Raw genomic sequence first — 64,095 nt, forward strand, 5'->3', positions numbered from 1 at the left:
GACACAGGGAGGCTTGAAGAATCGGAAACAATAATGCAATCTTCCAAAGGTAACTTTAACTCACTCTTAACCACTTTTACAGTAATGTTTCTGTCTTTATATTTAACTGGTCTTTAAAAGAGGACTCTAAGGAAAGAGGAGAGAAGGAAGGAGGGAAAATGGGATCTAGAAATGTGTAGCAATTTGGACATTGCCTAGGAGAGAGAAAGGGGTAAGTAGGGAAGGTGCCACAGCGGAGGTCCATAGAAGAGAATATAATAGAGAACAACCTCGGCCGGGCGAGGTGGCTCACGCCTGTAATCCTAGCACTCTGGGAGGCCGAGGCGGGTGGATCGCTCGAGGTCAGGAGTTCGAGACCAGCCTGAGCAAGAGTGAGACCCCCCGTCTCTACTAAAAATAGAAAGAAATTATATGGACAACTAAAATATATATACACAAAAAATTAGCCGGGCATGGTGGTGCATGCCTGTAGTCCCAGCTACTCGGGAGGCTGAGGCAGTAGGATCGCTTAAGCCCAGGAGTTTGAGGTTGCTGTGAGCTAGACTGATGCCACGGCACTCTAGCCCGGGCAACAGAGTGAGACTCTGTCTCAAAAAAAAAAAAAAAAAAAAACAACCTCATGAATGAAATTTACTGATGAGAATTCAGAAATGAAGAAAAAGCAGATAAAACAGCAGGAAGACAGATACATGGAAGATAAAAGAAAATCCTAGAGAAAGACAAGTTTTAAGAAAACTGTACAGAAAAATGAAGCTGTTCAAGCATAATGTGTTTCTCCATTTGAAACAGGCATTTCTTGTGTGGCCATCCCTAGTCTATCAGCTATGGTTTACTCTTTATAATCTGAAAGAGGTTGTGAACCCCTATAAGAATCTCTCTGTAAGAGCCTTCTCTCCAAAAAAAAAAAAACCCACACAAAAGGTGTGCATGTGTGTGTGAGTACACACAGAATTTTGTTTTCAAACTAGGCAGATCAAAAACTCCCTGGAATGTGAACTTTGAACACAGGGAAACAAAACTGAAACTAGTAAGAGCTCACTCACTCATCCTTGTGGTTACCCTAAAGAGGCTGTCCCATGATTACTGTTCCCCAGGTCCTCAGAGTTGTTCCACATTTCTGACCCCTTTGAAGCCCCCCTCTGAAATCCATTTCATCCATATTTCCTTCAACTCTGTGAACCAGCCCTTCATCCTGCCAATAAATATATTTTTTGCTTAAATGAGCCAAATTGATTTATGTTGCTTTCAATTAAAGAATTGCATTAGGTAAAGGTCTCTTTCACATTTTCTATTTCCCACGGAGAAGAGAGAGCATTAAAAATGCCTTAAAGCAAATAATAAGCCATGCTATCACTCAAGAATCTAGTATCTAAATTCATTTCATGAAAATGGCTGTTACCATGGCAACCTTTCAGTGTGTATTCAGTGACTTTATAATATATTAACATTTTAATGTAAACTACTAGACTATATTGGCTTATTTGGCCTTGATTCCTTTTTAAATATAGATTGTTTTGTATCATAAAAGTTATCAGAGCTCCTAGTTCATGATGGCTAACTGAGACAGCAAATTTACTTTTCTCTCTAAAATTCCTAAGAAAATGACACTATAAAGGAAAGCCGTCCATGCTTATCTCCCAGCACCACTCCATTCTACACACACACACACACACACATACACACACACAAATAGACAAAACCCACTAGAGCCCCAGCACCTGTCATCAAAATCTGTTTGGATAATCCAACATGGTTAATAGGGTTAATAACCCTTCCATTAACTGATAAATCAAAAATAATCAAAGTCAAAATCCTAATGAGATTTTTTTTATAGAATCTGACAAATTGAATAGAAAATTCACCTGGAAAAGTAACTGTATTAGAGCCAATAAATTGTTAAAAGATGAACACTAGTCAGATGGACCATGACCATAAAGAAAGACAAGGTAGGTAGCACCTGGGTAGCCCAAAGAGCCCGAGGAGATTTCTTATCACAATGAGCCACACACCAGAACTTTCTCATTATCTGCACCCAGGACAAATTCAGCCAGAATTTGGGGCAGCAAATCGTTTCCAAGACCATATGGGACTACTGAGCACCATGTACCTCATTCATGTGCCACAAGATTCTGAGATTCACCCACTCACTAATTCAGAGAAGAGCTTCACCCTTCCTGAAGAAACCAGTCAGGCAAAGACGACGAATAAAAGAGGAAATAAAGGAAGAGGTGAATCCATAGATACTGGGGTCAATTATGTTTTACATCTTCAGATAACCTAGATAGAATGTTAAAAATCTCTCTTTGTTAAGAGAAATATAAGATTTTACACAATGCAGGGCCCAAAGGGTCAAAAAGAGAAAGTGCAAAAAAAAAAATCTGAACTACAAGCATTAATCCTTGCAATCCCAGCATTCCCACCCAATGCGAGACCTGCGAGGCAGGACACTGGGCAGCAAAGAAATGAAGGGTGATGAGTACCAAGGGGACAAAAGAATCTGTGGCTAAGCAACTAGATTGCAGCATGCCACCGACTGCCTCACCTTCAAGAGGGCATCCTGTCAGCTTGGCTAGGTGAAAGGAAGCAGTCAGGAGAAAGAAGGAGTACGGAGGCAGAGGAAAAGAGAAAGGAAGAATAAAGAATTGCTACAAAATTACAATAATAGCTCAACAGAACTGGGATAGGAGTCTACAACAGACCCATGTATGTACTGGAATTTAACTTACTATAGATGTGGCATTTCAAGTAAATGAGAAATGAAGCCTAGTTTAATAAAAGAGTTGAGGTAATTAGGTAAAAATTGAAAAAATAAAGATGGATTCCTATCTCACACTATACAAAAAAAAACCACAAAAATATAAAAGTACCAGAAGAAAATATGAGAACATATGCATTAAAAAGGCCTACTTAAGCAAAACATAAAATCCAGAAACAATGAAGGAAAAAAAACAGAATGCTTGATTCAGCTGCATAATAATTTTAAAACTTTATATGATGAGAGATATCATAAACAAAGTTATAAGATTGAAAGATCTAGGCCGGGCGCGGTGGCTCACGCCTGTAATCCTAGCTCTCTGGGAGGCCGAGGTGGGCGGATCGTTTGAGCTCAGGAGTTCGAGACCAGCCTGAGCAAGAGCGAGACCCCACCTCTAAAAATAGAAAGAAATTATATGGACAGCTAAAAATATATAGAGAAAAAATTAGCCGGGCATGGTGGTGCATGCCTGTAGTCCCAGCTACTCGGGAGGCTGAGACAGGAGGATCGCTTGAGCTCAGGAGTTTGAGGTTGCTGTGAGCTAGGCTGACGCCACGGCACTCACTCTAGCCTGGGCAACAGAGTGAGACTCTGTCTCAAAAAAAAAAAAAAAAAAAAAAAAAAGATTGAAAGATCTAAATCTGCAACATATCTGCAAGATATAACAAATATGTCAAAAAGAAAAGGAGAGGCAGCCTAACTGTTTTCATGTGCAAAGGAACATTGGCAGAGGCTTTCCAATATCTCCCATTTATTTTGTCTTTCTCCCATAATAATAAAAATTTTAATTGGGCATACAGTTGCCCAAAATAAAGATTATATGTCACAACTTCCCTTAAAGCTTAATCACATGGGCCATTCTGCCCATGGAGATGTAAGGAGAAGGTCACGGGGGAGCTTCCAGGAGCCCTCTTAGGAGACAACACCTACGAGCCCTTGACTCCTTCCTCGTCTGTTCATCCGTCCTGCCACTCAGAGGCAGATGCTTTTATCTTGGACCTTGATAAAAGTGGACAATTTGGTATCATCTGGAAGAAGCACGTAATAATGATATGAGGCTGCAGAAGAGGCAGCAGTAGACCAGGGAGACCAGATATGTCAAACTAAGAAATTTGGACCAGACCCTGGAACCGAAAGTCTCAATCCTATCACACCCAATGCTCTCTTTCCATTGAAAGATTTTGTAGCTTGCCCTTTACTATCTTGAAATAAAAATCATGGATTACATAACCTACCTGCACACCTAATTTTTAAAATAATCAATATAATTAACCATAACATAAAGGAAAACAAAAAGCAAAATAATTCAAATAAAATAATATGCTTAAAATATAACTTCTCAGACGCACCCATACCAGAAGCAAAAAGAATTTTAAAAAGTCCCACTCATTTCCAAACTGTTCTCCTCACCCCCGTACACACGTTTGTAAGCAACAAGGAGCCAAGGAAAGATTTTTAAACAGAGAGTAACTTCATGGTTTTGCCCAGGTTCCCTAGAAAACAGCTTAAAGCTAGAATGAAGGTGCTAAAGTTTTATTGAGAAGTACAACCCCAGAGCAGTAAAGTAAGGGAAAAGGGCAGTGAGGGAAGAATTAGAAGCAAAATTTTAAAAAGTCAGTGCATTATGACAAGCCATAAAGACTTGTCATAAGTCAAGCACTTGAAAGCTAAAAGGTACACTGCTTGGCCACACAGGATGTCCCTGGACAAGCTGTGCAGAAAAACTGTGCCCCCGACAAGTCCATGGAAGGGACTCCTGTCTCCTGCCGGTCAAAGCCGGCCCAGGTGAGTTAACTTCACACCTGTGGGTTGCTTCCCCCAGACTCTGTACCCGGAAGTAGGGGGAGAAGCTGGAAACTCCAAGAGTGGGGCTGGTCTGCTCCGCGTGGAATTGCAGGGACCTGCTCAGAGCAATGAGCCAAGGGTCTGGGAAACAGGTAAAGCTGAGAGAAACGACAGAGGCACAGAGGATGTGCCTGTATGTGTCTGACATACGTGGTTAGATTTGCATTTTCAAAAACAATAATCCCTAGCAGTTGTAGAGCGTGTTGTAGAGTATGTAGATTGAAGGGGGTAGTGGGGGGAGATAAAAAGACCAAACGGGAAGCTGTGGAAACAGTTCTGGAGAGGGACAAGACCATGAACTAGGGTGCTCACAGTCAGAATGAGCACACACACATGCTTGCACACTCGGGAGTTCACTTACTGTATCGTTCAATTCCCTTATGCCCTTACTTATGTTTTGTCTCATGGAGATGTCCAAATTTGATATGTACATACTAAAATGCCTCGCTATAATTATTTTGTTTGACTAGTCAATAAAAGATTAAAGAATCACATAACAATGAATTGAGATGCAAGAGCTAAAGTCATCTCTTTGTTAAGCACCAAATGAATCAGAGAAGCATTAAAGGAATTCTGTCAATAATAGAACTGTCTATAGCCACATACATTGTAGATTAAATTATAAAATATTTTTTCTTCAGAAAAGATTCTTTTCTGTTGATGTCAAATTAAATCCCTCAAGCACAAGAACTACATATCAGATTATTTACTTCTTCCCAACCTGCAAGTCATAATTATTTCCCTTCACTCATTTTTAACGTTGGCTTTTATGTGGTTGAAAATGTGCAGTTAGGGAATTCTGTTTAAAAAAAAAAACAAAAATTAGGCTTTTCTCTCAAGAAACAGAGCCATAATGAATACAGTAATGAGAAACTAAAAAGAATTCAGAAAACAAAAGAATTCAGAATTTTTATTATAATACACAAAGTCCTGTTAGGCTAGCCTACAAATGTGATTGCAAAGGACTTAACTGCATTGTTCTTCTTTAAAGAGCCTTTCTTTTCTCTTTGATAAGTCCTCTTGGGGTTTTTTTTGTTTTGTTTTGTTTTTTGTTTTTTTTTTTTTTGAGACAGAGTCTCACTCTGTTGCCCGGGCTAGTGTGAGTGCCGTGGCGTCAGCCTAGCTCACAGCAACCTCAAACTCCTGGGCTTAAGCGATCCTACTGCCTCAGCCTCCCAAGTAGCTGGGACTACAGGCATGCGCCACGATGCCCGGCTATTTTTTTTTTTGTATATATATATTTTAGTTGTCCATATAATTTCTTTCTATTTTTAGTAGAGACGGGGTCTCGCTCTTGCTCAGGCTGGTCTCGAACTCCTGACCTCGAGCGATCCACCCGCCTCGGCCTCCCAGAGTGCTAGGATTACAGGCGTGAGCCACCTCGCCCGGCCCTCTTGGGGTTTTAAAGAAAGGAGTAGATAATGTGAAAAACACAATTATGTCTGTGGAGTAGCCCCACACAGAAAGAAATGAGCCACAGAAGGAAAAAAGATGTCCTCGTGACCACCTTTGCCATTAGTCACATTGGTTTAGAACCTTAAAGGTTTTGTGGGAATAGAATATGTGGAAAACAGTAGGAAAGTACCCAGAGTGTGAATACCACAATAACAAAAGTTGTTTTAATTATACAAAATGTTTCCTTTCCATACAAGCACAACAAATGAGTGGAAGTTAATCTGTACACCTGGTCAAATGACTGGGCGTTGATCTTGAAGTTAACTGTTGCTTCAAACACTGGTGAAGTGAATTCACCTAAACTCTTCACCTGTCAGATTATTTTTCCACTTTAAAAACATAGTGGCTTATTAATGAATATAGAAACTACCACTGTAAGCTCTTATCTTTGGAAGAGGGGCTAAATTATTTCCTTTCTCAACGATCTTTTTTTATTTTATTTTATTTATTTATTTTTTTTTTGAGACAGAGTCTCACTTTGTTGCCCAGGCTAGAGTGAGTGCCGTGGCGTCAGCCTAGCTCACAGCAACCTCAAACTCCTGGGCTCAAGGGATCCTCCTGTCTCAGCCTCCCGAGTAGTTGGGATTACAGGCATGCGCCACCATGCCCGGCTAATTTTTTCTATATATATTTTTAGCTGTCCATATAATTTCTTTCTATTTTTTAGTAGAGATGGGGTCTCGCTCTTGCTCAGGCTGGTCTCGAACTCCTGAGCTCAAACGATCCGCCCACCTCGGCCTCCCAGAGTGCTAGGATTACAGGCGTGAGCCACCGTGCCCGGCCTCTCAACAATCTTTTGAATTAAAAATGACTTGTTTTGTCAAGGATGTTTTCCTTGGTCCTAAGCCATATTTGGCATCTACCAAAATGAATCTTTTCTTAAGCCTGCTCATTGTTGTGCAGTTCCTTATTATGGAAAAGAAACCAAGAATTTGAATGAACAAACAGATTAAACCAATTTCACAGAAAAGTGTCCTTTGAAAAACAACTCCTTGCCATCATCATATCCATTTAGTGACCATCTTCCAAGTGCTTTACTCTCCATATAGAGCACCCTTAGCACAAGTAACTTCATCTTAGAAAAAGACTTCATCCTAAATTTCAAAAAGGCGTCATGTCAACAGGAACCAGATGTTCACCTGGAGACTGGATGGATGGAGACTACTACACCCAACCGGACAAGAGTGTAACCCTTTACTATCAGCCTTCACAGAGGACTCAGGGGCTTTAAAAAAGAACAGGATTTCACCAGTTTGACACAGCTGTCTCAACACACACCGTGTTATTGTCACTTGTGATCAGCACCTGGCATCTGCCAGCAAAGGCTCTACTCAAATCAAAGACTATTCCTTGCAAAATGTTCACGATTATAATATCCAGATCAGCCCAGGACACTCTCCTTGTCCATATAGTCCTCCTTGGACTGGTTCGTTAACCCTTTTTTCTACCCCTTTTCTTTTTTTTTTTTTTTTTTTTGAGACAGAGTATCACTCTGTTGCCTGGGCTAGAGTGCTGTGGCATCAGCCTAACTCACAGCAACCTCAAACTCCTGGGCTCAAGCAATCCTCCTGCCCCAGCCTCCCAAGGAGCCACACACCACCATGCTCAGCTAATTTTTTCTATTTTTATTTGCCCAGCTAATTTCTTTCTATTTTTAATAGAGATGGGGTCTTGCTCTTGCTCAGGCTGGTCTTGAATTCCTGACCTCAAGCGATCCTCCAGCCTTGGCCTCCCAGAATGCTAGGATTACAGGCATGAGCCACAGTGCCTAGCCAATCCCCTTTTCTCTTGATGTTAAATGTTATTCTTTTTGACATGAAAATTTTAATCTATAACGTTTGTGTCTTGATTAAGCATACTGCTATGTATGATTTGCAATATTGAATGACTTGTGGATGGGCTCGAGCCTGTGTGCCTGCGGCTCTGACTAACAAGTGAACAGGTAGTATGTGTGTGGGGCATACAAATATAGTTTAAATGCAAATTCCTATCTGGAAGAGATAATATTGCGGTATAAAATCATGCTAAACTATAAAAGACTAAAGGCAGATCCTTCGTTGTGGTGTGAGGGGGTAGAGGGCAAGGAGATAAAGAGCCCCCTAACACAATTATGTATAAGAAAATAGGAAGAAAAAATATTTGTGAAATGTACAGGGAACAAAGCCTTGTCCTAGGGTTAAACATGCCATTTCCACTGTAGCATCTTGACATGTGAGTTCTCTGATGGACACAAGGAAACCTGATAGTTCAAGTCTTGAAATTAGAGTAAATACTTTCTTGTTATTGACATCCAAGGCAGTCTCTGTCTCAGGTCCAACCCAGCATTGAATTTATAGTCTTAAATATTTTCATTATGTTTAAAATTTCAATTCTTAATAAAAACTCCTAAAGTATATGAATTCTGTATTTGATTCAAAAATTTAGAAAATAAAATAAAGCAAATGAAAAAAAATAAGGCAAAAATAAAAGAATTATAAATTAATCAAAAACTAACTAATAAATCCAAGAACTCTTTATCTGAAAAATAGCACCTGCCTATCACTTTGCTCACTGTATAAACAAACATTTAGCAAATGTAATCAAAAAGAAGAAGGAACACAAAATGCAAGAAATGAGAAATGGAAATGGGAACAATGGAAATCAAAAATTCTCCAAAAAATGAAGTGTACAATCTTTGTTCACATCTCTTAAAATATATATATATTAAAAGAGATTTGCAGTTCATACTCAGAGAGAGCAACTCTCCTCCAAATCCCCCAGGCCACTCCAAAGCTCCTACTTCCCAAATGCCTCAGAGTCTCCCCAAAATGTTCATCTCACGTATCTTTTTTTTTTTTTTTTGTCTTTCTCCCTCCCTCCCTCTTCATTATGGAGATTGGTTTAGCTTCTCTAACTTCTTTTTGTTCCCTTTCCACTTATCCCATTGCTTGATTTCACTACCATAAAGGATATCCTGGGAATTGAGCCAGCGAGTCAAAATCCTAACTATTCTTCTGATTTTCAAGTTCAATCTTTTCATCCCCATCTCCTGACACCTGACATACAGAATCTGGGGACCAGGCCAAAGCACTCATACATAAACCACTCTATAAATCTTCTCCCTCATCCCCACCCCATCACAAATGTTTCAGATGGTGACAGTCAACACTGAAAGAGAAAGGGTCCATCCCTAGAATTCAAGGATGGTTCAATATTTGGAAACCTAATATAACATGTCACATCAACATAACATACATGGGAAATCATGGGATCTCAATGGGTACTGAAAAGTATTTATAAATACAAATAAGAAGTTGCTATGGACAACCGTTTTGATTAACTAAAATGCAGTTGGTATCTCTATGAATGAAGCAGAGATTGAGGTGAGGGGCAAACAGAAAACATCTACTACTTTTCTTGATCTAGTGATAGGGAAATCAGATCCAGAACATGCATTACCTTCATGTGTGTCATCCTCAGGTTCGATTAAATTTGGCCTTAAAATCTGGCCTTGCAGGATGCTTGTCTGTTCCTAGAGGACTGGAGAACACTCAAATGGAACTGCATGACTTATAAACTATATTAGCCATTTTTTGTTTTACCAACTATTAACATAAGTAAATTAACAGTGATTGAATTTTTGTGACCTCCTTTTTAAATAAAATTTGGATGTTTTCACATTCCCAAATATGTGCTCATTATAGCTAATTTGGACACATGCACAACAATGTAACAAAATTTAAATTACCCACATTCTCACTATCCAGGGAGGACCACTAATTAACATTTTAGTATATTTTCTCCCAGCATGAATTTGGGAACGTAAGCACTCTTGATATTTAATTAAAACATAAGTTTGTTGCTAGTATTATAACAATCACTTCTATGTCCCAAACCCCTCAAAGGGACATCAGAGGCCACTAGATTAAAGAGTTTTGACAGATTCTCCAGGCAGAAGATTAAACATTTGTCTGCCCCAAAGCACCAGGGAGATTTAATGCCCTCCCATTGGTAGCAAAGTGACTTTCTGTGTGTGGTTTGGAAAAAAGCCCTACCAGTTGGTTCAAAATAATCAGAGTCTAGGGGACACACACACACACACACACACACGCACGCACACCAGTTAAGAACCTCTACCCTAGGAAACCCATGGATGATTGATTGGGCAGGGGGGATTCCCTTGAAATTACATACAAAATGTATGGGAAGAGGGTGCATAGCTTTCACCAAATTCTCAGAGTCTGTGACTTTCTCAAAATGTCAGGAGCCCTGGTATATAAAGTCCTTTCCAGTTTTAATATTCTGGTACTGTTTAGAGTTGGGACTTTTATTCTGCCTGCATAAAAGACAGAAGTCTTGGAAGAGATGGAGGACAACTTTAAAGCTAGGTTCTTCTATAAAAAGGTGGTTTAGGGGGAAACTGGCCCATGAAAAATGCAGACACAGCCCTTTACCTTCTCTGTGTGTCTTGCTCTGGCAGTGCTTCCTCTAATATCTGACCATCAGTGACTTAACAATTATGTCTACATAAAAATGATGCCACTTTTCAAGGATATGCCCAGAAGTGTCTGCTCCCAGTGCTACTTGTGATGGGAACAAAAGCCACTAACTTAACTTGGGGTCAAATTAAGAAACAGAAGGAAAAAAGCCAGCATATTTTCAACTCTACCATGCACTTGACATGCCCCAAGACCCTCATCTGATGAGTATCAGAATCAGGCCTCAACCCTGGCTCTGGCCAACTTTAGAGTCTATTTAACCTCCAAACCATACAGCCTCCCCTATCAATAGATTGTGTATGTTTTGTGTTCTTACCTACACACTGGTTTTCCCTCAAAATTCTGTCTTACTTAGGAGACCAGTTAAACACACATCAGCTTTATTTTTAAAAGTTTTATATATTTTATTTTGAGGCACTGATTCTAAAACACAAAAGAGTTATACAAAATGTCTTCAAAAAAAGCTTTGGATTATAAAAGAGATTAAGAATTTATCATTCAATGATCCTAAGTATTTCAGGAATGGAAAAACAAACACCACATGTTCTTATTAAAAAGTGGGAGCTAAACAATGGGTACACGCAGTCATAAAGTGGTATAAAGGACATTGAAAACTAAGAAGGAGGAGGGTGGGAGAGGAGTGAGGGATATAAACTTACTTACCTATGGGGCACAATGTACACTATTTTGGTGACAGCAAACTAAAAGCCCTGACTTCAGCATTATACAATTCATCCATGTAACAAGAACACTTGTAGCCCCTGATATTTTGAAATAACTTTTTTAAAAAAGAATTTATCGTTCAAATGCTGCCATCTGGAGGCCAAAGATGGCAAACCCTGAAAATAGACCATAGAAAAGGATATGGAAAACCCCAATTGCCCTAATCACCTGGTTTGTTAGCAAAGACTGATAATCTGGAACATTATGTGGAAAATTAACATGCTTATGTTCCACTAATTCTGACCTGTAAGAGATACTCTGCCTGTAAACAATGGCAGCAAGATGTTTATCAGAATGTTTCCAAAGGCAAAGATGCAGACTCACCAGGCAACACATTTGACAATTAAGCTCAGGTGAAACAGGAAAAGTTCTATTTTCTAAATCCTTTCAAAGTGCATGACACATGTTTCATCCACTCAGAAAAATTTTACTGGGATCCTGTTTTGTTCCAGACACTCTGAATTTCACTGGTTACATGATGAGGAACCAAAAACAAAAACTATTTTTCCTAGAGAACCTCGTGAGCAACAAGGTTCCGCACCAGGCCGCTCCCCCCCCCCCCCCCCCCCCCGCCCCCGACTCTGTAAGGTTGTGCAGTTGCACCCTTTAACCTCGGCTTCAGGTGAGTGTGAGCTAAAAAGCTTCTGCCTGTGGGGGGCACCTTCTTCTCATTCACATAAAGGGAACATATAAGCTTTCGGTTTCTGGGGCAGGGGGAGTTCAGATAGCTAGCGGGGCCTGTCTCCTAAATCTTGGGCCTCTTCCCTAGCATCTGACCCGCTGGAGGGATCACATTTTAGTATATGACCCATTGCATGCCTTGCTTTGCTGTGAAGATTTTTTCCTTTATGTGTCCTCAAAAGCAAAAGTAACAGTTTCCAGTCGAGTCATTAGTCACTGAGCAAATGTATTTGTAACCTAGGGAATGCTTGTGTTGTGGAAATACTGTCAGTGGTAGATAAGATTTCAGTAGAAGAGCTGTTAACTGGCTCTTCAGACATCCCCAGAAACCCCCTCCTCTGCCCTGGTGCTGGCCTCCCACCTCTAGAATGCAGCCAAGGAAAGAGCAGCAAAGGCTGGTGGTCTACTGGTGACCCAGGACATGGAGACGCCTCGTGACTCTGGCAACTCGAACCAACATTGTAAGAGTACTTCCTACAGTTTCTAGAGAAGTTTCTGCAAAAGTCCTTGGCCAGTAACTAATTATTCAATTTGAATAAAATGATTCAGTTTTTCCTCCAGTCAATGTCAAACAATACAGGTTGGGGGTAGGAGCAATAGGTTGTGTCAACTTTCAACTTGTAGCTGCCAAAAGTACAGCACTGTTTGCCTCCTTTTCAGTCTTAGATCCCCATGATACCAGCATACCCCAATGGAGCTATCAGCGTGTTGGGATGATGTATTGATGTGTACAGTCCATGTGAGTGGTAAATACCTATGGTTCTGCAAACCACTCCTCCCTGCTCTATCTAATTCTAGTGGAGCCGTCCACCCCCACCTCAATGTGATCCATTACTCAAGATGGCCAGAGTACGCCATCCTCCTAAGGGACACAGGGATTAGTCCAGAGATGAGTTCGTGACCTATGCAGAAGGATCAGGGTCCTTTCTGTGCTTCAGCAGGAAAGGCGAGGAGAAATGGTTGCCCTCTCTCTCTCTGAGGCCTGTGGATACTTCACCACAGAAAAGTAGAACTAAAAGTTGGAAAGGAAGAGTTCTAACGATGCCATTTAAACCCCTAGATTCAGCTACAACCTTTGCTCCCCACCACGGGTCCAGAGTCAGCATCAACTGGGGCATATGATGATGTCTTTAAAAACTTACAGGTTGAGGCATGGATGCAAAGAACCTCTCATGCTTTAGAAAGCTCATCTGCCAATTTTGGTCTTAGAAATAAAGGAGACTTTTAGGACAGAACAGTAACAGGTAACCAGCTGAAGCCTGAAGACTCAAATCTTATAACTACAAGGGACCTTACCTATAATCTAGTCCAAGGCCCTAGTTTTAAATATGAGAAACAAAGGCTGGAATAAAAGAAGGAGTTGCCTGAGAGAGTGTTCACTGTGGCTGCACAGATAAATGGAGTTAGATTTTAGCAGAAGAGACTCATGTTCATGCTCCTTTAATCCTTAGGGCCAGCCTGGCAGGTACATATTTTAGCTCCATTTCACAGATGAGGAAATTCAGGCCAAAGAAGTTAAATGACTTCCCAGTGTCACACATAATAGAGCTGAGCCTCAAATATAAAGTTCTTTTTTGCTTTTCTACTCTACCTTTAGATGAAGAAAAGATTATTAGGCAGGACATAGAAGTGAACAGACTTAGCAGTGAGCAATCCTTATTCTTAAATAAGACATTAGTCCCTGGGAGTCTAGTGGTTAGGAAAACAATAAAGTAAGAGAAAAGAAAAGAAAAAACAAGACATCAGTACCTTGAGAGCATCTAGGAAGAATCAAAAGGACTTGGTCTGGTTTCAAGGTCAAGGTCTGGTTTAAATTGCAGAATGAGCCCCTTAAACTTTCAAGTCCCAGCTGCCTTCTAAAAATTGAGGAAGTTAAAATAAATGGTGCCAGAATAAATCTGCAAAAGGGAACAGACCAAGGAATTGAGAAGTGGCCTCGAAGCCTGGAGGTCTAAACTCCTTTCCCATGCCCCAACACCGAGGCTATTCCTCTCATCATGCATCTGGGTATGTCACTAACTTAATGAGTCGTTTACAATTGCCTACATGATGCTCACCTACCTGCTCCTTCCTGAGTCAAATGCATCAGAATCCTTATCATTGGAAGAATCTAAAGCCCAAAACCCATTCCCTGATGGTAGTTTGCTAAAAAAATGGGTTTTTTTAATTGACAGATTAAGATATAGGTATGAGATAACTCTAGAGAGTGTAATGGACTTTGAAAGCCCTTTTTTCCAGCTGACTTGGGTATCTTATAAACCTTCTGTTCAAGATTATTCCTCATGCTCTCAGAAACTTTCACAGTTTCAGGTTCCCAGTTCAGCTCTGACTGTCACATCTACATCCTCTCATAGCAACAGAGGAGCTGGATTATACATTTGCCTTCTTGGCTAGATTGAAGTATCCATCCACATTCAACTGCTTTATTTTACTGCTGCTTTGCCTGGCTGTGATGGGGCCAACATAAAGGTTAGTCCCTAATGGAGGAAATATTGTGATTTGGCATGGCAAATGTGATTTATGTGCTTTTGGTCTACTTTTTCATACCGGAAATCCCCACACCTTCAGAAAACTCTACCCAATTGTACGTAATACAATGATAAATCTGGGTTAACTAGGTCCAGAAAGGTAATTGTTTTCATAACATCAATAACTCACATGGAGAAGGGGGGTCATGGGACCTATATGCCTCAATATATCACGTCCTTTTTCTGGCCCCTCCAAAGTCATTATTCACATTTTTCTTTCTTCTAAAAGATCTATAATATTTTTCAAGGTCACTGAGTAGCCTGACTGAACAAAGCTTTAGGGGTGGTCACCTCACTCTTTCAAATTTTCCTTCATTACATCTCACATATTACACTGACACAGTCTCTCCTGGGCTGCAGCTTCTAATCAAATATTCTCATTTTGATTTTAATATTGATATGCTAAACTATATAACGTTAATTTGGTGAAAATTATATTGAATGCTTTTGCAATATCTATTTTCTTAAAAATTTGGTATGCTATTAACACCAAGAAAAGATAAAAGTTCACCAAGGGAACTTTATCTGAAGTTTAGTTAAATGTTCTGTAATTTGCAAGAGCATTGGCTGGGACCTCAGTAAAATCTCTGCCTTAGTTTAACAGTACATGCTACAACAAGCTGTGTCCTCAGTACAATTTGTACCGTTGACTTACTATACCTAAGAAATACTGCCACTCCCCCTGTCCTGGGATAGTCACAATGCAGCTGATCTGTTCGTGCAGATGATTGGCACTGTTTTCCCTTAGACATCCATCCTAGCAAAGTAAAGATTGCCTTTTAGACAGCTATGAGGAGTCTGTCAGCCAGGGTTCCTGAGGACCCACTGAGGATTTCCCCATGTCCCAAGACTCTTGACTGAGTGTGGTGGCTACACTGGAGCCAGCAGAACCTGGACTTGAACTCTGTCTCCAACCAGAGGCCTCCAGAATGTCCACACACCGGAGGGTTGAGGGACGAGCATTGAGATCAAGGAGCAACTCAGAATTATCCTGAAGGTGAGGTCTGCCCCTTAGGCCCCACAGTGACCCCAAATCCCTCCTGAACATCCCAGATGCATGGTGATGACTCTTTTCTCTACAGTAGAGATTCTTAAATTGGGATCCAAAGACTCCTAGGGTCTATGGAAGCACTGCAGTGGCTCCATAAACTCCCTGATAACATCATACAAAGTGTGTACATATAATATATAGTATTCAGCAGAGCAGGCTTCATGGCTTTCATCGCTTTTTTTTTTTTTTTTTAATTTAGTCTATGTAGAATCTTCAGAGTTCTGTGAAAGTCTCCAAATTGGAGTTGTTAAGAGCAGAGGGAAGCAGTTAGGGCTAGGCCAACTCTGACAGATGAGTCCTGAACTTCTGATATCCAGCCATATCCAGTCTAACTGAATGCCAGATACCAGGCTCTAGGAAATGTCCCTGAAACTGCAGAGATCCTTAATGACTATCTCAAGTATGATCTTGTTCCTACGGAAACCTTTAGTACCTGGATATCTCAGAGAAAGACCCAGAAGAGGAAAAACGCTTATGCTCTGAGCCTAACTAAAGGTGGCAGCATTCATTACAGGTCCCAGACCAAGCCACTGGATTGACTCTGGACATGAAGATGAAACGGGAGCCATAGTGGGGAACAGTCATCAACTCCAGGCCTGGCCCCTAAGAGCCTGTGGCCAGAGAGGCTCTGGCGCTTCAAACCCCTGCAGAAAGGAAGTGCTGATTCCTACAGCCAGGCACTTTTCCTCACCTAATGCCCAAGGTCTCCCTGATTCTGAAATAACTTTAACCCTGCAGATGGAAGGCCTGCAACTGGCCCAGGCACCCAGCCAGAAAATGGTATGTGTTCTGGCAGGACACAGCCGAATCTGGAAGCTTCATAAATGCAAGATGCTTTGAAGTCAAAGTTCCATTATATTATGGTTCTCAATCCTAAATTTAAAAAAGATCACGCTGAATGTTTTAAAATGCAGATGCCTAGGCCCTCAGATTGTGATTTAGTAGTTCTGGGGTAGATCCCAGGTGCTTACATTTTTTAAAGGGAAACCAATAATTCTGATGTAAGGAGTCCATGGTGTGCATCTTCAGAAAGTTCCTAGGGCCCTAAGGCTTCAGATGCAGAGAGAGGTATAGATCAGGAAAACCCTCCTCCCCAACCCCCACCAAGATAAAAGCAGAGGCTTCCAGTTACCATTTATTGAGTCCTTTTCTGTACCAGATACAGTGCTAAATCCTTTACATAGATTATTTTATTTAATCCTTATTAAACCAACTCTGTTATGCCCATTTACATATGTGAATACTGAAGTTTGGAGAAAATAAGTAACTTACCCAAGATCCCTCAGCGCTGAGTAGCAAAGCCAGGACTGGGACCCAGGCCTGAATCCAGGCCCATGATTTTCAAGAGTTTCAGGGGCTGGTACCTGATGACAGCAAAGGGGAGGCTTTGAAGCCCCATCCCCTCTGCAGCTGGGTCGGGGAAGAACCCCCACAAGCCACAGGATATGTAATCAACCACTGCAGGAGACGGAGGGGATTCAGTCAAGGGGCTGCACTTGGGGATCTGGAGGGTCACATGTGGCCTTGAGGCCACAGGTTCCCCACCCCTGGAAGGAACTATGGGTGGATGGGCTAATGAGGTAAAGATTACATTCCTGGAGTACAAAAGGGACAGAGGACAGAGATGAAAAGTGTTAGGTAGAGACAGATGGACAAAAGGGGCTTTAAAGGAACTGGCTGACTTCAGGGAAATCAATGAAATGCCATGGAAAGCATTTGATTAGCACAGGTCCAAGGTCCCTGGGTTCTACGGCCCCTGATGGTCAGTCCTGCATTTATACTGTTCAACCGATAGGAAAAATAATGAGTTTGATGCATCAGAACAAAGACCAACTTTGGAGTCCAGAACCCTTTATAGAGTATTAGATCCTCACCCATTAAAGGGGATAACAATAGTACCTACTTCATAGAGTTACATACAGGGGGAATTAAATGAGAATTCGAATAAAATGCTTAGCATAATGCAGGACACATAGGAGTTGGACAAATGTTAGCTGCTATAATCATTAATTACAACTAATTATTACTATACCCACGCTCAGCAAGCAACCACTGTGGCATCTTGTTTGTTTGTGAAAAACACTGAGGTCAAATATGGTCTCTATGAATTGAGGTTTTCTCTCTACAGAGAGTAGCTCTTATTAAGGGTGTTTTTTTTTTTTCTTACAACTCAAGAGTAAGAAGTCACATCCCCACAATTTGATCAAAAACAACTTTTTAGTTTTCCTTTTACCTTTGGTTCTGGAATAACCAAAAACCAACTTGATACAACTTTTCCATCCAAATTTGTTCTCAGGGAAAAATAAAGTTGATTCTATGTAATTTTTTTCATTCACCAATTACCTTTTCATGTATTAGAACGTACTCTGTGATTGTCAGCTGAACTTCCAATAGTCTTCAACTACTTAGGAGAGATGCCTCAAACAAATGAACTTTCTTTTCAGACAACAGGTCCAAGCAGACCAGCAAGAAGACTTAACAGCTAAACCACAATGAACATATGGCCAAGTGTTTCCTTACCAGCCAGGAACCCCTGAGATTAGAAGAAAACTCTACCCTCAACCCCCTCATCTAGCCTCTTTGCCCACAGCAAAAAACAAATGAGACAGACTTCCTGAGAAGGGAGCATGTGCGTGATCTTGAATAGAAAGGAGTAGAAGGACGGGAGAAACCAAGCCTTCCCTGTGAAGGAGGGAAGATGAACATTACAGAACAGACTAAGATCATAAAACAAGACCCATTAGTGCCTTCAGGATAAATAAGAGACCACTCTAGCTACTCTGATGAAAGGGTGCCCCAGGCCTCCAGGAAGGGAGGATAAATATAAGGAACAGAAACATATAACCAGCCCTCTGCTTCTATATTCTGCACTAGATGAGAGTGACCATGGCTTTGCTCCCATTTGTCAGACCTGACATGGGTCCTGGAGATGGGGGAGATCTGGCATGTCCCTACCACCCTCACCAGAAAACGCATCCATGACAAACCCAAATTCCTAATTCCTGAACATTTCAACTCATCGTACATTGTGGCCACTCAAGAAGAGAATAAGCTTTGTAAAAAAGCTGCATGTTTTACTTCAGAAGTGAGTAAAAGTTGACAAGCAACCCACAACAGGTGCCAGCAGTTGGCTCCAAACAATCGGCCACACTCGAGGCAGAAGTTCAGGCTCTGCAGAATCACTTTGTCCAGTGCGTCCTGAGATGCTCTTTCAGCTGAGGAATAGAAGGCAGCAACTGTTGGCACTCGTGACAACGAAGGGGCAGCTTCAAGAGGTCAGGCATCCCATCTCGGACAGTCACTCTACCAGCCTTTTGTACCATCTCTATCACAGCTGTAGGCAAAGAAGAAAAGTTCAAATCTCAGCTACTCTGGAAAAACAATACAAGATACAAAAAAGAGAAAACATGACTTCAATCAATATGCCAGGTATTCTAAAGCTAGTAAGCTTGAGGTGAGACTTCCTGATAAGAAAAATGAGCTTGATCAGATTCTAAATCTGAGCAATGTATAACACCTTTGGGATGATACATTCCTTTGGGACACATTCTAGGCAATCCATGTTACTACGTCAAGAGCTTATCACAGTGCTTTACCCCTTAGTAAATGGCAACTGTCATCATTGACATCCCAGCAATACTGAAGTTCCAGAAGTATTCAGACCAGGAAATGCTTCCATCTACATTTGCACAGCCTTCCCTGTTAATTAACCACTCCTGACACAAGGCAGCCCCTAAGCTCCTGCCCAAGTGATGGCAGAAGAGACAAAGAACTATTCAGAGCTTTTGTATCTATTAACTCTGGTAATTCTCACGACAACCATTAAGTCCCCTGTCGTCACAATAAAACACTTCTTAACTCCAACATAACAGCTTTCTGGGTCCCCCAAGAAGGCTGCTCACAGCAAAGTGGTAATTGTACTACAATCCAAATTATCCAGTTTCTTTTTATAGGGCTCTCTTTATAGGGAACACAACATTGTCCATGGGTTTTTGAGGCCAGGTTGCTGTTTCAGGAAACAACTGAATCAGGTATAAGAACACCTGAGAAAATGAAAAAAATGTAAAAACTGAAGAACACTGTTTACCTTGTGATTCTAGGAAGTATTCTGTATTGAAAGAATTCCAATGTTTTTTGTTTTTAAGGCAAGGAGAATCAAAATCCTGGCTGATCACATGAAGGTGTACATGGCTAATTGAAAGAAAAAAAAATCACTATTTAACTCATTAAAAACTATGGCTTATTCAAAATGACAAACTAAAAGTATGAGTACGTAAGTATTGATAGCGTATCCATTCAATTCATTCATCACTTGAGAATATTTAATGTTCAATACATATCTACTAGGGCCAAGCACTATTCTAGGCACTGGGAATTTAGCAGTGAACAAAATAGGGAAAGCCTTTTCTTCCCTTATAGCAATTATATGCTAATGAGGGAAGACAAATAATAAATAAGTAAACAAATAAATAAGGAAAATTCCAATAGGTAACACTGCTAAGAAAAAATAAAAGAGGGAAATGGGATAGAGAGGGTCTTTGGATAGAAGCTGCCTCTGTAGTTAGAATGTTCAGGGAAAGCCTCTCCCAGGCAGTGACTTGAGCTGAAAAGCAGCCAGGAAAGCAAGGTCTGCAGGAGGACTGTCTCAGGGAGTCGAGGGGCCAAGAGCAAGGGCCCTGAGATGAGAAACACCTGGGTACAACCAAGAAACAGAAAGAAGGTCATATAGCCTAGATTGTTGGAGCCAAGGAGCAGAGATTAGGCAGGAAAGAGATCATAAAGAGTTTTAAAGACTGGCAAGGGGATTGCATTTTATTCTGATTACATGGGGGAACCACTAAAGGATTTTAAGCAGGAGAGTGCTATTATCTGATTTATACTTTCTTATAACAAAAACCTTTATCAAACGACAATTTTTTAAATGGATCACTTAATTTTAAAATGGAACTATTTTATTATTCTTAAATACATTCTTTCAAAAACACACTTTATTCTTGAAATGATAAAACAAAAGGTTAAAGTATGAACTGACAAAATAGAGGTGGGTTGGTACCAGTGTCCATGTTAAGCCTTAACAGGCCAGGCGCCATGGCTCATGCCTGTAATCCTAGCACTTTGGGAGGCCGAGGCGGGAGGATAGTTTGAGCTCAGGAGTTCGAGACCAGCCTGAGCAAGAATGAGACTTCGTCTCTACAAAAAAAAAAAAAAGAAAGAAAGAAATTAACCAGACAACTAAAAATATATAGAAAAAATTAGCCGGGCATGGTAGTGCATGCCTGTAGTCCCAGCTACTCGGGAGGCTGAGGCAGGAGGATTGCTTGAGCCCAGGAGTTTGAGGTTGCTGTGAGCTAGGCTGATGCCACGGCACTCTAGCCCAGGCAACAGAGTGACACTCTGTCTCAAAAAAAACAACAAAAAACAAAAAAAAAGCCTTAACATGGACAATTAAATGCTGTTTTCTGTATTACATCAAAATGATTTGCAGTAAGAAATTGGGTGCTGCTGTGTAGAAGCTTGGAAAAAAAAAAATTGGGGCCTACTATGGTGGCTCATGCCTGTAATCCCAGCACTTTGGGAGACTGAGGCAGGAGGACTGCTTGAGCCCAGGAGTACAAGACCAGTCTAGGCAAAAAACCGCAACCCTGTCTATATTAAAAATAATAATAGTAATAATAATTTTTTAAATATATATAAAAAAAGAAATTGGAAAGGGAAAGCAAAGGAGAGTACAAAGAATGTCCTAAGGTCTTTCTATAGATATCTGATAAAATGCAAATTCAACATGACAAAATGTAGACTTTGTAATGGTAGTCTTTAAAATGTGCTAGAACAAGTGCACCCTAAGGAACCTACATGAAAACCATTTTTTTCTTATTCTCAACAGAGAAAATGGTACACACCTAAACAAAAACTAAAACTTAATTGTAAGATCTGGACTGTAAAACTAGTTGATATAGCCCATATATTTAGTTTGTTCAATAACCTCATTCATCATGTAACAGAAAAAAATATCAGACCCAAGACAAAAATATTTTCTGTCATCCTCCATAAGTAAAGACCACAGCTTTAATGATATATATAATCCACAAGCTTACCCCTTGGTCAGTATAGATCTCCAAAATCAAGTCATGAACTGTTACAATAACTATACTATACTAAAACATGAACATTTTCTTCCCACCATGTCTTCCTATGAGGGAAAAAAATCATCAGAAGCTTTCATTCTTTGCCTGTAAGGGGATTTACGAAAAGCCTACTAAATTAAAAGTGTTCTGCAAAACTAAAATACACTTCAAAGTCAAACAGGTAAATAAACAAAACCAAACTAATTTCAAAGTCATGTTTCCAAAAGTAAAATCTATTAAGTAATATAAATATACATGTACAAAAAAATTATAAGAAATGATGATCACAGTTAGTTACACAGGCAAGATAATATCTAATTAATTATTCCAGGCCTGTGGACACAATAATTTAAACCAAATTCATATGCGAGTTCAAATATTATGTACAAATTTTTTAATGACCTATGCTGTGGCTATATGAATTTAGATAAGCTGGTGAAGTTATTTAAATATATACTATATTTGATAAACCTAAAATTATATTACCTTTTCTCCTCCTTTAATATTTATAGAGGCTTAATCTGTCATGGGATTAGATCTTAATAAATAAATAAATAAATAAAAATATCTGTAGGTGCATGCCAATATGGAAAAAAAGTAATTTCCACTGATATATTAACAGAGAATAACAGAGAATGTCTACTGTGTATGTTTCAGGATATAAAAAAAGTTAAGGTACATTTTCACATAAGAAAAAAATAAAAATTGCCAGAAGTTTAATAAAAGTTTCATATCAACTTATAAAAATGAAAAAAAAAGTTTGAAACAGATACTGTACAATTATGATATGGTCTCCCTACTGATCTGAAACTATAGAAGACAATGAAAGGAGGAATACCAGGTCAAAAACAAAAATTAACACAAGTAATATATGTTGCTTTAAAAATCTGATTTGCAGGGTATGGTGGCACGTGCCTGTAGTCCCAGCTACTCAGGGATGAGATGGGAGGATTGCTTGAGCCAGGAGTTTGAGGCTATAGCGTGCTATGATCATGCCACCGTGAATAGCCACTGTACTTCACTAGGCAACATAACAAGACCCTGTGTCTAAAATTAAAAAAAAAAAAAAAAAATCTGATTTGCATGAAAACTCGTTGCTTGGCCTAGTTTTAAAGCTAATTACAAAATCCATTTTCTTCATGGTCCAGACATTCTGCCAACTCTTCCACTCAACAGAACTTCCATTGATTTCCACATTCATTAGGGACAACAAATGCTATGAGTTCACCAGCGCTACCGGTTTGAACTTGTGTGTAAGTATAATTCTTCTTCTTTTTACATTTCCCACATGTGAACAAGCTAGTCTGGGTTCCACCCATCTTGGCCATCTGATGCTCTCTCATGGCTTCTTTGGTCAAGTTTTTCCACATCTCTTTGAGCTCATCACTAGTCACTTCCTCTGCCATTATTCTAGCAAATAAGTCAGGAGACATAATTCCACACAATACATTTTTCCTTAAATTTGGATCCTTTGCATCTTTAAGATTTAATATCCTACTTCATACTCTATTTTTGTATTTCATGTCTGTATTCCTTATTTCTTCATATACAGCTTCCTCAATTTGAGATCCTAATTCTTCCTCATCAGCTCCAATAGCAGTAGCCATCCTTTGGAGAGCTGCAGCAAGTATCCCCCAACACTTTAACACAAAGAATCAGGACGAAAGGGTGGAAACATAGTATTTTAAGCATTTGTCTCAGCCTTTCTGTTGCTTACATTGCCACTAGAGCTACTTTCTTCTCTTGTTTCAAGGCTATTCTGCAAAGTAATCGCAGGTTCTTTTTCTTTTCTTCAAGGTCTTTCTCAGTTGATGGTAACTTTTTCCAGAATTTGATAAGAGACTTTACTAAAGATGTAACTACTTCATCTGTACTCTGCTTGCCATTAGCATAACTGACATTCCAATTCTTGTAGCCTGTAACAATTCCAAGGTCACAGGAATATTCTTAAACTCCATTAGCAAATCCAATGCTCCAGCCGCATTCTTCTGTACTATCTTGTCCGTCTTCTTAGCAATGTGGACCACCTCATCCTCCATGGCTCCGGCAGGTTTTCCCCATATCCAGCCAGCTGGAGACAAGACGTGAGTGAAGCCAGGGCAGAGGAGATGGCAGGATGCAAGCCCTAGTGCTCAACAAGCCCCGCCACAACAAGCTCAGACCTAGGCCCTTCCTCACAAACCCAGCCCGGGAGGGCAGCCTGATTTATACTCTTAAAAGATCATGCTGGCTGTTGTGTGGAAAAAGAACTGTAGGATGGGCAAGGAGGGACAAAAGGAGACCAGTCAGGAGGCTACTGCAGCAGCAGTCCAGGCCAGAAATGATCACAGCTTCGAGTAGAGCTGAGCTGTAGTAGTTGAGATGGCAAGCAGCAGGCCTATTTTGAATATATTTTGGAATAGAATCAACAGGACTTACTAATGGACTGGATGTTGATTTGGGGCAGTGCCACTTACTGAGACAGAGGTTAGGTAAAAAGCAGGTTTGGGGAAGAAAATTTGGAGTTCTCTTTTAAACATGTTAAACCAAGTAGAATGCCTCTTTATAAAGCTTTCATTCTCAGAATAAGTAATATTTCACATTCCCACAATAAACAATCAAAATCAATCAGCATGTGTACAGAATTCAAAGTAGAAGATAAGCAGTAACAAATAAGCATAACTGTATTACAAATGAATAACGGAACCAGACTAAAGCTGGTAAGGAAGAAAATAACTAACCTAACTTTAACAAACAGTGTTTTGACTGGATACTCAAAGGCTAAAGGGAAAATGAACTGTTACACAAATACTGTATTCTAGTTAATAAATGTCTTTCTCACAAGGGTATCAGCTACCAATTCTGTAACTGTTTTACATGTATACTAAAATTGAACAAGGGAATTTATTATAACTAATAAAAGCCAGGTTTCTCACTGTTTTAGAGAAAGAATTTACCAAAAAGGAAAAGGGTTAATAAAAATGAACCGTGTAGAGTTGGACTGGAATCAGTATGAACTCACGGTTTTCCAAATACATATAGAGGTAGATAGATAAATACAGAATTACAGATGTGTATGTGTCTGCGTGAATTAGGATCCATATGTGTATTTCCTGGCTCCATCTGCTGAGAGGACCTAGAAGCAAGAACACCCTGGAATCAGCCACTTTTCTCATTACAGAAACCTAGTGCCCAAGTCTGGGTTTATAAATACCATTCTCCAAAACAAGGGCCTTTGGAGCCCTCAAAAGAGGGCTCTTTGGAGAAGTGGTTCATTTCAGGGCTGAAACACAAAAAATACAAGATGAGTCTGGAACATCTTGTAGGGTCAGAAAATAAGGAAGTGCTGAAAAAATGCCATAGGTATATCAAAATGACACAGATGGGCAACATAGGGAGACCCCATCTCTACAAAAAAATAAAAAAATTAGCTGGGCATGGTGGTACACACCTATAGTCCCAGCTACTTGGGAGACTGAGGCAGGAAGATCCCTTGAGCTCAGAAGTTGGAGGTTGCAGTGAGCTATGATGATGCCACTGCACTCCAGCCTGGGCTACAGAGCAAGACCTTGTCTCTTAAAAAAACAAAAAAAAAAGTGACACAAGAGCCAGCGTAAAGAAGCTTCCAGTGACCAAAGCTGGAACAATTTGAGCAACACAATAAATAATAATAGTATTGAAGTACAACCTATAGAATAAACATCCATAAGTTCATTCTAATAATTCAATAAATAAACAATGAGGAACAAGGGACAGCTCTTCCACACAGAAGAATTTTAATTAATAAATTAAATAAGGGAAGTATAAAATCACCATTGGGTAAATATCATAGTAATAACTATTACAGGCAAGATCCACCAACAGATGCAAAAATCATTGGGCACACAAGTTTGTGGAGAAAAAGGATATAGGTATAGTCTCAAAATATCTCCCTCAAGATATTCACCAACTACAAAAAGCAAAACAGTAACTTTGAGTGTGGAAACCTGGCAAATACCACCTTAACTAAATGATCAAGGTTAATATCACCAGTAATAAACCACCTCAACATCATGCACCCCCTGATATGATGCACTGATAAGGACACAATCACAAATATCACTTCTGTGGTATTTCTGGCAAAGAAAAACAACAGCATAACCTCAATCTAATCATGGAAAACAGCCAACAAACCCAAATTGAGAGACATTTTACAAAACAACTAGCCAGTTTTTATGGAAAGTGTCAAGGTCATAAAAAGAAGTAGGAACTATAACAGATTGGGGAAGCCTGGGGCTGACTAAAGAGAGACAACAAATAAATGCAATCTGAGATCCTGGACTGGGTCCTGGAGTAGAAAAAGAACATTATAGGAAAAACAGGTGAAATTCAAATAAAGTCTATAGTTTAGTCAGTGGTAGTGTTATGACAGGCCATTCTTCTGCTTCATATTTTATTTTTTTGCATTGTCTAAATCCAAAACATTACTTTTACTATGGGATAAATTATTTGCTTAGAATCTTTTCCTTTCTGTCATGTTTATTTATTCAAAATTACATCATTAAGAGTGAGCATATGCCAGGCAAAGTGGCTCATGCCTATAATCCTAGCACTTCGGGAGGCTGAGATGGGAGGAATGCTCAAAGCCAGAAGTTCAAAACCAGCCTGAGCAACATAGCAAGATCTCATCTCCACAAGAAACAGAAAAATTAGATGGGTGTGGTGGCACACAACTGTAGTCCCAGCTACTCAGGAGGCTAAAGCAGGAAGCAGGAGGATCACTTGAGCCCAGGAATTTAAGGTTGCAGTGAGCTATGATGATGCCACTGCACTCTAGCCTGGGCAACAGAGCAAGACCCTGTCTCAAAAAAAAAGAGTGAGCATAAAAGGGTATGGAAGTGCCAACTTTCCTTACTGCTCTTTTTGCTTCCCCCACACATCTGCCACAGCTCTTGCTTTGAGCATTCTCTTTAGCACAACTGCATTCATTATATGAGAAAGGTATGGACACCATGATTATAATATGAAAAAGAACTCAGGCTCAGTGGCCAAGGCCTCTGTTAGTCTGGGCTCTGCATTAGGGAAACAGGATTATGGGTGACTTCTAAATTTTTTTTTTTTTTTTTTTTTTTTGAGACAGAGTCTTGCCCTGTCGCCCCAGCTAGAATGCAGTGGAATCATCATAGCTCACTGCAAATTCAAACTCCTGAGCTCAAGTGATCCTCCTGCTTTAGCCTCCCAAGTAGCTGGGAGTACAGGCATGCGACACCACGCCTGGCTAATTTTTTCTATTTTTAGTAGAGACAGGGTCTCACTCTTGCTCAGTTTGGTCCTACTAAATTTTCAAATAAGGTTTTAACAATAAAAATATATATATATTTTTAAAATAAGGTACAACATACATCCACCCTATGAATTAGCAGTTTCACTTCTAATTATTTACCCAAGAGAAAAAAATAATAAAGTATATCCAGAATATATACAATAATGCACATGAATCTCAAAATCATTATGCTGACCCCAAAAAGCTAGAACAAAACAAGAGTACATATGTAGGATTCCATTTACATGAAGCTCTCGAACAGAAAAAAATTATCTATGTTGAAGGAAACCAGAACAATGCTTGGTGGTTGAAGGGGGATTGACTGGAAAGGGGCACGAGGGAACTTTCTAGGATAAGAGGACAGGCATGTTCTGTATCTTAATCAGAATGATAGTGACACAAATGTGTACATTTGTAGGCTGGGAGCCATGGCCCACTCATATAATTCTAGCACTCTGGGAGGCCAAGACAGGAGGATTGCTTGAGGCCAGGAGTTCAAGACCAGCCTGAGCAAGAATGACACCCTGTCTCTACAAAAAATAGAAAAATCAGCTGGGCATGGCGGCACATGTCTTTAGTCCCAGCTGCATGAGAGGCTGAGGCAGGAGGATCATTTGAGCCCAGGAGTTTGAGGTTGCTGTGAGCTATGATGACGCCACTGCACTCTAGTCAGGTCTGACAGAGTGAGACTCTGTCTCAAAAATAAATAAATAAATAATTTTTTAAAAAGTGTACATTTGTGAAAACTGATCAAACTATACATCTTATTATGTACTTTACTGTATGTAAGTTATGCCTCAATTTAAAAGACAGACTATAGATGAGGGAAAAATATGGCAGAAAAATTTCATTTGATTAAAGTAGCCAGTCATCTAAGTTGTGATTATCCACTAAATAAAATGTAAATGTTGGTAATTAAGAAAACAATACAGGCCGGGCACGGTGGCTCACGCCTGTAATCCTAGCACTCTGGGAGGCTGAGGTGGACGGATCGTTTGAGCTCAGAAGTTCGAGACCAGCCTAGCAAGAACGACACCCCATCTCTACTAAAAATAGAAAGAAATTATATGGACAGCTAAAAATATATATAGAAAAAATTAGCCGGGCATGGTGGTGCATGCCTGTAGTCCCAGCTACTCGGGAGGCTGAGACAGGAGGATCCCTTGAGCTCAGGAGTCTGAGGTTGCTGTGAGCTAGGCTGACGCCACGGCACTCACTCTAGCCTAGGCAACAGAGTGAGACTCTGTCTCAAAAAAAAAAAAAGGAAAACAATACTGAAGAAAATCCTGTCACTTGCTGCAATGTGAATGAACCGTGAACACATTATGCTAAGTGAAATAAACCAGTCACAAAAGGACAAATATTGTATGATTCCACTTACATGAGGTACCTAGGATCGTTAAATTCACAGAGACGGAAAGTAGAATGGTGGTTACGAGGAGTTGGGGGAGGGAGGAATGGGGAATTATTATCTAATGGATATGGAGTTTCAGTTTGGGAAGATGAAAAATGTTCTGGAGATGGATGGCAGCGATGATTACACAGTAATATGAATATATTTAATATAAATGAACTGTACACTTAAAATTGGTTAAAATTTTTATGTTATGCATATTTTATCAAATTTTTTTAGAAACAAGGTAAAAACTCTAAAATCTAGTCTCATAATCTCACTGCTTAGATCAAAGCAACTGTGGATATCTGCCTTGCCTGCATTCTTTGAAAAGAATGAATCATTCCTTTCCAAATCCTTCTGGGTATAAGCCAAAGGAAAACACTGTACACTTTTTTCTCATTTTATTTCAAATCTTAGATCTATTAAGCTGTCATTACAGAAGTCTATGATGTTTGCTTCCTTTAGAGAAATGGTCCTTAATCATTTTGGGGTTACAGATGACTTTGAAGAATCTGATAAAAACCACTGATCACAATTCTTCATTGAAGGGTAATGAAGCTGCTTCATCTAGTTCATATGTTAGGCTCTCAAAGGTTTAAATTTTGAGAGGAACAAAGAACCACGTGTGATTGAATTATAGGCAGACGCAGGCAAGTCAGGAAGAGGGGTGGAAGCTTCTGCCCACCTGCCTTGGACACATCCCACCCTCCTCCCCTGGGCCTCAGGGCAATCAGCACACTCTGCAAGTCCAGACTGAATCTATCTGCCCACCAAGACAGAACCAGGAGGCACCAGCACTCCCCACATAGCTTACCTCATACTAGGAATGGCGTGGTAGCCTAATCGGAAGCGGAGATTGCTGGACCCAGCAAAATTTGCAATCACCTTTTCTCCTACAGTGTGCATATGTTTGAGGAGTTCAAGGTGTTCCCTGGTTACAGCCTTCAGACTGGAAATAGAGGCCCATGGTAAGACCAGCCAGTGGTGACGGGCCTTAGGGTACTTATCCTTAATCACCACCACATGCTCATCTTTGTAAACCTAGCAGAAGGGCACAAGAGAAAGAAACAGACATCTGCTGAGAATCTTCTGTTTGCCAGGTGCTGTCATTTCCTTAAGTCACTCAATGCCCACAAGAATCTTATGCAAATGGTTTTAGTATCCCAGTTTTGAGAGATGAGAGCACTGAGACTCAGATAAATTGAGTGTCTTACACAAGTCACATAGTTAGTAAGTGGGAAACCTAGGATTCCAAACCAGATCAAGTTGACTCCAGAGTCTGTTTTCAACCCCCGCACTATACAGAATACACAGAAGATGCAGAGAACAAAATAATTCCCAAGGATCTGATGTAAAAAGCTCTGCAAGCATAGATTCAAATGCATCCTTCTCCACTCTAACATAGCAGACTGTGTGACACATACACACATGTTCTCAGGAGCCCTAGCAGAACTGCCCACTTGTCAACCAGGATGTAATCAAAGCAGAACTCAAAGGCTTCTCTAAGGATGACACATCATTACTAATCCCAGGGCAATGCAGCACTACAGTCACAATACATTATCTCTGATGCTCCCTTGAAAGGGACCACCCTAAGGTTAACACAACTTCCCTGAATAGTACCCAGATTTTTAAAAGGGACAAGGCAGAGGGGATATTCATTTGAAGAACTTAGCTTTCCTCCAAAGAATTCCAGTTGCTACCTTATTATCACTGGGAAAAGCCACTTGTTCTCACAGAATAGCCAAAAAAAATGAATTTTATTCTGAAGGACTGATATCCTTTGATTTCATTTGTAATCATGACCTCTGTGGAATTGTCACTTACAACATGAAATGTATTTAAATTTCAAAATTTTATTCTGACCTGCATTTTGGGGTCCTGCATAGAAATCTTCAAGCCTTGACTCCAATGGCCTAATGATTCCTAAACGAAAAAGGGCAATGTAAATTACAAATGCCAATAATTAAATTTGGCAATAGTTAATTATATGATAGCAAAGTCCAACCAAACTTGGAAATAAGCTTGTTTTTGAGAATTAAACTAGACCCCCTTTACTTCAATCCATTGCCTTTTAGGACCATAACCCTCCCCGCTGCCTTCCTATATTCAGAGCTGGCTGTCTACACGAAAACCAGAAATGCCAGAGCATGAGTCGCATCTTCTTTGCCCTCTCACACTCCAACTACAGCCTGACCAAGTTTCCACTTTGACATCAGCATGTGAATTAGTATATGATCCACTACAACATTCTATAGATATATAAACAACTGACCCATTTTAGTTGTTCAATATTAAGTACACTGCCATTATTGCCCTACCTTCAAAGGCTCACCTCAGGAATTCAAGAGAAAAGCACACAAAGGGACATTCATCCAAGTGATCATCATGCCACAAACAAGTGACTCTTTCATCATGTTTAATAACCTCTCACACATGCCTGGGCTTTACAGTGTACAAAACAATTAACCAGTCATTATATCTCATTTAATCTCCACATCACCTACCAATCACACTACCCTCACCTTTTTGGTAGGTGCATCTTTTCCCTTCTTTGGGGGCACAGAGCATTGGCTAGGGCTGCTCCCAGGTTCCAGCCCTGTACCAGGCTCAGCTTCCTGGGCAGCAACCCTTTCTATAGAATCACTGTTGCCTGACCTCTTTCTCTTCCTGTGTGTTTCCAGGCCAGGGCTCTCTGCCTCTTCTACAAATTCTACAATATATGGATAAAGTTCATTCACCATGTGGAGAACCTGGCCAGGCTGAAGCTTCACCTCTTGGTCCTTCCCAATTATGACTGAGTCAATGCTGGTGGGATTGACCCCTACCTATAAAATAAAAAATCAGAAAATAATTATAACATCAATAGCAATATAGACACTGCTATGTTAACCACTTACTATATGCCAGGCACCTTGCTTAAAGTTCACCTATATTACTCCATCACTTCCACACATGACAAGAGAAGCCTTCATTGGCTGGCACAGACACTCTAAAACCAATAGCATAAGAAAACCAAGTATAAATTGGAAACCCAAGTTACAAACACACATACCTGCTTTACCTTGACATATCCTTTGTTACACTCTGCTTTCAACTGCACTGAAAGAGATTGGAAAAAGTTAAACACAAATGCAACAAAGAACCAAGCACTTGCTCCCGTTTTCCCTAAAGGACAAAGGAGGCTCACTGCAGGAGGCAGCTGGACAGATGTCTCCTCACAGACCTATGAGCAATTGCCTGTCATGCAGGTAGCTGGGGCTCCAAATCCCACCAATCTCTAAGAGCTTCAAATCCTTCAATAAAATATCCAACTGCATACATACTCCCTTAGCTATTGCTAATATCCCCATGAGGCAGCTTCAATGAATCCCCACAAGTTTTCCTATTCCAGAGCCCCTGGCCAGCTCAGGATCAGACTCTGCAGCCAGGAAAGACAACCCATTTCTCTCACAAGCCCTTGGCTCAGGATGAAATCAGGCTTCCACTAGTATTTAAAAAAAAAAAAAAAAAAAAAAAATCATCAGATACCTTCAACAGAGAAAAAGGTAAAAGATACTTTCCTAGAAAATAGAAATTCAGCTGGCCTTGGGTAGGAGTGGAAAGAACGTTCTAGAAAGAGGACTGCAGAGATAGAACAGTCTGAGCATGTGTGAGAAGCAGTAACATTAAACACTCCTGTTCTGATAAATGAACAAAATATCTGGGGTTGAGACAGGGAGCACAGAAGAGACACCACAGCTACTCACCAGGAAGGACAGGCTGATATACACATATGCCCCTACAACTGCTGCTGTGAGGAGGGGGACAGAGAGAGAAGCAGCTGCTACTTTGGTATCTTGGGCCTAGCCAGCTCAAGCATGGCTTTTGTTTTTCCCTCCACTTCAATTAATTCATGTAAGAAAGACCATAATCAGTGCTGCAGACTCCAACTTGTGAAGTCTAGAACACTTGGGAAACCCTGCCATGGCAGTCACACTGCAGGCAGCAGTGAGCATGTCCAAAGTTTACAGGAAAAAACAAGGTACACGGTAAGGCTTTTTCCTGAAGGCAAGGATTTTCATTTCATTAAACCCTAACAAAAACAAGAGCTGGATGCCATAGTCTTATAAAGATACTACCCTCTATGTGAAGCAACATATAAAGAATGGCACCATCCCATCACTTCTCATACATGGTTTCACCTGGAGACTCCAGTTTATCTGTCTTGCTGCCCAGCAGGCAATCTCCCTGGGTAAAGCAAGGTTCAGGACACAATTCCACCATCCCATGGTAACAGGGTAGAACCTGTTTGCTCCCAACCGTCGGCCACCCTGCCTTGAATGTTACCACATTGGGAGGACAGAATCAGTAATAAATAGGGCCCTGGGACTGGCTAAAGGAGCTCAGTTTCTGAGTTTTATTTTTGGCAGACATTAGGTTTCCCTTCAAGAGCACTCAGGGGCCGGGCGAGGTGGCTCACGCCTGTAATCCTAGCACTCTGGGAGGCCGAGGCGGGAGGATCGCTTGAGGTCAGGAGTTCGAGACCAGCCTGAGCAAGAGTGAGACCCCATCTCTACTAAAAATAGAAAGTAATTAGCTGGACAACTAAAAATACATACAGAAAAAATTAGCCAGGCATAGTGGCGCATGCCTGTAGTCCCAGCTACTTGGAGGCTGAGGCAGGAGGATTGCGTGAGCCCAGGAGTCTGAGGTTGCTGTGAGCTAGGCTGATGCCACGCCACTCTAGCCCAGGCAACAAAGCAAGACTCTGTCTCAAAAACAAAAAAACAAAAAAAAAAAAGAGCACTCAGGAAATGTGCATCTTTGGTTATCACTATCTTACAAAACCAAACATGGTACTCTCCACATTCCTATGACCAGTTACCTTGCTGACGAGAACATTTCTTGTCAGTGATCTTGGTCTCTGGGCCACGCCCTATCACAACTGCTTCCAAATGGGGTAGTTTGATTCGCTGGTGCCGGCTGTCCTGTCTCACCAACCAGCACACCCGCATCATCACTCTGAAAGACAAAACAAGAGAATCACTGGAAAAACAGATCCACTAGCACAAGTCCCCCAGGGCCACACCCCAGCACCACAACACATGTGATTTACCAACTGTTCATCTTGAGGCAAGTGACTTCACTTCCCCAGTCTCAATTCCTCACCTATAAACCATAATGACAGGACTCAGGAGGCTGTTGTGAGGATTAAATATGATAATGTGTTTAAGTATTTATCTCCCTGCCTGAATCATGCTAAGCAACCAAATATTTGTTACACATTTATGATATGCTCTATGTGCTGGACATTAGGCTACATGCTGAGGGTTAAAGGGTAAATAAAACAGGGACATTGACCCTGTTCTTGAGGGGCTTGGAGTGCAGTGGGGCAGATTCATATTGAAATATAATTAGTTTAAGTGGCCTGTGGAAGATCCAAGGGTCAAGCTGGGATATATATACATAGGTATGAAGCTCAGGAGAGAGGAATGGACTAAATGTATATATTTGAGAGCCACCAACATGTCACAGAAGCTGAGGCAAAGAAAGATGAGATCACCCAGGGAGGCGTAAAAGGGAATTATGGGCAGGGACAGTACTAGATTTTTGGGATGCCTTCTGAGACTCTAGAACCTTATCAATGCTCAAGCCTCTAACACACCTCTCCCAGGAATGTTGTCTACAGTCAAGGCTGCACTTATGTCCTCTGTGCAAGTTTTGTGTCCATAAACATAGAAAAAAGAAGCCCAATTTTTAAAAAGCAGCGTTTCATTACCATCTGCAAAAACAAAACCATGTAAAGTACATTGAGCAAATGAGAGCTGAGGAGGTACTGTTAGGGTGGAAAGCCTGGTAGGTGCTCACCATATGGAGGGATCAAAAAAAACAATTTTGAAATAGATTTACATCTCTTTTCTGTCCACTCAGCTTCCTTCAGAAGTTGTGCAAAACAGAACTCCTGCAAGGTGCCTATTAGTGAGAGAACTCATAGGATAGATCTTTAATCTTTACTGGGGAAATTGTGGGATTAGCTATTTTCCTGTTATTTTTGCAAGGCCGTCCCTTTCAGTACAAATTCATAGGAAATGGATTAGTGTGTGTACATGCATGCTAAGTAGGTAAAGTCCTTTATTAGTCAGGAAAGGCTTCCAGAAACCACCCAGTTGGAGAAGACCTGGAGCCAAGGGGACTGATAAAAACAAAAAGGAGTGGGAAAGGCATTCCATTTTAAAAAACACAAGTGATAGCACAGATTTCAGCAGTGGCAAGCCATGAGTCCAGAAGCAGAAAGCAGACTTAGTTGGCTAAACCAGAGGAGCTGCCCCATAGTCAAAAAAGAAAAAAAAAAAAGGCAGAGGTGTTGAAAGAACACTAGACTGAAGTTTACATTCAACGTAATCAGTAGGAGACAACTGCCAGGTTTTGAGTGGTTCAGTAAGATGAAACAAGAGAATTCAAAGAATCATTGCCAACAGCTGTGTGTAGGCAGTCTAGAAGTGGAGAAATCTGTAGTCAGAGATTAGTCAGAAGGCTGTTAATATAATGTGGGCCAGAGAAGTCCATAAGGCAGTTCAGCAGGTCTCTGTGAAAGAGTTGATGCAAGAGCATTAAAAGTCAGCTGTAACTCTAAAATCCTAAACCTGGAGCCTCAAATCATGATAATGCTACAGCCAGGTCCCACTTTAAAATGCTATGTGTTCCAAGGGACATCTGTTTGCACTTGCTGGAAACTAATGAATAAGCATGTAAAGGACTGAGAGGTGAGGTATGTCTTCATTAGGCACTGGGAAATAAGTCATGTGGTAACTGACTCTCACGTTGACAGTAAGAGAAGCCAGAAGAGAGCACAGTTTGATAGGAGGGACAAGGAGGAATCCAATGGGGATTCGAGAGCATGGCTGGCTGATGCAGGATAATAGGAACTACCCCTCCTGCCCTCCACAAACACAAACACACACACTTTATTCCCCAAAAGTTCTCAAGTTATGATGCTCCTATTTACTGTTAGGTTTGTTCCGGGTGGGAACCTGAAAGTATGTATAGGATGGAATGCGGTTAATGCAAAACTTAGGCTTGTGAAACAATAGCTGCAGGAGTCTGGAGTGTCCGGAGGTTGTAAATCTAACTCTGACCACAGACAGTTGCAGTGATGCTGGCATTCCTATCCCCGCTGATAAGGATCAAGCTACCTGCCCCCATTTCTGCAGGATGAGACCAATGCACGGGTCCCAGAAACTGGCTGTTTGAAAAGTATTTATTACAGCAGCTGTTCTGGCCCAGTTGCTCACTACCCAGGGAAAAACCCTCTATTAAACCCAAGGCTTTCCCCTTCCTCATGGTGGATGCTCTTTTAGGCCTCCACCCATCTGCACCCAGATGCTCAAAATAAACAGCATTTTGCTACACCTCCCTCTCGGCTCCGGACCTAACATTTACTACCACCTGAGAAGCTGAAGCAGTGACTGCACAATTCTTACGCAGCTAACTTTAAACAAGATCTGTGCCCTTTTCAATCTCCAGTTCCAACTTCTAAGGAATGGAGTGTTTTAGAATATGGTGAGTACAGAAAGATGTGTATTCCTGAATCTTCAATCCAGTCCCTCCAGTGAAATTCCATTAACCGGAAACTCTATGACAGCAGAGGTCATGCCCATTTTTGCTTATGAATATATCCCTAGCACCTAATACAATATGTGGCATACAGCAAGCATACAATAAACATATGCAAGTGAATGATAAGATGATAACCCTACCCAGGCTCTCTTTCCTTCTTTCTCTCTTCCCCTCCTTCTCAGTTCTTCTTCTTAAGTTGGAATGCTCTGCTCTGCCCTTTGGGCAATCCCATACATCCTCTCATGTAGATGGTGAATCCCAATTCTCTATTTTTCACCTGTATACCTTTCAATCCAGAGTTGTGGGAATTGGTCAGAAAGAAATTCTGATTATTTCTTAAAGAACCCAAGTGATCTGATAGGCCACATATGGTCTGAAATCTGATAACCTTGAACAGTGCTGTCCAACGGAATTTTTTCCTGTCAACTCAAATAAATGACTGAGGCAAAATCTCAATCAATGGAGGTTTATTAAGCCAAGATTCTGAGGAGGCACCTGGGAAAAAACACAAACTGCAGACAAGCTGTGGCTGTTTTTTCCAAAGGGGTTGTTGGAAACTCCAGCATTTTAAAGGCATACAGAGAAAAGGAAAAAGGTAATGAGGTAGTGGCTACATTCTCGTGAGGCCCAAGAAATCTACATTTTACATAAAATAAGGGAGTGAAGAAAGCATCAACTACGTAGATGTCCCTGGGTAGATGGAACAATGCCTGATTTGTCTCCAGTTCTGTTACCTGTAAGATAAACTTGTAATTCATTATTAGTGTGGAATCAGATAGGCTTTAGTTTGAGGTGCTAGACATTAGGAACAATTGTCCTTGCTTATAGGAGGTCAGCAAGAAATTTCCTTAATGATCTGTGGGGCCAGCTCTTCACAGGTGCCTGAGGCTGTGATCTTCTTTTTACACTCTCCCCTGTTCTTCAAAATCTTCTGGAGAAAGCTGTAGAAGGCCTGAGTTCATGGTCGTACTATCATTATTTTTTTAGGAGATCATGTCTCTCAGAGGAGAAAAAATTTAAGAAGGACCAATGTCAAAAAGCTGTAGGTAAATAAAACTCAAAAATGATGGACAAAGCTAGAATCCAATAATGACTGTACTTTCTATAAATTTTTTGAAACATGATTTTCTTTCTCTACTTTTTCATTGCAATGATGAAAATGTTCTAAACCTGCATTGTCTAATAAGGTAGCCATTATCAAGCATCTAAAATGTAGCTAATGCAACAGAGGAACTGAATTTTTTACTTTAGATTTATCTTATTTAATTTAAATTTAAAATTAAATAACCACATGTGGCTAGGGGCTACCATAATATCCATCACAGTCCTGGAAACTTGCCCAGCCCTGATCAATCTCAGATCCCTCAGGCTTGAAGTTAAGACCCTCATACTCTAAAACCACAGTGGTTTCTTATTTCACCTCCCACTGCTCTTCACAGAACTAGTCCCACTTGCCCTTCCCTCTCTCCTTCCTTCCCCCAGATATAAATACATACAAGCATACTTCACTTTATTGCACTTCACACTTTGTTATGCGTCACAGATATTGCACCTTCTACAAATTGAAGGCTTGTGCCAACCCTGCATCAAGCAAGTCTCTCAGCACCATTTTCCAACAGCATGTGCTCACTTCATGTTTCTGTGCCACATTTTGGTAGTTCTCACAATGTTTCAAACTTTTTTGTTATTATGATATCTGTTATGGTGATCCATGATCAGCAATCTTTGATGTTACTGAAGAAAATGCCATCTAGGACTTTCAATAACTCAAAAGGAGTCAATGTCTAGCTTCAAAGCTTCAAATGACAGGCTGACTCTCTTGTTAGGGGCTAACGTAGCTGGTGACTTTAAGTTGATGTCAATCCTCATTTATTATTTTGAAAATCCTAAGGCCCTTAAGAATTATGCTACATCTACTCTGCCTGTGCCCTATAAATGGAACAACAACGCTGGATGACAGAACAACTGTTTACAGTATGGTTTAATGAATATTTTAAGCCCTTTGTTGAGATCTGCTGCTCAGAAAAAAAGATTCCTTTCAAAAATATTACTGCTCATTGACAATACACCTGGTCAACCAAGGGCTCTTATGAAGATATACAAGGAGATTAATGTTGTTTTCATGCCTGCTAACACAGCATCCATTCTGCAGCCCATGGGTCGAGTAATCTCGACTTTCAAGTCATATAATTTAAGCAATATTTGTAAGAGATGATTCCCAAAAAATTATATATATTTCATAAAGCTATAACTGCCATAGAAAGTGATTCCTCTGATAGATCTAGCCAAAGTAAATTGAAAACCTTCTGGAAAGGATTCATCATTCTATTTTTTTTTTTCCCCCAACTGAGATGCCATGGCAGGATTCACCATTCTAGCTGCCATTAAGAACAATCATGATTCATGGGAGGAGATCAAAAATATCAACATTAACAGGAGTTTGGAAGAAATTCATTCATGGATGACTTTGAGGTGTTCGAGACTTCAGTGGAGGAAGAAACAGCAGATGGGGTGGAAATAGCAAGGGAACTGGAATTAGATGTGGAGACAAGATGTGACTGAATTGCTACAATCTCATGATCAAACTTTAATGAATGAGGAGTTGCTTTTTATGGATGAGCAAAGACAATGGTTTCTTGAAATCTCCTGCTGAAGATGCTGTGATTATTGTTAAAGTGACAACAAAGGATATCGAAGTATTACATTAACTCAGTTGATAAAGCAGCAGCAGGGTTTGAAAGGATTGACTCCAATTTTGAAAGTAGTTCTACTGTGGGTAAAATGCTATCAAACAGCATTGCATGGCACTGAGAAATCTTTTGTGAAAAGAAGAGTCAGTCGATGTCACAAACTGCATTGTTGGTTTAAGAAACAGGCCGGGTGCAATGGCTCACGCTTATAATCCTAGCACTCTGGGAGGCCGAGTCGGGAAGTATTGTTTGAGCTCAGGAGTTCAAGACCAGCCTCAGCAAGAGCGAGATCCTGTCTCTACTAAAAATAGAAAGAAATTATATGGACAGCTAAAAATATATAAATAGAAAAATTAGCCGGGCATGGTGGCGCATGCCTGTAGTCCCAGCTACTCGGGAGGCTGAGGCAGGAGGATCGCCTGAGCCCAGGAGTTTGAGGTGGCTATGAGTTAGGCTGACGCGGCGGCACTCTAGCCCAGGCAAGAGAGGGAGACTGTCTCAAAAAAAATTAAAAATAAAAATAAAAGAAATAAAAAAGAAATGGCCACAGCCACCCCTACCTTCAGCAACCACCAACCTGATCAGTCAGCAGCCATCCACATTGAGGCAAGACCCTCCACCAGAAAAAAAGACTCACTGAAGGGTCACATAATTGTTAGCACATTTTTAGGAATAAAGTATTTTTTAATTAAGGTGTGTATATTTTTTAGACATAATGTATTGTACACTTAGACTACAGTATAATGTAAACCTTTTTTTTTTTTTTTTTTTTTTTCTTGGAGACAGAGTCTCACTCTCTTGCTGGGCTAGAGTGCTGTGGCGTCAGCCTAGCTCACAGCAACCTCAGACTCCTGGGCTCAAGCGATCCTCCTGCCTCAGCCTCTCAGGTAGCTGGGACTACAGGAACGTGCCACCGTGCCCGGCTAATTTTTTCTATTTTTAGTTGTTTGGCTAATTTCCTTCTATTTATAGTAGAGACGGGGTTTCGCTGTCTCCAACTTCTGAGCTCAAGCAATCCTCCCGCCTCGGCCTCCCAGAGTGCTAGGATTACAGGCATAAGCCACCGCGCCCGGCCTAAACATAACCTTTATATGCATTGAGAAACAAAAAATTCGTGTGACTCACTTAATTGCAATATTAGCTTTGTTCCAATGGTCTGGAACTGAACCCACAATGTCTTCAAGGTATGCCTGTACATCCTTCAGGTATAATGCAGTGAATCGTATCTCCCAAATAAGTCATTCTTGGAGAGTGGGAGAGTGGGGGGGTGGGGGGGTGGGACTAAACCTTACCTGTTGAGTACAATGAACACTATTCTGGTGACCAAAAGCCCTTACTTAAGCATTATACAAAGTATCCATGCAACAAAAACGCTTGTACCCTCTTAATTCAAGCGTCCGCTGAAACAGCCCACGGGCACAGAAGGGAAGGATGGAGCAACGTCTGCCGAGAAATAAGCCGTGAGAGCATCATTCAAAGCACATCATTAAAGAGTAGCAGCCCCGGCCTAAGGCCCACACTCGCAGGTACCTGGGAGGGGAGATAGACTGACAACTGCCTTACCTCGAGACGGCGGAGACCGATACGTTCACGTTAGTACGCCCGTGCTTCTCCACTTCCGGCGCTGCAAGATGATGTTAGATAGATCGGCTGCAGCGCAATAAGTGACGTCACCACTGCCTCTCCGAGGATTGGTTGAAAAGGTCTCGGCCAATGCCTAAATCAAAAAGCGCCCCACCCCGATAGGGCTCTCACTGAGCTGTGGTCCCCGTGAGGTTCCCGGTAGTTACCCCAGTAGGGATGAATTCTCTGCGCCTCCCTCTGCCTGAGGGCCACTCGCCTGTCACTACCTCAGTCTCTGAATTAAGAGAGACTTAAGGCGGCAATCCACTCGGTGGCCGTTTCCGGGCGGCCGTGCAGCCTCTTGGCACTCCTTTCATAAAGAAATGCTCACAACCTTACGGCCATTCTTCCTGCTGTAGGTAATACCTGCTGTGTAGCATTACCGCCCCTTTCTAAACTATTATCTGCTTTCTCTTTCGGAGGCAGAAAAGACTGGAGGGGCGAGAGGCAGGACAATCGTAAAAGTTAGTGGTGTCAGAACGAAGACCTAGTGAAATATAAATTTAATTGCATGTTTTATATATCAAAAAACTTCTTCCCGCAAGAACTGCAACATTGCCATCAGGCTTCCTCTGGCCCCAGGAGCCTTTTCTAACCATATACAGGCCAAAAGTGAAGGGATTTATGCTCCTGGGAGAAGTAATGAAAATGATGTAAAGACGTGGGTGGATAAACTTGTTTTCTCACCCCTGGGATTAAACACTTTTGAAGCATGTACTGCACTGTCTCCCCAGCAAGACAGCCTCAGCTTCCCAGAAAGGCATCCTGCACATTGATCCATCCTGTGCTGGGTTCCTTCCCATCCTTGTTTCACTTCTTCATTCCCATACTGGTACTTCTTGAGATCCTCTCTAAACAAACCACTAGCACTCAAATCCTTGTGTCAGTGTCTGCTTCTGGGGGAATCCAACATAATGTACTCCTCCTATTTTCTAAGGACATCATTCTATTTACCTTTTTAGATAAGTTAATACCTCCTACTGCTTCCCAAATTTTTTATGTCATGGCACAAAGATAAAATTATAATATTTGCAGAACACACAGGGGCATTTGAGGGGTTTTGGGGAGGTCTATGAGGAGCTTGGTAAAAAATGTTCATTATTTTCTTTATAATTATATATAGTAAGAAAAATAGGCTGGGTGTAGTGGCTCACGCCTGTAATCCTAGCATTCTGGGAGGCCAAGGCAGGAAGATTATTTGAGATCAGGAGTTTGAGACTAACCTTGCCAAGAGCAAGACCCTGTCTCTACAAAGAATAGAAAAATCAGCAGGGAGTGGTGGCATACGCCTATAGTCTCAGCTACCAGGGAGGCTGAAGCAGGAGAATCGTCTGACCAGGAGTTTGAGGTTGTAGGGAGCTACAATGACACCACTGCACTCTAGCCCGGGGTGACACAGCAAGACTGTGTCTCAATAAAAAAAAAATTAAAAAAAACAGATTATTGGGGAAAATAATAATGATCTCGGCTAAATATCCAAATAAAACATTTTTTAATTTTTCATGAGAAACTGGAGCATGTTTCTGTGAATGCAACCTTATGACATTAGGTCCCCTGATGAAATAGCTATACAATTTCTGATTACAATTTTTTAATAATCATCTTTTCAAATTCTTGGGAATCATACCTGTAATTGGCACAGCAGTAGAAAAGTTCTGTTCTGTACAACACAGGGTAAACATGATGATGTATCCATAAACTATACCCTACAATTTACTTTAAAACCTTCCACCTATAATTTACACTTTATTGTTTCCAACTCCTGCTTTGAGAACTGGTTAACTTCTCCCACTATGTGCTAATTTCATACTTGACTCTCTCTCAAGGATTTAATTTCCAAGAGTTTAGGGGATAGTCATTGTAATCCCAAGTACTGACATTCATACCATCACTGGTTCATGGGAGAACTTTTATTTCATTTCAGCAATACTTATTTCTGTAAATAACAGAGATTGTGATAGTCTATCCCAAAATTTCTTAAAAACATTAAGACACAGGAATTCCTTCTAACTTATCCTGCCTTGCCTTCCACTATCTCTTCATTCTCAGCCATATATTAGCAATACTGACTTCTTACCCTTTCTTCCACTCCAATACATCAATCTGTTCTTGATGTTCATGCTTTTCCCTCTGGAATGTTCTTCTTTCACTCTTGCCCTCTAATTCACTCTTGCCCTCTCCAATCCATTCACACTGCAACTAGAGAAAATATTTCAAAACATAAATCTGATCATGTCACTCTACTGCTTAAATCCTTTCATGGATTTCTACTGCTCATCCAATTAAGAATAAACTTGTTTAGTCTTAGTTTTAGATAGGATCATATTTATCTCTCTAATCTCATCTATCACTCTCCTTACCTATCTATGTGCCCAAACACAGGGGCTTTCTTTCAGTTTGTTGAACTCACTCAATCAAGTTTCTTGGGCTGGAAACTAGAAAACCTCTCTGGCTACCTTAAAGGTTGATGGGGCTGCCCTCTGTACCATCCCCAAACCATATTAATCCTATACTATCCAGGCCCTCGACCTTACAATCATAAATAGGCAATAGCAGTTCCCAGAACAGGAGGGCCTGGGATCTTGGCATTATCAGATCTGTTCCTCCTACTGGTCTAGTGAAAGGGACCTGGCTGTAGGAAAACCACAGGGTCACCTGCATCCCACACTCTCCAGGGTCTTGGCCTCCACCCAGATGAAACCAGAGCAGCTCCAGCTCTGGTACATTTATTCCTTTATTCAACTCCTTGAACACCTTCCACATGTCAGGCATCCTCTGGGAGCTGGGGCTACCACAGTGAACAAAACAAAGTTCTTGCTTTCAAGGAACTTACAATGTAGAGGGGAAAGGCAGACCATAAGCAAAGAAATATACAGGTCATGTGAGGATGTGATTTGTTTTAAAAGGCAGTATAGAGAATGGTGAGGATATTTTTGCATTGTGAAAGGGCTCTCCTAAGCACAGAACTGAGAGAAGGAAGTCATGTGGCTATCTGAAAACCATGAAAGGATTTTAATCAGAAGAGTGACATATTTGAAAAAGAAATAACTCTTAATTATTTTACAGCATCAGAATCTTAAAGAAAGGGAATTGTTTTGCCCCATAATCTTTTTGTCAGAAAAAAACTTGATGAAACTTCATGGAAATAGCTTTAATTTTTTTTTTTTTTTTTTTTTTGAGACAGAGTCTCACTTTGTTGCCCATGCTAGAGTGAGTGCCGTGGTGTCAGCTTAGCTCACAGCAACCTCAGACTCCTCGGCTTAAGCGATCCTACTGCCTCAGCCTCCCGAGTAGCTGGGACTACAGGCATGCACCACTATGCCCGGCTAATTTTTCTATATATATTTTTAGTTGTCCATATAATTTTTCTATTTTTAGTAGAGATGGGGGTCTCGCTCTTGCTCAGGCTGGTCTCGAACTCCTGACATTGAGCGATCCACCCGCCTCGGCCTCCCAGAGTGCTAGGATTACAGGCGTGAGCCACCGCGCCCAGCAGAAATAGCTTTAATTTGTTGTAAACAATTTCTATGGTATCCTATAAACCTATGATATGACATCAAAATCTACTCTGCAAGATTTTTTTTTTTAGTATCTTCTTGCACATGGCAACAACTTAATTTTGTTTGAAGATTGATGCATTATGAATAAACCCTACAACATCTTCAACAAAACGAACAAAACAAGAAAACTCAACTCAAGCAATGGCACTTATGCAAGATCTCTAATGCATTTGACTGATTTATAAGCCCGATTGTTTTCCGACATCATCCAGTAAACACACACCTCCATCACAGCATTTGTGTGTGTATACTGTATTATAAACATATATATATAAAATATAAATAATGGACGTTAGCTAATTAACATTAATATTGGTTAATTAGTTCTGACAACTGTACCATTTTAATGTAAATGTTAATACAGAAGACTGAGTGCTAAATAACAGGAACCCTGTACTATCCTTGCAATTTTTCTGTAAATCTGAAACTATTCTAAAATAAAAAGTGTATTTAAAAAAATAATGGGGGAGGAGGGTTGGAATGGAGGAGCTCATAAAGAAGACTGAAACCATGTGTAGTCAGAACAAATTGATATCACTCAATATTTCTGGCCCCATTAGGCCTCACAGTCAATTAAAAACTAAATATTCCAAGAAATTTAAATTATGTAAATATTAAAATGGAATTTTCGTTAGGATTTATTTCCATTTGTTCTTCCCCGTATTTTTCTTTTTTTTTTTTTTGAGACAGAGTGTCCTTCTGTCACCCAGCAGGCTAGAGTGCTGTGGCGTCAGCCTAGCTCACAGCAACCTCAAACTCCTGGGCTCAAGTGATTCTCCTGCCTCCACCTCCCAAGTAGCTGGGACTACAGGCATGGTCACCATCCCTGGCTAATTTTTTCTATTTTTAGTAGAGACAAGGTCTTGCTCTGGCTCAGACTGGTCTTAAACTCCTGACCTCAAGTGATACTCCCTCCTTGGCCTCCCAGAGGGCTAGGATTATAGGCGTGAGCCACCACACCCAGCCGTTTTTCTTTTTAACTTAAAGAAAAAGGCATAGCAGTTCTATTCCTTCAAAACTGGAGGCCAGGTGTGGTGGCTCACGCCTGTAATCCTAGGACTCTGGGAGGCCGAGGTGGGCGGATTGTTTGAGCTCAGGAGTTCAAGACCAGCCAGAGCAAGAGCGAGACCCCGCCTCTACTAAAAATAGAAAGAAATTAGCTGGACAGCTAAAAATATATATAGAAAAAATTAACTGGGCATGGTGGCCTATGCCTGTAGTCCCAGCTATTCGGGAGGCTGGGGCAGAAGGATTGCCTGAGCCCAGGAGTTTGAGGTTGCTGCGAGCTAGGCTGATGCCACGGCACTCTACTCAGGGCAACGGAGTGAAACTCTGTCTCAAAAAAAAAAAAAAAGAAAGAAAAGAAATACTAAACATGGCAATTTTTAAGAAACACTAGAAGTGGTAATATTCACTGTAAAAATTCTTGGTTAAATTGATTTGACATATATGCTTAACCAGTGTTACATTCACAAATGCACAGTTCATGTTAAAGTAGGAACTTCAGGACTATATTCAATGATATTTTAGTTATTCACAGTAAAAATGGAGTATAAAAAAACAGCTTCTGGAAAGTATCCAGCCATTGTATACATGGCTGGATAATTTCTTTCTTTCTTTCTTTTTTTTTTTTTTTTGGAGACAGAGTCTTGCTCTTTTGCTTTTTGCCCAGGCTAGAGTGCCATGGCATCAGCCTAGCTCACAGCAACCTCAAACTCCTGGGCTCAAGCGATCCTTCTGCCTCAGCCTCCAGAGTAGCTGGGACGATAGGCATGAGCCACCATGCCCAGCTAATTTTTTCTATGTATTTTTAGTTGGCCAGATAATTTCTTTCTATTTTTAGTAGAGATGGGGTCTCACTCTTGCTCAGGCTGGTCTCAAACTCCTGACCTCGAGTGATCCTCTTGCCTCGGCCTCCCAGAGTGCTAGGATTACAAGCATGAGCCACCAAGCCCGGCCATGGCTGGATAATTTCTGAACAGCCCTCATAAAATAAAAAAATTTTTTAAAGATATTTTTTCTCTACTAATTGCTCATGCTTTCACACTTCCTGGTCTCTCTGCCTGGGATACCCATCTGGACAGTGCAAAGATCCCCTACTCAGCACCCCAGATACTCTTTTATTAGCACTTATCACCCAACTGGTTCTTTTATGTTTCTGGTTCCCTCACTATACTGTGAGCTCTTTGAGGGTAGGGATCATGACTTACATGATTTCTATATCACCAAGTCCTAGTACACTGCCTGGAAATATTAGACTTTTCGTAAGTGTTGGTTACTTTATGCTAAAATAATATAGAAAAACAGTTGACACAAGAGTCAGTAAATATTTTTAAAAAAGATGCTTAACCTTACTAAAGAAACTCAAAGAAATAAGATATCGTTTTTTATCTCTAAGGTTAACAAGGATTTAACAATAAACCAAGACAGAATCCCCCATATTATAGCGGAGGTGATATTGAGAAGGTAACACTTAAGATTGTAAAAAACCAGGTGTCTGTCAGCCAAAGCAAAAGTACAGAGAGGTGAAAAGTGCTCTGGGAAAATGGAGATAGTACTGTGTGACCGGAATGCACAGTTTACATTAATGAAAAAGATAAGGCTGAATAGGTAGCACGGTAATGCTTCCAGGGTAAAGTTCAAAATCTTTAGCTTAACAAGATATACTAAGAGGTGAAGATGTTCCTGAACTAGCTCTGAAGCCTCACCTCCAGCCCTTGCAGCTCTGGTTATATCCAATTACTTGCAATTTCCTAAAAACACAGTCTTCCAAACCTTAGCCTTCCCCCTGTGCTTTGTCCATCACTGAGAATGCTATCCTCCCTTCTTCAAAACTCAGCTCAATTGGCACTTTCCCAGGAAAACTTTCCTGATCCACCAGGGTGATAGAGGAGCCCCTCTCTCCTGCTGACTGCTATCTCGGGGTTTCTCTTGCAGTTCATTGATTTGTTTAGCTTCCTACTAAAGTCTAAGTGATTTGAACTGGGTTTTTCAGCTTTGCATCTCCAGCTTCTTCGGTGCTAGACTCTGATATGTTTGTTGTGTTACTGAATAAGCAGCACACCCCATTTCCATTATGTCCTCGTCCCAACATTTAAGAGTCCAAGGACTCACTTTGCAGGCTGCAGATCCAGGTTCGCTAATCCGTGGAATATTTAAAGTTAGGTCAAATAATTAAAACAAATTGTTACAGTTAGCCACTCTTGCTGCTCCTCTGTGGCCAGACTGGGTGAAAGCCTGACCAGAAGGAGTCCATGGCCCTCAGTTTGCATCAAGGCGGTCTAAATGTTTTCAGTTTGGCTCAGTCCCGAACTCCCTGTGGTCAATCTCAAACCAACAAGGTCCAAAGTAGATAACGTGTGCCCAGGCCTGTGCTTGCACAAAGACCCCCTAATAACTTCGCCATTTAGTAAACAATGACGCCTTGGACTGCGCGAAAAAAAAAAGCAAGAACCAAGGCCTTTGAGATTGGTCTGGGAGCTAGATCCACTTTGCTCTAGCATTTCTTGCTCAGCGAGTTCCTAGACCCTCGCGGCTGAACTAACTCGGTTACAGACAAGGAAAGACGCAAGGGAAACGGTGCCAGTGAGAGAGATGGAAGGCGGGGAGGGCCGCAGGACTTTGTCCGCCGAAGTTCTCCTCCCCCTTCCGCACACAGCTCCCTCCCTGGGTTCTGCACCCAAGCCCTCCCGGTCCTCACGAGTGCCGGCGGCCGCCCAGCTCATTTGACAATCCCGAGTTGCCTCGAAATTGCACCACTCCCGGGCCATGCCCGGAGCCTTCCGTACTCTCAGGCGCGCTGGGTGCAGGAAAGCGCTCCAGAAGATTCCATGAGCTTCGGGAACCTGGACTTGCACCCACCCCCACAAGGCCTTTCGGCACCGCCCCCCCACCCGAGCGCCCCCGCGCCGTTGCCCAGGTAACCACGGGGCGGTGGCAGCGGCAGGGAGGGGCGGGACTTCCGGCGGGTGACGCACCCGGGCTCGGCTACAAAAGACGACGGCTGCGACGCGCCGGGCGGAACTTTCCAGAACGCTGGGTGAGAGGCGGAGGAGCAGCGGCTGCCCAAGCTGCGCACAGCTACGCGCTCCCCCGCTCCTCCACATTGGCTTCAGCCCGCTCACCGGTGAGTTTCAGGCCTCGTGCTGCCCCTTGTCCCCTAGCTGGCGCCATTGGCGGCGCTGGGAGCGGATAGAGCCGCGGTCGGCAGGCGGTTGGCCGCGTGGGCGGGAAGGTTGTCGGTTCCTGGATCCACGCTTCTGTTTTTGGAGGGCTGGTGTGGTGCCCCGGCACCCCATCTCTAGCACGCAGTGAGTGGGCCGGAGACCTTTCTTGAGCCTCCTTCCCCTTCCCGTCCGAGATCTCCAAGGAGCGGCGGCTTTCGGCTTCCCCTCCGTGCGCGTCCCCGCGCCCCCTCCTCCCGCACTCGCTTGGGGTGGGCGACCTTGTGCGCACGCGCAGAGGGAGTCCGGGGCGAGGGGCTGCGGGAGGAGCCGGGCGGAGGCTGAAGCTTTCGCTTCCCTTGTCTCTCCTCCCTCTCTTTGTTGAGGGCTGGGCTTTCCCCTCCACCCCTTCGATCCAGGGTGGGAGGGAGAAAGGAAGGAAACCTTAACGGTCGGCCCCAAGTGCAGGGGGAAACCTAACGACGTGTAAACTATGCCGGCCTGAGGGGCGAGAGGGGCTCAGGGGTGAAGGTGGAGAAGCTGTAAGCTATGTGATTGAAAATCACCTCTAATGTTTGGGGGTGGAGGGCTTGCTGTGTGGAGTTGGTGTTCATAACCAATTAACTATTCCCCTACCCCCGTGTGTCCAAATGTCTTCTGGGGATTATATGGCGTTTCTCGGATTTACCAAAGACAGGGATAATGTAATAACCAATAGACTGAACCTGTTAGTGCTCCTTTTGATTACTGCTGTTTGTAACCACCTCTGGGGAACCGAAACAGGAGGAATCCAGATAATACTCTTGTTATACCGTGTTAGTACGGAAGACTTCGTGTGAGAGAGTGGGATCCAGCGGCTAGGAGGCTTTTGAATTGTTTCTTGGCAATTACTAATTTTTGTTTAATCTGTTAGGATTTTGTAGCTGACAATTACAGCAGGAATTGTTACCTTTTATTGGTAAAGTTTAGGGAAGGTGGTGTTCCTTTAATTGAATTTGGCGAAGAACAGAGTGCTTTGCCTTAGCTCTGATTTTGCTGATTAAAACTGCCAGTTGGAAGCCAGTTAGGATTGCTTTTTCTTATTTCAGGCTGTAGAAAATGGTGAAAGAAACCACTTACTATGATGTTTTGGGGGTCAAACCCAATGCCACTCATGAAGAGTTGAAAAAGGCTTATAGGAAACTGGCCTTGAAGTACCACCCTGATAAAAATCCAAATGAAGGAGAGAAGGTAAGTAATACATACTCATAAACATACCTGAATAGTTCTTTTACTAAGTGAATAGTGCTGCTATAACTGCCTGAAATTGAATGTCTAATATGGTGCCTGTGCTTTATAAGCCTTATTTTTTAAAAAATGAATTTTACTGTCCTGTTCTCAAACAGTTTAAACAGATTTCTCAAGCTTACGAAGTACTCTCTGATGCAAAGAAAAGGGAGCTATATGACAAAGGAGGAGAACAGGCAATTAAAGAGGGTGGAGCCGGTGGCGGTTTTGGCTCCCCCATGGACATCTTTGATATGTTTTTTGGAGGAGGAGGAAGGATGCAAAGAGAAAGGAGAGGTAAGAATAATCTAGTTCTTGTGCAGCTAATTAAAGTAGCCGTTGGCCAAAGCAAATTCCCTCATTTAAATGCTTGTTTACAGGTTGGTAAAATGTTCCAAACTGACCATAAATTGCCTGTTTCATTTATGGTATAGTTTTTTTTTAGATGAGATTCGATGTAAGTAAAAAAATAAACCAATTGAGTGAAAGCAAATAAGTTCTTCTAAAGCTCTTGAATATATCCAGGTTATCAAATATTAAGAGAAAGTATGGCAATACAATTTTCAAAGCCCCTTTTTACAGATCTTATTTGACACATACCTTCCCCCCTTGCTCAGTGGTAGGTACATTGGTATTTTTTTTTTCCAAACAAGAATGAGCTAAGGTTGAGAAACCTAGAACTTCCTCAAGCTCAAAGCTCATAGAGCAAGCCAACAGAACCAGGGCTGAAAACGGGTTCATTGCCTCCAAATATCCCATTACCTGTTGAATCTTGCTTCAGCTTTATTGTATCAAAATAGATGCATTTAATATTTAGGAGAAAAGTGGCTTGCAGGCTGTAGAAATACTGCTTATAGGAGTAAAGTGTTCCAGGTTTTTTTTTTTTATATATATATATATATATATATATATATACATACACACATATATTTTTTTTTTTTTTTTTTTTTGGAGACAGTCTCATTCTCTTGCCTGGGCTAGAGTGCCATGGCGTCAGCCTACCTCTCACAGCAACCTCAAACTCCTGGGCTCAAGCAATCCTCTTGCCTCAGCCTCCCAGGTAGCTGGGACTACAGGCACGCGGCCTGGCTAATTTTTCCTATTTTTAGTTGTTTGGCTAATTTCTTTCTATTTTTTTTAATGGAGACGGGCTCAGGCTGGTCTCAAACTCCTGACCTCAAGCGATCCTCCTGCCTCAGCCTCCCAGAGTGCTAGGATACAGGCATGAGCCACTGCGCCTGGCCTCGGGTTATCTTTTTATAAAGAGTTGATCTAAAAGTTATCACTGGCAAACTCTTGTGTGGCTTAGATCATCAAGAGGTCATTTGGGGGGTGGGGAGGATGCACTTCATCAAACCTCAGAAGCTTTATTTTTCCTTCTCTATACTCTGAAGTCTGTATAAAAGGGAAAAGGGAAGCTTTTGAGCATGTTAAAACCAACTACATGGGACTGTTAGTGATAGAGAATTCAAAGGTATTGCTAAAAGCAGAAGGATATAGTTAATGGTACTTCATGCTTCATTATGAAGTAAAAATGTTCATTTAGGCATGTTGAGTAGAAAAGAGTTTGAGAACTTTTTTCAGTTAGGCATAAGGCAATACTGTTTTGTGGTGGATAAAGTCCATGTGGAAGGAACTCTAGCTAGGAACTTAATAACTAACTATTGGCAAGTAACTTCTTATCTGTAGCCTCGGTGTCCTTATGTGATCTCAACCTTTATTTTTTTTCTTCCCACAAAGCATTCTTTGGCCAAGATAGGCTCTTTAAATTTAGATTTAAGGCAAAAGTAAAAATACTTTCTTAGTTGTAATAGCTACCTTTATGTGCTTAATAAGCACATGTGACTAGTGGCTGCTATATTGCACAGCAAATATAAAATATTTCTATCACTGCAGAAAGTTCTATTAGAGAGCCCTATTAAAAAGGGTATGAGAAATTGAGCCTTTAAAACAACCGGTGCTGGCCCAGCAGTGATGTTTTCTACTGAATCAGGAAGTAGGAATTGATCAATAAATATATTTTCTTTCCTTGATTAGTGGGAATTTACTGTTACTGTGCTAAAGAATTTTTGGCTGAAGTAATTGGCCATATTGCTCAATGCTGTACTGAAAGCTGCATATATTGGGACTGAAATGAATATTTGGATTATTGTGAAGTGTGTCTATTACGATAACATTGGTTTTCTCCAGTGATTTTTGCAGGTAATGTTTTTTGATTATCACATTTCAAAGATGGCCAGATCTATGTCCTTAGGCAAATACTTAATCTCTGGCCCAATTTTCGTCATCTGTAATTGCATCACAGTTTGACGATCATATGTGATAATGTGGTGAACATTCTGTGTTTGTATTAGGTATTTAATAGATGTATCCTGTGAGGCTTATCTTTCATTATCCTTTGCCATTTTTTTAATGCCTTCAGCACAAATAACATGCAGTACCTTGAATAGATTTTTAATGAGAAATACTTTGTTTTAGGTAAAAATGTTGTACATCAGCTGTCAGTAACCTTAGAGGATTTATATAATGGTGCAACAAGAAAACTGGCTCTGCAAAAGAATGTGATTTGTGACAAATGTGAAGGTATGGTCTTTTAAAATATTGTATTGAAAATGGAGCTCCAGACTTTCTGGATATGTAAAACTGACTGATGTACACTAAATGCATTTGGTCAAGCTAATTTGTTTTTTTGTTGTTGTTTTTGTTTTTTTGTTTTTTGGGGTGTTTGTTTGTTTTTGAGACAGAGTCTTGCTTTGTTGCCCGGGCTAGAGTGAGTGCCGTGGCGTCAGCCTAGCTCACAGCAATCTCAAACTCTTGGGCTCAAGCAATCCTCCTGCCTCAGCCTCCCGAGTAGCTGGGACTATAGGCATGCGCCACCATGCCCGGCTAATATTTTTTACGTATTTTTAGTTATCCAGCTAATTTCTTTCTATTTTTAGTAGAGAGGGGGCCTTGCTCTTGCTCAGGCTGGTCTCGAACTCCTGACCTCGAGCAATCCTCCCGCCTCGGCCTCCTAGAGTGCTAGGGTTACAGGCGTGAGCCACCGAACCCGGCCTTGATTTGGTATTTATTGAATAAATAAAAGTTATTTGTTGGAAGTTATAGTATCTTAAAAGAATAAACTCAAAATGATATCATCTCACAGATGAAAATTGGGATTTAGGGGACTACATGTTTAAAATTCAAGATTCTGAAATGGCTTCCTCTCAAATAGAATTATACATTCACAGTTGTACGTTAAGAAAGTAGTACTTAGGAATTGTCTTATTTAAAGATATTGTATCTGCTACTAAATTTATACATTGTTTAATTTTCTTTTAAACTCTTTAGGCCGAGGTGGTAAGAAAGGAGCAGTAGAGTGCTGTCCCAATTGCCGAGGTACTGGAATGCAAATAAGAATTCATCAGATAGGACCTGGAATGGTTCAGCAAATTCAGTCTGTATGCATGGAGTGCCAGGGCCATGGGGAACGGATCAGTCCTAAAGATAGATGTAAAAGCTGCAATGGAAGAAAGATAGTTCGAGAAAAGAAGATTCTAGAAGTTCATATTGACAAAGGTGAGTTCTAAGCGCACTTCTCATTCTGAAGTCTTGAATACCATGACAAGTTTATTAACACATTTTATATGATTTTTGGAAAACTGTCCTTGGGTTATGTGTGATCCTGTCACCCAGAAATAGCTCTTAGCTACATAGTAAATAAGGGTTTTCTTTCCAGACTTATTTTGCACGCTTGTGTTACTATTGGGGAATGTATTAGGGATTGCCTCACTTAATATAACAGGATCATCTTTCTAACATCGATGGTGCTGTAAATTGGTGTTTCAAACTTAATTTTCTCTTGTTAAAACCATAGTGCTTTAATTTTTTTAAAAAATTACAATTAAACTCTTTATATACATTCTTAATTTACTTAGATTGGGGGATATGTGTAATTTTTATTTATTTATTTATTTTTTTGAGAGTCTCACTATGTCACCCTGACTAGAGTGCAGTGGCTTCCCTACAAACTCAAACTCTTGGGCTCAAGCAATCCTCCCAACTCAGCCTCCCAAAGTGCTAAGATTAGAGGTGTGAGCCACCACAGTCAGCCTGGAACTGTTAATATTATGGACATCTTTCCATATTAATACACACATCTGTATTAACTTAATTGGCTATAGCAGGATTGTGTGAATCACAATAATGCTCCCCCTTACCATTTTTTTCCCCTAAGAATGTTGTGTGTTGGAAAGTAAAAATAAATTTTCTTGGCCAGTGGAATTCAACACATCTGTGTTATCCTCTTAATTGGCCCATGCCTAGTGGATTTTACACTTTGGAGGTTATTTCCCTCTGATAAGATAGTGCTCTTGCTACCAGTGGCACATACAGGTTAAGTCTTCATTTAATATTGTCTGTAGCTTCTTAGAAACTGGGACATTAATTGAACCTCAATTAATGTCATTTCCTTATAACATTGATGAGGGAAAAAATTTGCTTTTGTTATGTATCCTTTCACTTAAGTCATAGTTTCCAAGAACCCATTGGTGATGATAAGTAATGGCTGATTGTACTTAGGGCATCAATTACAAGTGAAGCCATTTATACTGTACTCAACCCATGCTCTTTACAATAACGTGGAACAGCCAGGAAAACCTAGCTGAGTTTACTTGCTTCACTAAGATAACAAGACTGTTATTTTGCCTCACGCACAATTAAAGACATTGTTGAACACATTAACTGCCATGTGAGTTGAATTTAACTCATGCTGGTTTTGCCCGGGGCCTTCTGAAGCATATGTAACTCATATGTCTCCACGTTGGGAGCGGCATGAACTATTTTTCAAGTTGCATATAACTCATGCACAGAGAACAATAAAAAAATTTTCATTAAATTGGAAAAGATCATTTTGTTTTTGAAGTTTTTATTCTATTTGTAATAAAACACTGGCCCCAAAAGGAAAAAATTTTTTTCTAGTGTACATTGTCAGTATGTGATACTGATTGTTTTAAAAGTCCTTATTTAAGAAGTACATCCCTGAAGTATTTGTGGATTAATGGATGTGGTTTGGTTTTGCTTCAAAATATGTGGGAGAGATGTGGATGGAGGTGTAATACATGAAATACTAATCCTAATTATGAGTTTTAATGGCCACTGGATCTAGATTGATGGGCATATAAAATTCATTATATCATTGGCTCCATTTTATAGGTTTATTTTCCATTCTAAAAAGTGAAACTACGTTGTTCATTTTAGGTAACCAGAGTGATCATTAGTTCAGGAAATAATTAAGAGATACTGCTACAGTGTAGTCTGCAAACACAGGTTTTCTTACATGAGTTGTGTTTAAAGAGATGTTGTCTAAGCCTTTATTTACTGAAAACGTGGGTTGAGATAGGAGGGGGGAGTCTCAGTAAACAATGTAGGCCTTAAAAAAAAATTATAGTCCATTGGAAAATACTCCTGTATATATTTTTGACAGTGATCACATGGGCTAACAGATTATCCCTTTGTAAGGGAGATATACTCAATGTTTTGTTTGTGGCTGGTATTTTTTTATTTCCTTTTTGAGACAAGGTCTGGTTCTGTCACCCTGGCTGGAGTGCAGTAGTGCAATTATAGTTCACTGCAGCCTCCAACTCCTGGGCATAAGCGATTCTCCCGCCTTGGCCTCCCAAAGTGCTAAGATTTACAGATGTGAGACACCTGGCTTGAATGGTTCTTTTTTTTTTTTTTTTTTTTTTTTGAGACAGAGTCTCACTTTGTTGCCCAGGCTAGAGTGAGTGCATGGCGTCAGCCTAGCTCACAGCAACCTCAAACTCCTGAGCTCAAGGGATCCTCCTGTCTCAGCCTCCCGAGTAGTTGGGACTACAGGCATGCACCACCATGCCCGGCTAATTTTTTCTATATATATTTTTAGCTGTCCATATAATTTCTTTCTATTTTTAGTAGAGATGGGGTCTCGCTCTTGCTCAGGCTGGTCTCGAACTCCTGAGCTCAAACGATCCGCCCACCTCGGCCTCCCAGAGTGCTAGGATTACAGGCGTGAGCCACCGCGCCCGGCCTTGAATGGTTCTTAAACAAAAAGATTATGGATTTTTAGTTTTATGAACGCGCTTCATATATATATATACACACACACACACACACACACGTGTGTGTGTGTAAATGCTATCATAATAGGTTTTAGTTTCCACTGCTGTTATACTTAATTGAAAATCGTTAACGTTAACATTTATTGTTTATAATGTTTGCCAGTCACTGATTTGGTACCAGCATAAACTTTTTTATTTAATCCTCTGAACAGTCCTAATGTGGAAGGTCTCTCTGTGGGAAAGTTGAAACTTAGGAAGGTTATGCAAATTGCTTCCCCAGGGTAATCCAGCCACTCAGCTGCAGCTCTGAGATTTGAAGCCAGGTCTGTTGCCTTTAGAGTTTATGTTCTCAGGTATGATAGCTTTCTTCAGTAGCCATGGACTGGACTTAATTATAATTAGGTGGGCTTTCTTAGTCATTTCTGTGATTTGGCATCCACAGAGACTTTTAACATTTTATTTATGCATGTACAAACAGATCCATGTGTAGATTTTGTGATTCTGACCTTAGATGGATATTCAATGAGAGCACAAAATTAACCTTTTGTTTTTAGGTATGAAAGATGGCCAGAAGATAACATTCCATGGTGAAGGAGACCAAGAACCAGGACTAGAGCCAGGAGATATTATCATTGTGTTAGATCAGAAGGACCATGCTGTTTTTACTCGGTAAAGATTTTAATCAACCATTCATACTGACATCTTGCATACTTGAGTTGTTGGGTTGGTGTTTTTTGTTATTAATGAGCTTTCCATCACCCTAAGAACATATTTCCTGGAAATTCCCTAGAAAAGTTTAGCAAGAGAGTTAATAACTTGCTATGTATCTTGTACAAGGTTGTTAACCATTGTTTCCATTTTAAAAGAGGCTGAAAACAAATAGGATCAGATTTTAGCTTTTTCTCAAAGTGTAAATTGTTTCCTAATCTGGAACTTAAAGTATATTTCATTTAGGAGATTCGTGAGCATAAACAGGTAGCAAGTGGCTGAGGGAAACATCCCTACACAAATTTTTGCCCGTAATCTCTGTGTAAACAGTATTGTAAAGCTTTCACCAATTTTCAATCCTGGGTTCATGATAAATTGCATTGCAATTTAGGTGAATTGCTTTTAATGGTAAATATCCAAAACCACTTGTAAGAAACTGCAGTTGAGACTCAATATTCCTTATATAATATAAATTCAGGTTTACCATACTGAGTTTATGATGACCTTACACTGAAGCACAAGAAAGATGGATGGTTAACAGTGAATGTTTGTGTTAAGTAATATCTATGGCTTATAGCAAAACTATAAGGTGAGTCAGGTTGGGGATAACATCTTGAAAGAACCAGTTTAGAATTAGTATTTCACAAGTGTCTCAATGGGAAATGCCATCAAGCTCAGGATTTTGATGCTGTTATTTGAGGGGAATATTCTTCCTGATTAAAGATGTTTTATTAATATGAATTGGGAAAGAGGAAAGTCAAACAGGAGGAAGTGGACTGTTACTAAACATAAAAGATTATGTTCCTTCATAATGTGCTAGGCACTATATATTATTTCATGTACATCATTAAGCCTGTGCTTTTTGTTAGAAAAAAAATTCTTAACTGTTCCTTGAAATTGGTTATATCCTCATTACCCAATTTCGTCAAGCCTACATTATCTAGGACCCAGCCCAGATCTGTTTGACTTATACCATAATGTCCTATCCCTGATGTATGTTTGTTTTCTTTAAGCCTCACTCTTGTGAGAGTTTATTTCTCTCCCCCTCTGAGAAACTAGATTTAAAACCAGGTAAGGAAACAATTCAGAGATGGTAAGTGGTAGAGGCTGCCTAAAAAGTGTTTGGGAGGATTTTGAAGCCTTGACCAGAAAGCAGGGTTGGCAGGTTCCAAATGTTTACTCTTCCCATTCTCAGCTGTTTGATTTTTACAATGAGACAAGAAAGGGTGTCTTTCTGAAAGAGACACCTTTACCGTTAAGAAGAAAACACAGTTGTCGTCTTTGGTACATATAGTCATTGGTGATTTAATATAAATATGTCATATTTGCATTGATACAGACGAGGAGAAGACCTTTTTATGTGTATGGACATACAGCTGGTTGAAGCATTATGTGGCTTCCAAAAGCCAATATCTACTCTTGACAACCGAACCATAGTCATCACCTCTCATCCAGGTATGGTAACTAGTTGAGCTTTTCTTCTCTAGTGCTTCTCTTCTCTAGTGTTTTCCTTGTCTCCTGATAACTAAGTACCATAGGCACTGAGAAAAACAAGGTGTTTTTCTTCCTTGGTTACATATCCTCTGGTCTGAGATGAAATCATAAGCTCTTTTTGGCAGCCCCTGGGAAACCCATATGTGAAAGGTAACAGGATTGTTTCACCACATAAATTTACCTTATCAATGAGTCTAGGACATTCCTCTGTTCTTTCTCTGCCTCATAAATAAGTGTGAACATACTTAAGGAAGAACTTGGCTTCAATGTTTTTAGGTCAAATTGTCAAGCATGGAGATATCAAGTGTGTGCTAAATGAAGGCATGCCAATTTATCGTAGACCATATGAAAAGGGTCGCCTAATCATCGAATTTAAGGTAAGCTGTAAAGTACTCAAGAATGTTTGAGAGTTGATTGTGTATGGTGGCTCATGCCTACAATGCTAGCACGTTGGGAGGCCGAGGAGGAAGGATCACAGGAGGCCAAGAGTAGGACACCAGCCTGGGCAACATAGTGAGACGTCATCTCTTTTAATTTTTTTTTTTTTTTTTTTTTTTTTTTATTTAGCCAGGTGTATTATCCCAGCTACTAGGGAGGCTGAGGCAGGAGGATCACTTGAGCCCTTGGCAACAGGGTGAAGACCCTGTCTCAAAAAAATTTAGCATGTTTAAACTTATTAAAATCTGATACTGAATTACATCTTCTGAATGCCAGGAAACCTCAAATTTATTTCCCCTTATCCAGGAAAAAATACATTGCTCTGTTAATACACTACTGTCCTGTTGAGCATTCCTTGTTAAACAAGTTGGGTTTATTTGTCTCATCAATGGGCTGTTTAAAGATAGGTTGGAGGGGATGCATGGCAGGTATTTTATTAATGAAAGGCTATAACTGGCATCTTAAAATTCAGCAGAAGCACTTTATAATAACAATTGCAGGTTTCTTGGCTAAAATACTGTGTGTTTACGTGTGTTTTTCTGGGAGAAATGGGTCTGTGGTTTTTTGTCTAAGGAGCTAATGATGAAGTCAGACTGAACTTACAGTAGAAATTTTTGTGTAGGTAAATTTCCCTGAAAACGGCTTTCTTTCTCCTGATAAACTGTCTTTGCTGGAAAAACTCTTACCCGAGAGGAAGGAAGTAGAAGAGACTGATGAAATGGATCAAGTAGAACTGGTGGACTTTGACCCAAATCAAGAAAGACGGCGCCATTACAATGGAGAAGCATATGAGGATGATGAACATCATCCCAGAGGTGGTGTTCAGTGTCAAACCTCTTAATGAGGCCAGTTAATGATACTTCACTGCTGGCATTTCATGTGCAGTAGTGAATGAGTGAAGGACTATGATCGTAATATGCTCACTACTTGCTATTGTTTTTCTTTTAATATTCAACTATAGTAGTGTTTTAAAAGTTAAATGAATAAACACAAATATAAAAGATCTGACTTTGCCCTGTATGTATGATGACTTCAGTGTGCAAGGTGAAATTTAATACCTGTAAAAATTACTTTAAAAAAAGTTCCCTTAGCGTTTGTTAGGCTAAACCTTGTAATTGATTTCAGCTATGTATGTGGACAAGCTTAGACTGAAATGCTAGGTGTATGTATTGGCTTCATGTATGACCCTTCATTGTTAAGCTATGAAATTAAAACTCTGTATTTAACTGGCAATCAGAAAAAGAAAACTTAAATTTGTAGAGACGTGTTGGTCTGTGTAGTTAATTTGTATTAGGTGGGATTCATTGTGATGCCTCTGCATTTATTTTGCCTCAACTGTTACTTGAAGATGGCATACTATATAATTTAGCCTGTGGTATCAGTGATAGAAAAGATGCCTTTCAAAAGAAGGGGTTTATCATAATATGCTGCTTCTTGAGGGCTTGCACTTCTAGAATTGCATTCCCTCTGTGCCATCCATATATAATATATCCATAGATATGTAACTTGACCAGTCCCGGTTATTTTTTTCCTTCTTCTTTTTGGACCATGATAAGCCCCTGAGTAGTAATTTCCAGAAATGGATAATTTAGAAGTGAAGAGACCTTTACATGGAGAAGTAATTTGCATGCATAATATAGGAAGGTCTTCCTTAGGTATGTTACAGGCTTACTTTAAACCATTTGACTTATGCTCCAAAGTAACCGTAATTTAATGTTGGTAATATAGCAAATGATGAATAGCTTTAATTGTATGTTTAAAAGTCTCATCGATGTGTTCACATGCTTAAATCTGGGTATCAGAATATAAGCAGTTCTTGAAATGTATGAATGTCTCCTTAATATACTGGTTACAAAGCATTTCCAATGTGTGTCACTACAGGCTTTTTTTTTTCCCCCAAATACCAAAGAATTGGCCCTTTCACCTAATTAAGAAACATAACTTTTCATTTTAACTAGTTAAGTAATACAAAGAAGTATATCAAACTATAGTTAAAACGTTTAATATTAACCAGGGTGGGGAGTAAAGGTGGAAGACTAGGTCATGAGCCAAGGAAAGGGGGCTTAGAAAACTTTGCAAACGTTGCAGTAAGAGTTTCTACCTATATAGTCTATGTGTGGTTCTGCTGCAATCAGGAAGCTTAAACATTTCCAAGCTTGCAAGTGGGCTGTATCTTAAGTTTGCCTCAGAACATTTGAGTTTAAACAAGGAGAAACTAAAATTGGTGTAAAATCGTTTCCAAGTCTTGTATTTCTTGTCACAGTGACATTCCTAATTGACAATTTCTTCCTCTCCTATTATCACTGGACTGTTGTAGTCTGACAGATAGCTACCCTAATGTTTGGTGAATGTGAAGCAGATGTTCAAGAAAGTGTAATTGATCAAAGTGTTCAAGATAATGCTTGTGACAGATTTTAATTTTCACTGGGTTTATTTACTCATTCTAAAAATTTCTACAGTATATGTGCATTATAATGCATTTATTTAAGAATGTTTTGTAAAGGACATTCAAAAATTTTTACAAATAGGCTGGGCATGGTGGCTCACGCCTGTAATCCTAGCACTCTGGGAGGCCGAGGTGGGCGGATTGTTTGAGCTCAGGAGTTTGAGACCAGCCTAAGCAAGAGCGAGACCCCGTCTCTACTAAAAATAGAAATTAGCTGGACAAGTAAATATATAGAAAAAGTCAGCTGGGCATGGTGGCACATGTTTGTAGTCCCAGCCACTAGGGAGGCTGAGACAGAAGGATCGCTTGAGCCCAGGAGTCTGAGGTTGCTGTGAGCTAGGCTGATGCCACGGCACTCTAGTCCCAGCAACAGAGTGAGACTCTGCCTCAAAAATTTTTTACAAATAACCCCTACATGAAGTCTGCAACATTTATCAGTCATGAAGGAAATGGACATCAAAACCACAGTGAGATACCACTGTGAGACACCTACTGGGATAGTTGTAATCTAAAGAATGGAAAATAAGTGTTAGAATGTGGAGAAATTAGAACCCTTTATGTTGCTGGTGGGAATGTGTAATAAATGACTAGAGATGATTTAAAGTATGTGGAGAGATGTGCATAGGTTATATGCAAATACTCCATTTTATAGGGGTTTTGAGCATCCTTGGATTTTGATATCTGAGAAAGGTCATGGTACCAACCATGGATACTGAGATGCTGTTTTATATAAAAATTAAAAACGAACTGGTGTATTTACTGCAGCATTATTCTCAGTAGTCCAACGTGAAAACAGTCTTGAGTGTGTCCAACAAATGGTTAGTGTATGTATATGTATTTTAATTTCCAATATACATACATACACGGGATTTTATACAGCCATACATAAAAAGGTGATACGTACTACAACGTGGATAAGCCTTCAAAACATGGTAAGTGAAATAAGCCAGATGCAAAGGATCAAATGCATGATTCCACTTAAGTGAACTGTCTAGGAAAATTCATTGAGTCAGAAAGTAGAGATTATCAAAGCAGTGGAGCAGAAGTGGGGAGGAAAGGGAAGTTGATTCATGTGTATAGAGTTTCTGTTTGGAGTGATGAAGTTTTGGAAATAGTCGTGATGGTTGCACATTATAAATAATGTCACCAAAGTGTACACATTGTTAAAATAGGAAATTTTGTCACATGTTTTTACCACAATAAAACATCCTAAGGACACTAACAGAAAAAAGTCATATAGTTATATCCTGGAGAGTAGTCTGAAAAAACAAAGCCTCTTAAAATATTGGCCATGGTTGTCATTCACAGGAGTACAGGTTCCATACAAGTGCAGTTCCTGGCCCCAGCATAACTCATCACTTTCTCTGTAATGCTTCTGCCCATCACACTTGTAGGCAATAGGAGTAGAGTCCCATTACATCCCATGTAAGTGAAATTAGCTTCACAAGTTTTTTCTGCTTATGTACTGGTTCTCACTCAACCTTGGCTACAATTGGAATTACCTGGTGTAATTGGGCTGGGTGTAGCCAATGCAGCTAAGGTTGAAAACCACCAACACAGAGACATAGATATACACTTTTTTTTTTTTTTGACTAGTCAAGTGCAGTAGTGAGAAGGGGGGCAAGTAGTAGAATGAGGAGTTCAATTTGTAACTGAACAATCAAGTGAGATAACTACCTTTGGACCAGCCAAGACAGAGATATACTAACCCCCTGGGACAGAGTGATACCTCTATTAGAATTGCTGTGGAAGGTCAAATGATAGCAGCCAGCCCTTGCTAGTGCAAGTTTTAAGCTCAGACCAGGGAACTTCCCAACTTGAACATACACTTCATATCAATTTCTTCTCTTGAAATATTGGGAAATGAAGCTGTAAAAGCACAATGAATGAGAATGCCTAGGCAAGCTGCTGTGATTCAAAAATGTTATTTCAAGTTTGTATTGCAACTTTATCTTTTAAATTTGGTTATCTCAGCAAGAATTATTATTTATCACTTGTCAATACACTATCATTATTATTTTAAGAGACAGGGTCTCCCTCTGTTGCCCAGGCTAGAGGGCGGTGGCACCATCATAGCTTGCTGCATCCTCTAATTCCTGGGCTCAAGGGATCTTCCTGCTTTGGCCTAAAGCACTGGGATTACAGGTGTGAACCACCAGGCCCCAGCCTAAAACACCTTCTTTATATATGAGGAAAGCATTCTTTAGTATCCTTACTCTCAAATTTGAGCATGCTTGCTTGTGCCCCTCGCCCCCACCATATCTGATTCTGTAGGTATGGGGTGAGACCTTAGAATTTGCCTTTCAAACAAGTTACCAGGTGACACTTTAAGAACCACTGTTCTAGCCCAAGCAAAAAGAAATACACCAAAGACTGAAATCCAGATTCTTGTTACTCAGTGTTCTTTGCGTTCTTTTTTCTTTGCCTTCCTTAGATGTACAGTGCTCTTTCTATTCGTCTCACTATCCTATCGGTGCTGTGCTTAAATATTTTGACAGAATAGAGAAAAAAAATTCACGATCCTTTTTCTCTCCTCAAACCTAAAGATTGACGAGAAACTGACACAGCAAGATTGAAAAGACAGGCAGGAGAGAAAAGAAATGTTTTGGAACTAGGTTTTCAATGCTAGCTCCATGCAAATTGTGTGACTGAAGTACTTAATGTCTGTAAACCTGTTTCTCCATGTATATTTGTAGCAATCACAGACTCTCCCTCATTAAGTTGTTCTGAAAAATAAGGGCTCAACAGCTGCTATTTATTAGTGGTAGTAATAATACAAGTTGAAAAATAAAACCGATGAAGAAAATACTAAATTGTACCTGAGATTTATACCATTTGCTGTTAAACAAAACAAAGAGTGGTTGTCCTAAAGTATCTTCGTCAGGTCACTCAATGTTTTCCAGTCATTAACAACTGAGTGGGGGCTAGGACAAAGGTCCTTACGCTCAAGGAATTCAGTGCCACCGTAGTTTGGGTTTTAAGTGACAAAGCAGCGTATCAGTTAATTGGGGTGGGCCGCAGCAAAGTGCTTCCTAGGAGCCCGGCTCCACACGCAAGTGCGCAGATTCCCCGCCTCAGACTCCCCCATTCACTTGGCCGCAGTCACCAGCCCATAACACAAGCTCCGGCTGCCAATTTTGCAAAGTGAAAAACACGTCAGTGGGGCCACCAGATGTCTCCAGCCCCTGAAGGTTGGCTGCGGCAAGTGTGCAGGCCCCCTCTTTTCCCTGGTAGGTGACTGTCCAGGCGGAGGACCCATGTGGGACCCCTCCGCAGCCCCAGGCCAGGCCGTCATCCCCACCTGCGCCGCGCTGCCTGCGCCGTGCTGGCGTGGGAGAGCTGGGCGAGCCGAGGGGTGCGTCGCGGGGTCCTCGCAGCTTTCGCTGCTGGAGCAGCGGTCGCTCAGGGCTTAAGGAGAAAGGCTAGGCGCCGAGTGATGTGAAGAGCGTGTTGTCATTTTTAAACAAAAACACGGGGCTTTCAGATTTGTACGAAATGAAGGACGTTGCAGAAACATCATTCTGCTTGCCAGCAGAATTTCACAAAGCCCCTCAGTGACTAAGCACAGCCGTGGGGAAGAAGGCCCTGAAGATGATAAGCAGGATAGAGCACAGGTTTCCAAGTCTTGCCTGAATAATTCCATTTTTAGAAAAGATAAGTGCAATGACCCTCCCTCTTGCCTCTTCCTGTACATAAGATAATGTCCGCCAGGA

The 64,095-nt window shown here is 40.7% G+C and overlaps 2 protein-coding genes and 1 pseudogene across 8 annotated transcripts; 1 reads left to right on the forward strand and 2 right to left on the reverse strand.

The window, feature by feature from the left end:
- Nucleotides 1–17,756: 17,756 nt before the first annotated feature.
- Nucleotides 17,757–47,657, reverse strand: APTX (aprataxin). Of its 7 annotated transcripts, XM_069474336.1 has the most exons (9): nt 47,550–47,657; nt 46,030–46,034; nt 33,186–33,322; nt 31,374–31,420; nt 30,844–31,146; nt 30,185–30,244; nt 29,133–29,359; nt 19,604–19,707; nt 17,757–18,850 (listed from the first exon to the last, which is right to left on the reverse strand). In XM_069474336.1, exons 3-9 carry the CDS (start codon nt 33,316–33,318, stop codon nt 18,696–18,698), a joined length of 1,029 nt encoding a protein of 342 aa, XP_069330437.1. In that variant the 5' UTR covers nt 33,319–33,322; nt 46,030–46,034; nt 47,550–47,657; the 3' UTR covers nt 17,757–18,695. The 7 variants fall into 7 exon arrangements, with proteins under 7 accessions (XP_069330437.1, XP_069330441.1, XP_069330436.1 ...); XM_069474340.1 differs by lacking the exons at nt 46,030–46,034; nt 47,550–47,657 and adding an exon at nt 40,171–40,233 and having other exon boundaries at nt 31,060–31,146; XM_069474335.1 differs by lacking the exons at nt 46,030–46,034; nt 47,550–47,657 and adding an exon at nt 40,171–40,233.
- On the reverse strand, nt 22,716–23,680 carry LOC138388386 (transcription elongation factor A protein 1-like; annotated as a pseudogene).
- A 131-nt stretch (nt 47,658–47,788) lies between the features above and the next one.
- On the forward strand, nt 47,789–59,859 carry DNAJA1 (DnaJ heat shock protein family (Hsp40) member A1). The gene is made up of 9 exons (XM_069476510.1): nt 47,789–47,916; nt 49,042–49,183; nt 49,339–49,516; nt 51,698–51,802; nt 52,550–52,777; nt 55,851–55,965; nt 57,344–57,459; nt 57,775–57,875; nt 58,559–59,859. Exons 2-9 carry the CDS (start codon nt 49,052–49,054, stop codon nt 58,775–58,777), a joined length of 1,194 nt encoding a protein of 397 aa, XP_069332611.1. The 5' UTR covers nt 47,789–47,916; nt 49,042–49,051; the 3' UTR covers nt 58,778–59,859.
- The last annotated feature ends 4,236 nt before the right edge of the window (nt 59,860–64,095 follow it).

The sequence above is a fragment of the Eulemur rufifrons genome, chromosome 7 (assembly GCF_041146395.1).
Source record: "Eulemur rufifrons isolate Redbay chromosome 7, OSU_ERuf_1, whole genome shotgun sequence".
NCBI lineage: Eukaryota > Metazoa > Chordata > Mammalia > Primates > Lemuridae > Eulemur > Eulemur rufifrons.

Coding starts and splice junctions, on each gene's coding strand:
- APTX (XM_069474336.1), bottom strand. CDS start 33,318: ATGATGCGGGTGTGCTGGTTGGTGAGACAGGACAGCCGGCACCAGCGA. Junction 30,245..30,843: donor AAGATGCACCTACCAAAAAG/GTGAGGGTAGTG, acceptor TTTTTCGTTTAG/GAATCATTAGGCCATTGGAG. Junction 18,851..19,603: donor ATACTTCCTAGAATCACAAG/GTAAACAGTGTT, acceptor CTTTGCCTACAG/CTGTGATAGAGATGGTACAA.
- DNAJA1 (XM_069476510.1), top strand. CDS start 49,052: ATGGTGAAAGAAACCACTTACTATGATGTTTTGGGGGTCAAACCCAAT. Junction 51,803..52,549: donor GATTTGTGACAAATGTGAAG/GTATGGTCTTTT, acceptor TAAACTCTTTAG/GCCGAGGTGGTAAGAAAGGA. Junction 55,966..57,343: donor GACCATGCTGTTTTTACTCG/GTAAAGATTTTA, acceptor GCATTGATACAG/ACGAGGAGAAGACCTTTTTA.